Source organism: Gossypium hirsutum, chromosome D12 (genome assembly GCF_007990345.1).
Source record: "Gossypium hirsutum isolate 1008001.06 chromosome D12, Gossypium_hirsutum_v2.1, whole genome shotgun sequence".
Classification (NCBI taxonomy): Eukaryota; Viridiplantae; Streptophyta; class Magnoliopsida; order Malvales; family Malvaceae; genus Gossypium; species Gossypium hirsutum.
Window position 1 is genome coordinate 44,570,447 of NC_053448.1, and position 70,757 is coordinate 44,641,203.

A 70,757-nucleotide genomic window follows, 5' to 3' on the forward strand; every position below is an offset into this window, starting at 1 on the left:
CTATGAATGAAAAAAACAAAAATGTTTTAAAGTCATGTACTAACTTTGAAAATAAGTTATGGCAAACAACAAATATATTGTCTAGTTCACCAAGGGATTTGAGGCTTCTTTACAACAACTTATTTAGTGAAAAAGACATGATGTATAGTTTCATATATTTGGTGATTGTGAAATTAATTTCTTGGATATTAAGAAATAAATAAAGTAGCCAAAAATGAAATCGTCATGATAAGAAAAGATAAAGTGATCAATGTAATTTGACCATAATAGAAAGAATATCCTTGATAGCATTCGTTTGAGAAAGAATGAGTAATTGAACATGGTGGGGATGTTGATCTTGCGAATTTTCAAGGTACAAATAAATATAAAGTTTCACCATGTAGTATGGATAATTAACATAGCCATGTTGAAATTTTAGAAATTGAGGGATGAGGTACAAGCCTATAATATTTGAGTCACCCATGATGGAAACTCAACTCAACGCTTGGTATAACGTCAAGTTTTGAGTTCAATGAGACAAAGCATATCATCAATATGTGACCGTTAACATTATAAATAATTTATCATCCCTAGGTAAAAAGTCTTAGGTACTCGTCATGATAAGGGGAATGATGAATATTCTACTCTTAATAGATACATAACATAAACATGTTAGAATGTTATAATTACGGGAACACTCTTGATGGGATCTACTTATGTGAGTAAAACTATGATCACTTCTAGTAGCTCAAGGGCTTTGCTCTGACAGCACTCATGAAAAGAGGTTACAAACACATGGCTATAACAGTGTCCCTGGATGTTGTGCATTGACTGGTGTTGAAATCATTGTGTGAGATGTGTTCGATTAATCAAATGGAATAGCTGGTTCAAAGCATAGTCTTCCATGCAATTTCGATTAATTTTAACATGTTTTCACTAAGAGAATGTTCAATCGTAAGAAACCTTCATTTATGCAATTGATTTCCAAAATTATCAAATTTGAGAATATTTTGAAAATAGAAGGAGATTGTTGGAACATTTTTAAAATATATATAGTGTTCCAATAGTTACAAATTAAAAAGTTATAAGTTACCAAAAGTTATGTCACTTAATTAATAACAAATAGTCATAATTATTCAAGTAGATATCTATTGAATAATTATGTTTATTCCTAAATATATGACTATACATTTGGGTAGTTATATCCCTATAAAGAGATATAAGGCCTCTTATAAATAGGAGTGAAGTTTCATTTGCATGACAACCCAAAAATTATTGTAGAAATTAGTTATAGAAATTGATATCCTTACTATGCTCCGCTCAGTACTTAGTGCTCAGTGGATTGTTTCCGCTAGCGTAAAACATAGATCCTCGAGGTTCATTTGATAGTAACTCTTTTGTACATCATAATATAAGTGGGGGCAAATAGAACTTTAAAGAAAGTGACATTGATATATGCCTTGAAGCATTGTCCCATTTCCTCGTTTTTTGTTCAAGTTGTTATTCGTATTTCGTTCGTGTGTTCGAGATTTTCCTCACCGAAATTTTTGTACTAGCAAAGGGTGACAGCCACATTACTCTTGAAGATCTTTTGGATCCTATTCAAGGAAAACTGGGGTGTAGCAGACTTAGAAAAAGAGTGCAACAGATTGACAGAAAGTCTACATCTGTTCAAGCTCCATTGCCGAAGGTAGATAGAGAGAAATTGGAGAGGATAAACATAGCGTACATTGGTGTTTAATGTCTGAATGCAGATAGTATGTTTTCTGTGGATTTTGGGCTGATGTCATGTTTTTTTTTTCTAATGGAGAGTTTAAAGGTCTTTCCAAGTTATTTGGTTCTGACAAGTTATATGGAGCATAATGTTATATGAAGCAACGGGATCATGTTACTCAAATGCGCAGCCTTCTTTTCCGCCATGTAATGAAGCAGAAGCGCATAAAAAAGATCAAGTCCAAAACCTATCATCGCTTAAAGAATAAGGATAAACTGAAAGTGGAATCTGCAGAAATGCTGATGGATCCAGAGGCAGCCAAAGAGCAGGCTAGGAAGCAAGAGTTCAAACGGGCTGAGGTGATCAATCATTTTCCTTGATTGTCATAAATTCTCTTCTCAAACAGTATTCTTTCATCTGTGGTTTACCAAAAATAATAAATAACAGATGTTGAATCTTGATTTTTCTCTCTATTTCTTGATGATGCAGGAGCGAATGACTTTGAAGCACAAAAATAAGTCAAAGTGGGCAAGGCGTATTTTGGAAGGAGGTTTGAATGCCCAGGATGAAGGTACTCGAGCGGCTATGGCTGAACAGCTACACCGACATGCTCTTTTGACAAGAAAAATTGACACTGTTAAGGACAGTAGTAGTAGCAGTGATAGTAGTAGTGACGACAATGATGAGGGTTCAAACGAGGATAGGGCATCTGAGTTGCTAGGAAAAGCAAAAGACAAAACGCTGAAAGTATTAGAAGACGATGAAGAATTGCCTAATTCTGGACTTTTTCCTTTTATGTTGTTCAGCGTTTAAACTCATATTCCTGTATATCGATATTAATAGAACTAAAATCCGATCCACAATTTTATGATGCGAATTTATATTTATATAAGTTAAATTAGTTTTTTTTTATTTGGTAACAACTAAATTGGTCTTGGAAGATTACATCGGGAGCTTAATCAACGGTGGTCATAATTTTTAATATATAAAAAAACCCTATTTCAATGATAAATTTTCTCACTGAAATCTTGAACCCAAATCCAAAAGGTCCAAAACGAGGTGGGGCGAGCTTAATTAAACCAGTGGACTAAGGAGCCCATTTATATAGTGCTGATTTGAATGTGAAGCGTCCGATCCATCAAAATCAAATCAAACGACACTGATGCAATAAAGGATAGTAATAGAACTTTCCACACAATACCATTAAAAATATCTAGACTTGAAAGTACCAGAACAGCCATGATTTTACCCACCATATTATGAACCCCCAAAGGGCAATTTTTGTCCACTTCGTTGTTAAGTGAACTCCTCGTTAAAATAAGCGTCGCCTATTCTTTTCTTCTTTCATTAGGGTTTTACATTTCTTTACTATCTTTCCTCCTCAAGAAACTCTCTACTACCCAGTATAAGCCATGAGGTAAGCTTAACAATCTTTCTTGTTCTCTTTAACTCATTTCATGTTTCGAATCTTTGCCCTAAATTGATTTTATTGGTATCAAGCTGTTACCATTTGTGTTCCTTTTTTAATATATATTCTTTGGGTATTTTTGCGTTGTGCACTAATGGATGTTTTCTGTCAGCATGGAACTTTGTTTCGAATCTTTGCCCTAAATTGATTTGATTGGTATCAAGCTGTTACCATTTGTGTTCCTTTTTTAATATATATTCTTTGGGTATTTTTGCGTTGTGCACTAATGGATGTTTTCTATCAGCATGGAACTTTCTTTGTATAGGATTTTTTTTAAAGTTATTAATTAGGTTATTTTATTGATTATTGGGGAGAAATGTTGTAGCGGGTTTTGATTAGGTTGTTTTCTTTTGGTATATTTTAGTTCGAATTTGTGCTTTCTTTAACTATGCTTCTTTCTTGGTAGTCGTCATCCTGAGGTGAAATGGGCACAAAGAACCGATAAGGTTTTCATTACGGTTCTATTACCTGATTCAAAGAATGCAAAAGTTAACCTTGAGCCGGAAGGAGTGTTTAATTTCTCTGCTACTGCTGGAACTGACAATAACACATATGAGTTGAAGTTCGATCTTTTTGATAAGGTCAACGTGGAGGTAAGATTCTGGTCTAGTGTTCCATCTGTTTAGGGGTATTTGAGAATCTGTTGATGATGTTGGTCAGTTTATGATGGTATTATGCTGCTTTTTAAAGTAAATTCAACATATTTGATGGCTAGCCTTTAGCTCCTTAGTGTATACGGCTCACTTCATTTTGATTGCATTAGCATAATTTCTGTTAGATCATGCTATATGTTTCAACTATCTTTTAACATCTTTGACACACATTCATGCACTTGCATCATCTTTACTTTACGGGTGTGCTTGCTAGAACAGTAAAGCAGATGGATGAATTGAGAAGCGTGGAAAAGTGGAAGAAAATGAATTTTTGGTGTGTTTAGCAAGGGAAACATAAGAGGAAACATATAGTTATTTTACTATTCATATTCGACAATCAATGAATGAAACATCCTTTAGGCTTTTCTACAAAAACTAAATTGTGTTTCATCTTTTGTTTTCTCAATCGGCTTTACAGTGCTAAGTCTAAATTCTTGTTGGAGCTCGTTGTTAGTGTTGCATATTCATATGCCCTTGATGTGTTCATGTCTTTAGGATGAATATTCTTCAAATCACTTAATGTTTTGACATTGTGTTATTTTTGTTTTGAAAAAAGGAAAGCAAAATTAATATTGGAGTTAGGAGCATATTCTGCATCTTGGAGAAGGCTGAAAAAGTGTGGTGGAAAAAATTATTGCGCGGGGATGGCAAAGCCCCCCATTACGTCAAAGTGGACTGGGACAAATGGGTGGATGAAGATGAAGACAAGGGTATGTTTCTATATTCAGATTGAATTAATGCGAAAGCTGATGCATTCCAAACTGACAATCTATTGCTTTGCTTCTACATTTTGAGTAGGTCTTGGTGATCTTGACTTAGGAGGAATGGACTTCTCGGTATGGGATCAATATATAATATTTTATGTACAATCTCATTTTAGCATTAGTTTATTAAGACTTCCTTCCTTACATGCAATTATGGTGTTGTCCAGAACTTCGGGGGAATGGGCGGCATGGGCGACATGATGGGCGGCATGGGTGACATGATGGGTGGCATGGGCGGCATGGGTGGCATGGATGAATTTGAGGACAGTGATGATGAAGGTAAGAATGCTGCAATGCTTTAATGGTGATACTTTGCATGTGATTATCTATTCTCCTTATGCTGGTTCATGGCAATATGTTGCTGATTTATGTCCAAATGTAGGGCAAGAAGTGACAAAGCCAGATGACAAGGCCGAAGGAGATGCAAAGCCTGAGGAGCATGGCATCGGATCTTCAGAGAAAAAGGAGGCTGAACCGAGCACATGAAATCATTTTAGCTGAAACCCGAAATGCTGTTAACTATAGTTATGGGTGATATTTTGCTCTTTCCCTGTCATGGATGGGGGAGAGGGGATCAAAGCCTGATGTGTTTTTAACTGCGTGAGATTAAAAAATTTGCGGAAAGATATGTGTTGTTGTGTCAGGTGGAGAAACAGTGTTAGCTCTTTGACATGAATTAGGATGGATGGTGTACCTGTACCTTTAAATTTGTTTGATGGTGATCATTTAGAAATGAGATAATGGATTTCATCCTTGTTGCAACCCAAGTTTTCTAATCAGCTTTTAAAAATCAAATTGGATTTTTTAAAATAATTTTGTAAATGATAAAACAATTATAGGTAGTGTTTTTTTATCAAACACGATGATCATCGCAGAGTAGATTGTTTAAGGGGAAATTTGGGCAGAGCTTGTGAGCTAGTGCATAAAAGGGTCAAAATGGTCATGTTCCAAGAGCTTGAGTTATGGGTTGTTTAAGAAGACTTGAAATTGAAGTTAATGTTACTTTTTTATCTGCATTTGTGATTTAAGTGGGTTTGGATGGACGATTCGGTGCGGTGCGTTTGGTGCGGTATGTTTAGTTTACTTTTTGTTTCACGTTATAGTATTATTAGAGAAGGCAGAGTTGTAGTAAATGCAGTCATTAGAGAAGGCAGAGTTGTAGTAAATGCAAGGCTGACTGTTTTACTTTTCAATGCTACTTTATGCAAGTATTTGCAGCTCCTCTGAGGGTTTTAACTCCACTCCTTGTAGCTGATGCTAATGGGGTATGTTGTTTTACTTTTCAATGCTACTTTATGCAAGTATTTGCAGCTCCTCTTAGGGTTTTAACTCCACTCCTTGTAGCTGATGCTAATGGGGTATGTTTGATGATTTATTAGGGGTGAGAGCGTTGGATCGAATAAAGTAAAAAAAATTAATAAATTAAGTTGACGGGTCTTATTTTATTATCCTGATTTGATTTAAAATTTTTTCGAATTGAGTCTAATAGAGTGAATTTGTTTGAGTTAAATTATAAATTAAACATGTTAAATTGAAATCATGTTATAGATATTTTATTATCATAAATTTAAATCAGTAATTAACTTATTTAGTTCCCAAAAATTATTACTATAAAAAAAATTTAAAATTTTTTTTAGAAAATATAAATTTTGTAATTTTTATACACATTTTGAATTTTAAAAATTATTTTGAATTTTTAAAAATTATTTTGTAATTTTTGTTGAGAGAGGTTAATTTGTTCATTTCTAAAATTGACAAGAATCAAAGGAGTATTTACATCACTCTATTATTCGAATTATTCGTGTTATTAGAATTGTAAAATTCAACTCGAACTTATTCAAGTTGGCTTGAATTATTTATTCAAGTTGGTTCGAATTACTCGATTCATTAACTCAAAATTTGAATTCTTTTTCGATTTTTTCGAACTGAATCGAGTTTTACTCATCCTATGATTTAGGTTCAAGCTTCACTTTGTATAAATCATATGTAAACTATATGTAGATTTATTCTAATTTAAATTTGGTATGAGTTGTGTTTAGATTTATTTTTTACTAAAATAAAGTAAAACACTTAATCTAAATGATACAAAATTGATTTTATATGTTTTATTTATTTATTTTTAATAAATAATAAAATTTTAATTTTTACCCCTTTTTATACAATGCCTAACTTTTCTCTCAATCCTTAAAAATTTATTCTTCTTTTTTAATCTTTAATTCTTAGGTTTACTAATTTCTATATGTAACATGTGATTTATTGTGTGATTTATTTTTAATTCATTAAACAATATATATATTGGTACATAGGAGTGGTCAAAATCATTTTAATTAATAACAGCTCTAGACTTAACTATACCAATCATATCCTCTTGAATAATCATTTCTAAGATTCTTAGAGGGTGAACTAACTTAGTGACGTCAAAAGGCCTTGAAAAGGCAGCTTGCCAAAAAATCAGTACACATATTAGCTTCACGATAAGTATGAACAAGACTACAATTCCAATTGCGGCGAAGCAACGCTTTACAATTCCATATCACTAAGGAGAGAAGATCATGTTGTTGTAAGGGGCTTAAAATCTTATGAATAGCACAAGCGAATCTGATGCGATAATAAGATTCCTTATGCCATATTCCCAAGCCAGACGAAGACCATTATAAATAGCATAAAACTCAGCTTTAGTGATATGCCAACTTCCTAATTTCCCAGGAAAGCCAAGTAGTTAAAAACCATCAATAACCTGACATAAACCACCCATGGCTAGATCTCCAGGATTCGAAGTAGCCGCAGCATCCACCTTCATTTTGACAGAGCCAAGAGGTGGCCGAGACCAAGCAATAAGATAATTAACTCGGTCATCAAGCAGTTGTTGATTGACCTTATGGTTATTAAAATTACAAATACTAGTAGCTATTAGGTGGGAAGCATTACCTGGCCATTGAAAATCTTCAACAAACAATACCTTGTTTCTCTACCACCATTTCAGCCAACAAGTAAAAGCAAAGTATTGAGACCAAATAGCCGAATGTTCCACTAGGAAGGAGTTGTTAGAACAATTCACACGCAGCCATTCACTCAAATTGCATGAGTTGAAACGCACTAACTTTCCACTACGAAGATGATATGACCACAATACTTGAAGCACATGCAACATAGTTTCCTCATGACACCCACATCTAGGACAAGTTGCATCACTGGTAATATACCGACGAACACTCTGCCTTAGTTAGCAGACAGTCATGGGTGACCAGCCACAAGAAGAAACAAATATGAGGAGGAACATCCAACTTCCAAAATTTCATCCAAAAACCATTGATAGAGGCATTAGACATCAACAATTTATAGGCAGAGGAGATAGAAAAATTACCGTCAGAAGAGGCATTCCAAAAGTTGCGATCGCTCTCACCGTCCAAAACATGCACCATTGATAATTACTCCCGGACTTCAACTGGCAAGGCATCTACCAGCTCTTTATAAGAACTAGGGTCCACGGCCACGTCCTTAAAATTTAAGTGATGGAATTCAGGGGAGACATCAACCGCAAAATTCTCCATAATAGAACCATTGCCCAACCTATCATACCCAAAAGGAAGTAGCAACACCATTACCTATCAAACGTGCACAATCCTTACGAGCAAGAGTTTTCGAAGACTGAATACTCCTCCAAGTATGGGATGAATTTGATTTAGGTTTAAAATTAAGGAAATTATCACCCTTCGAGTATTTGGATAACAACATTTGAGCCCAAAGAGCCGAGTCCCCATTCTCCAATTTCCATCCCAATTTAGCAAGAAAAGCTATGTTCATGGAAGTTGAACGACGGATACTCAGACCACCTTTGCTTTTCTCTTGACACACAGTCTCCCATTTAACCAAATGCACTTTTTTCTTCTCCAGAGAAGAACCCTAAAGGAAATTATGACTTAGACAATCCAATTATTTAGTCATTTAAACAGGTAATTGTGAAGTCAGCATAGTATAGAGAGCTATAGAGCTACAACTGACTGCACCAAAACTACCCTCCCTACCAAAGAAAGTTGATTAGCCTTCCAAGATGCCAAGCGCTTCTTCACCTTATCCAAAAGATAAGCATAGGTATGCTTGGTGACATAACCAGAGTGCAATGGGACACCAAGATAACGCCCAAGATCAGTGCAATGAAATATCTGAGAGCAGCTAGCAATGCCATTAACCACTTCAACAGGAACATTAGGAGAGGTAAAAAAGAGAGATTTAGAATAATTAACCTTTTGTCCTGAAAAAGAACAAAATCGATTAAGACATTTCATCAAAAAATTGCATTGTTCGACTGAAGCTTCACCCATTAGGATCAAATCATCTACGAAGAAAATATGTGAGACAGAGGGTCCCCCTTACATAGAGAAAGCTGTGTCCAACCCCCATTATCAATTACTTGATCAATAATATCAGACAGTTTTTGCAAACAAAGAACAAAAAATATGGAGACAATGGATCACCCTGTTTTAAACCCTTAGAAGGTTTAAAATACTTCGTCTTTTCCCCATTCCATATAACATTCATCTCCATTGAAGTTACATAAAACATAATCAACGAGATTAAAGAAGAAGGTAACCCCAAATCCATTAGAACCCAGCGCAAAAGTCACAATTGATCCTGTCATAAGCCTTTTCCAAATCAATCTTCAAAATCATACCTCCCCTTTAGCCTTTCTTTTTCATTAGAGAGTAGACAATCTCTTAAACCACAATAATGTTATCAATGGTCCCTCTACCCTGAATAAAACTACTTTGGGTAAGAGAAATTAGATCCTTCAACATAGGACGAATTCTATTCACCAACATCTTTGAAAGCAGCTTGACAGTTACATTGCACAGTGAAATAGGACGAAATTGAGAAAATTTCTCTGGATTCTCAACCTTAGGCACTAACACCACTAAACCTCTACTCAAAGATTCATCAAAGGAACCTGGCATGAAAGCATTCCTAACAAAAGTACATAAAGAATGTCGCACCACACCCCAAATAGCTGGTAAAATCCCGCTTGAAACCCATCAGGACCAAAGGATTTCCAATGAGCCATAGACTTAAGAGATGCATGGATTTCATGATCGCGAGGAAATATGCAAAAGCTGAGCAAGTTGTCGATCACCTAAAGGAATAGTTGTCCTCAAGCAAAAGTAAGGCAAGTTTAAATCAATAGGTTCCTCCTGATAGACAGATTGAAAATGGGAGATGAGCATCTGTTGTACCATTTGTGGGTCTGAAATCCACTCTTTATCATCTGATTTTAAAGCAAGAACTTTATCTCTATTCCTCCTAACCAATGCAGTAGTGTGAAAATTTTTTGTACTTCTATCACCAAATTGCACCCACTGAGATCTTTATTTCTAGTACCAAAGAGATTCCTCCTGAACCAAAATAATGTTGTGTTCAGTCATAAGATCTTTTTCAAGTCTAAAAAGAAACGGGTTTGGCCGAATTTCCAAAGCCTTTTGAACACCATCTGAACGAGCAAGTAGATGTCTTTTTCTTTTGAAAATATTACCAAAAATAAATTTGTTCCATTCACCTAGAGAAACCTGAAGAGAAAGTAACGAATCAGGTAATTCAACATTATCCCACCAAGAAGCTTGAAGCATAACAGAGAAATCCGCATTAGTCTGCCAGGCCATAACAAAACGAAACGGACATGCTTCTCTATTAATACTTAGAACCACAAAGAGAGACAACAACAGGGTAGTGATTACTATGCGAACAGAGAGATTTCTAACAACGACATCCTCAAAAGTTTGCCGCCACGCCACATTGCAAAGAGCCTTATCTAGTTTCTTACGAATCAGACCATGAACATACTGACCATTACTCCATGTGAATCTGCATCCACCAGCATCAAGTTGTATAAGTTGCTTGGCAACCATTACATCCCGAAATTGATCCATTCTCCTAAAAGACTCAGGTGCTCCACCTTGTTTCTCATCTAAAGACAAAATCTGATTAAAATCACCGATAATGAGCTAAGGCAGAGAGTCAAAATCTAAAAAATCCTACAGATAATTTCAAAAAAAAAATCCTGAATTGAAGGTGTTGGACTTACATAAGCAGTTGTAAGAGCTTACTACAACCTCTTTCCATCATCAATAATAAGGGAAACAAATTGTCTACTTCGGCAAACAACTTCCACACTACCAACAGATGACTTCCATAGAGTCCATATACCCCTGAAAACCCCAACGCATCCACCTTCATGTGATTATCAAACCGTAAAATTCGAATAACTTTATCAGCATTCCCTCTACTAATACGTGGTTCCGCAATAATCAAAATTTAAACTCTATGTAACTGAACTAGCTCCTTTATGTTGAGCCTAGCTTCTAAACTAGCAGCACCTCAACAACTCCAAAACAAAATCGTGAAAAATAACAACTCAAGCAAGAAGCCAAAGCTTGCAAAATTATTCTTGCATAGAAGACACCAAGGTCGCTGCTTCACTACCAAAAGTTACATTGTTCGCACTAAACGATATTAAAGAAGACTCATTACAAACCAACCGCATAGAAGATGTAGCCATATCCTTCAATACAACAAACGAGGCTAGTTTACCAACATCGTTCAAAGGAGAAGGAACATGATTTAAATGGACTATAAGATTTGAAGGAGCCTTATCAGTGATATTAACATGAAAAGGTGGCCCAATTAAATAACCCAAACATGCTGGGTCTAAAACAAGTTGTTTAGAAAAGCCCGCTTTAAAATGAAAGCCCGGATAAAGGCCTGTCAAAGGAGTTGAATCAAGCACAACATTCTTAGACTTATCAATCAACTTTTCACATTGTTTCTTCAGATGACCCCCTATTTTCTAGGGTAAATTTTAATCACCCCATCTTTCCTCGGTTTCTAGTCTTTTTTCATCCCAGCCTTAAAACCACTTTTATTATGCTTAACAAAATCCTTCAACGTAGCCTCAAATTTAGTCTTGTCATTATTACCAGAATCATCAACCGCATGATTCAAGGCAAAGAATCTCCCCATGTCATGCCAAAAATCACTCACAATCGAAGACTTGCCATTTGAAACCGGGTCTCTTAGTGGTTTGCGCGTTTTGCGTTACACTAGCATCCAAGGTCCAAAAGACGCTTTCGTCAGCTGTAATGGCATTTCCGAAGGCATGTCTGACGCAACATGAGTTAGAGAACAAAGAACCTTATCAGTGTCAGAAGCAGCAGTAGTGGACATGGGACATGAGTCTTTCCTATGACCAAACTTACCACACTAAAAATAAATCAATTGTAGCCCATTATATTCAACACGTTGACGAACCTTGCCGAGACTAACAAAGGAACACAATGGTTTGGTTAAATCCAAATCAATACAAACCCTAGCAAATCCTCCTCTTTAAACATCTTCCGTATTCCGATCAGTGCGAATTACCCTCCCCACACAAGAAACAATCCTCTAAATTGCCATAACTGTGTAATATTCCAGAGGTAATTTTGGAAAACGAACCAAAGCAACAAGAAACTCAAATCTTATCACAACTTGGCTGAAAATTCTGAAACCACTGACAAACAGTAAGGTAGTGTCCACTAATGATCCAATGACCTCATTCCAAGACATGATTATAATATGATTTCTGTTGAAACTTGAATAAGAAATAGTCATTATCCAAATCAATGATCTTGTAATTTCCCTCCAAACGCTAGAGTTGCTGCACTTTGGAAGAGAGAGCTTTGATTCCCAAGATTTTCCCCATGAGTTTTACAATCAACGCAGTGCGCCAAGGCTTGCGCATCTCCCATTTTTCCTCTACCGAAAAGATTGCACGAGCACCAGAAATAATTATTTCCTCCGAGTCGAAAACAACATCATCAAAACAAACATCACCATCAACATCTTCAACATCCCAATCCTGCCAAGTCTGTTGTTGTGATGGATTAACCCAACCAAACGATCTCTATACGATGCATTTTGAGATTGTGGACTACTCCCACCGTCAACCATCCCTTCTTCACAAGCATCAACCAAATCCTCCTGACCATAAGAAATCGTACGAGTTCGCCTGAATTTCCTCAAAGTACGTGGGACATCTTCTGTCGACGTTGGAGCCAAGAGAGAGTCATCTATGACGTTTCCAAGCGCTTCCTTTTCCTGACCGTCTAACATTATTTAATTGGATGGTATATATTTGATTAGAGATCCTTCTATTGATCCAAAGAGAATTTATTTTAATATATCTAACTTATTAATATTAATATACTTGAATTATTGAACAAAAAAAAGGTAATATACTTGAATTTTAAAAAATAAATCACTAATAAAACAATTTAGATAAAAAGATAAAGGGTAAACTATACAAATGGTTACCCAACTATGCCCGCGTTTTTGTTTTGGTCATTCAACTTTAAAATTTTTCAATTTAGGCACTAACGTTTGAATTTGTTCCTGTTTTGGTCACCAATTGTTAAATTGATAACGGAAAACCTTTTTCTAACTAGTATGATAACACATTTAGTCCTCAATACTTACATATTCTATCAATTTGACTCTAATACTAAATAATTCTATAAATTTAATCCTTCTTATTTAAAAATTTTATCAATTTGACCCTCAAACTTCGTAATCAATGCTTTTAGCTTTTAAAACAGAGGCTGTCCACATCTATAAATTTGTAAAATCCAAAAAGAAAAAAAAAACTTCTTTCAATTAACGAGTCGTTCTCCAAGCCAATCAATGAGTTTATCTTGAAACTTTATTTCGTTTTCTTTCTTTTTTTTTCATTATTTTCTTCTAGGCATAATTTTTTATAACCCTTCGACTATAAATTTTTTTGCTAAAGAAAATGGAAAAAGCTTTAAAAAAATAACACTTTAGATTTACTCTTCTTGTTAATTGTATGATATTTCCTTCAAGGTACATAGAAATAGTCCTCAAAGTTGGTTCTCGAAATTGGAAATTAAATTTAAAGTTAAAAAATATGGCTTTGAAAAATCCAATTGTTAAATCAGTAATTATATGAGAAAAAACTATGAACATTTAATTTTTCATAAGAAAAAAATGTGAAAGAATTAATTGAATTTCCTTTTGTTACATTGATAATAAATTTTTTTTTTAAAATTTATAAATTGACTAAGAGATTATTATGTGTTCTATTTATTTTTAATTATTTTTTTAATTTTTAAATCCACAATAAGTAATACACATCACTAATAATCTGATTTAGTGTCAAATCATTTGCCAAATTAATTAAAGACTAAAATTATGCTAGTCAAAGTGAAAATTTTATTTTATTTACGAACACTAAGTTATTTATATTCCTTCGAAAATATTATTTATATAACTTTATTATGTATTATATATTTAAATTTTTATTATTTTTAATGGTGTTTGTTGGGGATCGACCATTATAAACAACGAAATAGAAAAGGTAGAGAAGATCAAATAAGTATACAGATGAGAGTACAAAATGGATAAAAAACATGGGCAAAAGAGGCTTCGGCTTTTCACTGAATGAGCAAACAAATAAGAATATAAAATGGAGAAAATAAACCTAAATGTACTAAACGTACAAACCCAAAACCTCGAATACAAAGCCATAACTCTCATAGAGCAAACCCGAAGATAAAATCCTAACTCTCATAGAGTTCTCTAAAAAAGGGTGCAGAATTCTCTCTATAGTTAATCACAAAAAAATCTAACCAAAAACCCATCTGCGACTACATCTTGTCGCCCCCAAAAGAAAAGCCTTTAGTTCTACATCTTTAATTGTCTTTTAATTGGCCTTTCAAAATAGGGATACAAAGCCCATTTAAATAGGCTCAGATTAGAGATCCAATCATACTAAAATATTATTGGAGTAATCAGAGTTTAACTGGGAAAAGATAGTAGAGTTTAACTGGAAGAAGAAACCCAATTTTTATGGGAAACAAGTCACCATGTTGCAATGTCCTCATTCACATCTTTACGGCGTCGTTCGTCTTCACAACATCAGGAAACTTCTCGTCGTGACGTAGCTGACTGAATTTGGTGAGTGCCTGCAAACTATTCAATAAATACAAGGAACACCCCACAAATCTCCACCTTGATTCGTATTTACCATACCTTCTTTTCTAGGCCCTATCACGGGCCGAACTCGATCTTTGTAGAATGTTAACAAAGCCCAAATCATTCTTGAACTTGGAAACTAAAAAACTCCTAGTCTTCAAACCTACGATTGTATAATGCAACAAGGGTTAGTGATACATGAACGGACATGTGCTTCACAACAGCAAAGAAAACATCGAGGAAATCAACTCCCACCACTTGATTGTCACCCTATGCGACCAACCTTACTTTAAACATTCTGCTTTATTTGAAACTGTTACAATATGAAATCTATGATTCCCTTGGACTTCTTGATATCGAAATTCGTTGGTGCCATCCATGAACAGGTCGATATCAAAATTTGCTATCCTCAATCTCACGTCTGCCGAGTGTGGGCTCGCTTCGAATCAGAAATTTTTTTACAAATTATTACCAGTTGGGTAATTTCATAATTTCTCTAAAATATTGGGTCAAGTTGTAAATCAAAAAAATATCTCTAGAAATTTTTTGAAATAATCTCTTTAGAGAATTTTCTCTCTACAACTTTCTCTTGAATTCAAGTGTGTGTAAAATAATGACATAGGAAGAGTTTAGAGAGTTCAACTATGATTAAACTTAATCACTTTAATATTAAATATTATTAATATAATAGAATGTTTATCTTGTAAATAAACATTAAATTTAATTTAATATTAAGCTAATCACTTTAATATTAAACAATTAAAATAATATTATTTTTAGAATAGTTAATCTAAAATCAAATTCTATGGTAGAGTCCTAATAGGAGTGTAACTCTTCCACTGCTCAACCACCGAAGACCAACTGTCATCAACCACCGGGACACAACCGTCGCAGTCGTCGGCATCTGTAACACCCCTTACCCGTATCCAACACCGGAATAGGGTACGAGGCATTACTAAAACACATACACTTGTAAACGTATTTAACCGAGTTATAAAATTTCATCTAAATTAAAACTTTCAAAATAATTAACATGCTTCTATAACTTTTCACAATATATCCTCAAAATATTATAAGCATAATAATTAGGGCCTACGAGACCCGATACATACTCATGCAATTCAATGCTTCATTTCCATTCCATTCCATTCGTAATTTCTCATGCTCACAATTTAAATCATATCACTAGCAATTTCCATTTAATTCACGTACAACTCAATGACATTAAGTTCAACACTAATACATACTTACCATTTAACTCAACGTTTATCGATTATACCATTCAATAACACATTTATGAAATTCTCAATTTTGCAATGAAAATGTCACTTTAAAATAAAAACATCATCCTGATATAAATACACTACCACTTAACCATTTACTTTAATTCTTTTGGGCCCATTTGTCACTTATCATCCTTAATCAAATTAGGGAACGGTTATGAAAAATTGAGTACTTCACTTCCACTTTGTCATAGTATAACTATGGTCTTACGTATGATCACTTATCACTTGTCCCTGATCAGATAAGTGTAGCTAGGCTACCACTTATCACTTTGTCACTTGATCAGATAAGTGTAGCTAAAGCTACCACTTATCACTTTGTCACTTGATCAGATAAGTGTAGCTAAAGCTACTACTTATCACTTTGTCACTGATCAGAAGTACTCAAATCCGGCGTTCCGCTCAATTTGATCATTTATTCAGTTTTCGTATTTTTATTTTATTCTCATTTCAACAATAAATATATCTCATCATACATTATATAATTCATGAAATTAACATTTAATCATTAATTTTCAGCCATATGAACTTACTATTTCATTACCTTTCCACACTCATTTCCTATGCACATCATACAAGATATAAACATATCATTCAACCATAGTCGCAAACTAGTACATTGAAACATAATTCTTTTTGGAAATAATCACATAATAAACCATTTCACTAAAGATTTCATAATTTAAACCTTACCACCCCTTTCATGATCACAATATTTATTCATATATCAAACTTTCCAACATGTGTTAATTCAATACCCATTCACGACATTACTTCATGTCAAATCATATACCAAAAATACAATACACACGTACTATAAACTTTATTTTCCCACATGAGCTTAAACCATGACCAATACTGCACAAATATATGCATCATTTCTATTTCATCGTTTATCAATTATAATTAAGCATATGACCAATTATACACAAATCATTCATATATTTCCCAATTTTTCCTCCTCCTCCTCCTCTCCATTCCACATCCTTAATGTGTATAACACACTTAAACAACACTAGCTACAATTTCACTATTCACTCACATGTATATTCAAAGCTATTTATCCGAGTCAGAGTCACTAAATTATTTTTATCCGGAGCTACAGAGATTCAAATTAAGATCAGTTAATTTTCCCTAAAACTAGACTCACATACCTTCTTACCATAAAATTTTCAGAATTTTTGGTTCAGCCAAATAGTACAGTTTATTCTTTAAAGTTTCCCCTGCTTCGCTGTCTGACAGTTCCGACCACTCTTCACTAAAAATAAATTATCTAATTGTAAAAAATTCAGATGATGTTTCCATTTATTTCATTTGAAAATAGACTCATCAAGGATTCTAATAATATAAATTATAACTCATAATTATTTTTATTCAATTTTTGATGATTTTCCAAAGTCAGAACAGGGGAACCCGAAATTATTCTGACATTGTCTCACAAAATTTATTATATCTCATGATTTGCAATTCCATTGCTTACACCGTTTCTTCTATGAGAAACTAGACTCAATGAGATTTAATTTCATATTTTATTCACCCTCTAATTCAATTCCCACAATTTTTGGTGATTTTTCAAATTTATACTACTGCTGCTGTCCAAAACTGCTTTAGTGCAAAATGTTGATTTCCTTTTTGCCCGAAATTTCACAGTTTATACAATTCGGTCCTTTCTCAATTAACCCCTCAATTAATTTAATTTTCTCAATTAATACTTTACCTAGACATTATAAGTTATTTCACAGCTATTGAAATTCATAATTTCCACATATAACTCTATCTTCAAACTCTTTTACTATTAGGTCCCAAACATTCACATTCTATTCAATTCTTTCAATAAAATCAGCATATGAACAATTTAAAGCTATAATTCCATGCTAAATCATCATATACTTCTAGCATGTATTCATAGAAACTTTCAACTTCTTTCATAGAATCAAAAACTAATGAATACAATAAGTGGGCCTAGTTGTAAAAGTCACAAAAACACAAAATTTTCAAGAAATAATCAATAATTGAACTTAACTGCAGTAAAAATAGGAAGAACCCACTTAAGGAAACCCTTCTATGGTGTTTTTGCTGATGAGAATGTAGAAAAATAAAGAGAAATTTAGATAATTCCACTTTGGTCCTAACTTTATTAAGTAAATTTTGCAATATTCCAATTTTGCCCTTAATTCTCCTTACTTTGTTGCTGATTTCATGCCTTTTCCGTCCAGCCCAAATAGACCTTGGGTCTATTTGCCTTTTAAGCCCTCTTCATTTTATCATTTAAGCTATTTAATCATTTCCCATAATTTTGCATTTGTTACAATTTAGTCTTTTTTGTTCAATTAATTATCGGAGCTTTAAAATTTCTTAACAAAACTTTAATACTAACGTTTTAACACTACATAAATATTTATAAAAATATCTATGGCTCGGTTTAAAATCCCCGAGGTCTCGATACCTCATTTTCAATTCTAATTATTTTAATATTTATTTCTAGTGTACTATTCACTATTTCAAAAATTTTCCTAACTTCACATTTAACTTATACTCACTAAATTAATAATATTTTCTACCCATTTGTCGAATTAGTGATCTCGAATCACCGTTCCGACACCTCTGAAAATTCAGGCCATTACATTTTTCCTCGTCGGATTTGTGGTCCCAAAACCACTGTTCCGACTAGACCCAAAATCGGCCTGTTACAGCATCGCCGTGTCCGGTGATGCAGGTGCGACACCATTACGGTACCCCAAACCTGTTCGACTGCTGTCGGTTCAATCTGGGTCAGTGACAACCCGGCCGATCTGATCTAGCCACTGGTTGGACCTTCGAGTTGGTTTCGCATATCGAGTCTAGTTCGACTAGTTTTTGGGTCTTGGTCTCGATTTTAGTCCCCCAAGCCCAATTTACGATCTCAGGTCTAATTTTCACGTTCAATTACCCATTTGGGCAATTGTCTGACTTGAAAATTAATTTTTAAAAATATCATATTAATTTTAATTAGTTTGATTAATTTAATTTTAGTTGATCAAAATTAATTTTTCCAAAAATCACTTAGATTTTCAAAATTATTTTTTCAAGAAAATTATTTAATCAAATTCTCTAGTTGAGCAATTGTCACGACAACCTAATTTAATTCCACATCGAATAAATCAACTCAATTAAATTATTTCCAAAGTCGTAGAATTTTTTTCTGATTCAAATGTAGTCCGATCGCGCTCTTGTTGAGCTAGCGGAGGGACCAATCAGTTATATACAATTAGACTCTAATAATTGTAATTACGTCCAGAAGCACCATTCCAATAATTCGCAATTACTTAATCATGGAGTCAATCCACAAGAAGTACCATGATTGAAAACTCATTATTGTAAACTCTTTACGAAAGCAATTCATCCAACTGCTTTGTCTAATGATCTCGTAATGCATGTGTTACCCTCATATGATATCATTGATTTTTTGAGTTAAATCCATTCACTCAATACAATCTCATTTTATCTCGTTATCACTTTTGTGTCTTCTTAATGATTAATATGATTACTATCAACAAATGATTGTGATAAATTACTCATTTGAAAATAAGCAACCCGTGGCCACGTTCCATATTTATCAATCCGCACAATGTCAATGAGAGGATATTATTAACTCTTTAATTGAGCTACGAATTCCACTGTTGCTCATAAAGCCATGCCATACACAAGTCATGTACGCAACATGCCGGCTATAGGCTCGATCATCTTTAAAGCATAAGCCTCCACTTATATCAAAGCACATAAGTTGCACACGCATGGTCAGTGACTAACTCAGGATTTAGGTAAATCACACCATTAATGTCACAAGTGAATTATTTCACAAACAGATTTAGAATTAATTTATCATGGGTCTAGTCCAATGTATCATTCTACCAATGAATACATCTATATCTTTACTCGTGGAGTCAACTGCTCTGGTAGCCAAGACTAGCCATCTCCCCAATTGGAATTGTATACGACATAATAATCTTTCTTAGCATTTGAATCAAATGCTCACTTTAATTCTTTTACGGGATTACGAACTCATCTAGATTATCTACTGAAGTAAGTTGCCTTTCTCACAATGATAACATTCTTACAATGCCACTTATCTTCAATTTGAACTTAGGTAATCAATAAGCTTATATTTGCTTGTCATAATTTCGTTATGTATGCAAAATATAAAAGACAGAAATACAAAAGACATAATAGTGAAATGTGAAATTAACTTTATTTATTTATTTATTCATCATTCAAATAAATAGAAAACAGTTATATTTTTACTACAATATGGATATATTTCCCAGCACATTCTTCTCCAGGCCCTATCATGGGTTGAACTTAATCTTTGCAAAATATTAACCAAGTCCAAACCGTTCTCAAACTTAGAAATTAAAAGACACCTAGTCTTCAAATCAAGGTTGTATAATGTAACCAGGGCCAATGATACACGAATGAACGTGTGGTTTATAACAAGAGAGAAAACATCAAGGAAATCAACTCCCTTCATTTGACTATCACCCTTTTGCGACCAACCTTGCTTTAAACACTCTGCTTTATCCGAAACTTCTATAATTTGAAATTTGTAATTTCATCAGACTTCTTGATATCAAAATTCGTTGTCGTTATCCTTGAATGGGTCGATAACGAAATCTAAACCATGCCCTAATACCAATTTGTTAGGGATTGACCCATAAACAACTAAATAGAACATGTAGAGAATATTGAACACAAAATTTATGTGGAAAACTCCTCCAAAGAGGATAAAAACCATGGGAAAAAGAGGCTTCGACTTTTCACTAAATGAGTAAACAAACTAGAGTTCAATATGGAGAAAACCTAAATGTAATAAACGTACAAACCCAAAACTTTGAATACAAAGCCTTAACTCTCATAAAGCAAACTTGAAAACAAAACCCTAACTCTCATAGATTTCTATTAAAAGGGGTAAAAAATTCTCTCCATAGTTCCACAAAAACTCTCACCAAAATCTCATTTGCGACTACGTCTTTTCGCCCTTAAAAGAAAAACCTTGTAGTACTATATCTTTAATTTCCTTTTAATTGGCCTCTCAAAATAAGGATGCAATGCCCCTTTAAATAGGCTAAGATTAGATGTCTAATCATACTAAAATATCTTTGTAGTAGTTAAAGTTTAACTAGGAAAAGTTAGTAGAGTTTAACTAGAAGAAGAAACTCGATTTATGTGGAAAACACGTCGTCACGTCCCCATTCATGTCATCACGATGTCGCAACGTTGGGAAGGTTCTCGTCATGACATCATCTTCTGTTTGATAAAAATTAAAATGCATAGTTCCCAAATCTCCACCTTGACTCATATTTACCATACCTTCTTCTTCAGGCCCCGTCATGGGCCGAACTCGATTTTTGCAAAATGTTAACCAAGCCCAAATCGTTCTCGAACTTGGAAACTAAAAGAATCTTATTCTTCAAATCAAGGTTGTATAATGCAACTAGGGCCAATGATACACAAACGAATGCATGGTTCATAACATGGGAAACAACATCGAGGAAATCAACTCCTACTACTTGACTGTCACCCTTTAGGACCAACCTTGCTTTAAACACTCTGCTTTATTCGAAACTTCTACAATTTAAAATCTAAGATTTCATCAAACTTCTCGATATCAAAATTCATTATCGCTGTCCCTGAATGGGTCAATTGCAGAATCCGAACCAAGCTTTGATAATATTTTGTTGGGGATTGACCTGTATAAACAACAAAATAAAAAAAAAGGCAGAGAAGATTGAACAAAAAATTTACATGAAAAACTCCTCCAAAAAGGATAAAAATCACGAGCAAAAGAGGCTTCGACTTTTTACTAAATGAGTAAACAAACTAGAGTTCAATATGGAGAAAACTTAAATGTACTAAACGTAAAAACCCAAAACCTTGAATACAAAGCTTTAACTCTTATAGAAAAACTCAAAAACAAAACCCTAACTCACATAGAATTCTTTCAAAAGGGGTACAATATTCTTTCTATAGTTACCACAAAAACTCTCACCAAAAACTCATCTGCGACTACATCATGTCGCCCTCAAAAGAAAAATTTTGTAGTACTACATCTTTAATTATCTTTTAATTGAACTCTCAAAATAGGGATACAATGCCCTATTAAATAGGCTAAGATTAAAGTCTAATCATAATAAAATATCCCTAAAGTAATCAGAGTTTAATCGAGAAAAGCTAGTAGAGTTTAAATTAGGAGAAGAAACCTGATTTTTATGGGAAACATGTTGCAACGTCCTCATTCGTGTTGTCACAACTTTGTCCGTTGTCGTAATTTTGGTAAGCTTCTTGCCATGACGTTGTCGACTAACTTTTGTAAGTGCGTACAAATTGTCCGATAAATGTAAGAGACACATCACAAATTTACAAACCCCTTTTGTAAGAGCTTTGGGTGTGAACTTTGTATTCGAGGCTTGGGTTTTGTATTCTCATTATACTCTCATTTTGTTTACTCCATTAATGTTAAGTGATGTCTCACTTTCCTATGATTTTGATCCTTTGTGGAAGAGTTTTCCACATAAAATTTGTGTTCGTTCTTCTCTACCTTTTCTATTTTATTTTTTATACGGGTCAATCCCCAACAAATTGATATCATAGCCTAGTTTAGCTCCCACATGTTGACTCATTCGATGGTATAACAAATTTGGATATCGAGAAGTTCGACGGGATCACATATTTTAATTTCTGGCAGTTTAGGATAATTACGGAGGTAGCTGATGTGGCTGAGAATGAGGGTGATGATTCGTTATTCTCTACATATAATTTGGTAGAAGGTAGAGTCATGCCAGATGTTATACATGTACCTGATTTAGAGAATAATCTCATCCCCTTTTGGTCTCGAATGGTTTATAGAGTGTTTGAAGCAAGGTTGGTCACAAAGGGTTACAGTTAGGTGGAGAAAGTTGATGTTTTCTCTCTTGTTCGGGTATTACTGGCATTTATTGCATTATACAACTCTGATTTGAAGACTATGAGTCTTTCAGTTTCCAAGTTCAAGCACGGTTTAGATTTGGTTAATATTTTGCAAAATTCAATTTAGGCCTATAACAGGGAATGGAAAAAGAGGCGTGATAAATACGAGTCAATGTGGAGATTTGTGGAGTGTGCCTCGCATTTATCGGACACGTTAGAGGCACTTTAGACGAGAATCAACGAACAATCAAAGAAGGGCTAAAACAGACACGAGATCGGGACGAGGAAGTCCCTAACGTCGAAATGATACGATAGTTTTTTGGCAATGGATGTGGCGTTGACGTCGTGATGAGGAGAGTCGGCATGTCATGACGTCATGACGATTCCTAATGTTATACAACCACGTTTTGTATAGCTCAACAAGACTTCTCCCAGTTGGACTCTGGTTACTTTAGGTTTTTTTTTAGTTGGTTTAGCCCTTAGAATTGAGGTTGTTTAAAGGGCCTTTGTAACCATAATTTAGATAAGCCAATCAACAAGGGCTTTTCTTTGAAGGCGACAAGATGTAATCGTATATGGAGTTTTGGTGAAAGTTTGAAAGAATTTTGTGAAACCCTTTTTGTAAGAGCTTTGGGTGTGAGCTCTGTATTCGGGGCTTGGGTTTTGTATTCTCATTGTACTCCTATTTTGTTTACTCCATTAGTGTTAAATCGATGCCTCATTTGCTCGTAGTTTTTATCCTCTTTGGAGGAGTTTTTCACGTAAAATTTGTGTTCGTTTTTCTCTACCTTTTCTATTTCATTGTTTATACGGGTCGATCCCAACAATGTTTATTAGTTTCTAACACTAACTTCTTAAAAATATAAACAAAAAAGGTTATGTGCTGAATTGAATAATTTCAACCATAAATAAAACAATCCATAGATGTGGAATGCCTCTATTTTAAAAGCTGAAAGTTTTGGTTAGGAAGTTTGAAGATCAAATTGATAGAATTTGTAAATGTGAAGGTTAAATTTATTGAATTGTTTAGGATTAGGATAAAAATGATAGAATAAGCAAGTATGTGTTATTATATCGGTTAGAAAAAGGCTTTTCGTGATCAATTTAACATCAAGTGACCAACATAAGAACGAATTCAAACATTAGTGCCTAAATTGAAATTTTTTAAAGTTGGGTGACCATTTGTATAATTTACCCAAAAAATAAAATAAAATAATTAATAATCATGTATAGAAATTAAAATTTAGCTCATTAACGTAGATAGGAAAATCGAGCTTGGATTTTTATTAATGTTCTTTTATCAAATTATTATTTATTTTGCAATTTAAATGTTATATTAATAATTTTTATCTATATTTATTTTATAATTTACTTATAATATAATAATCAATAACATACTAAGAAATTATTTTTATATTTATTTAGTAATATAATTAGCAATAAAATATATTCTCGTTAGTTCAATTTTTTTTCCAAATTTATGTTTTTATTTTTTTTTTCAAACTCATATTTTGACATATACTAACTTTTAATGTCACATACGTTACATGCGATTTTATAAATTTACTATTTAAGTAATCAAACAAATATTGTGTTTTTTTTGCAATAATTAACGTAAAATTATCGAGTATAATTAAAATATATTAACTTATTAATTCAAATATTATGATAGAAAATGTTTAAATCCGAATTACAATATTTTTAACATATTCAACAAAGTAACACTCTTCAAAATAATAATTAATTAACATAATTTACTTTAGTATTAATTAAATGATAATTAATATGCATAGATGATATATATTATAGATATATATATATATTAAAAGTATAAATATGTTACCAATAAGTGGTTGGGTGCAATGATAAATAGATTTCATTTCCAATGGGAGAATGTAGATTCAAACATTGGAGACAACATTATTGAGAGTGACAACCACGAATCCTAAACATGAATCATAAAACAAATATCCAGATATAAAAAATAATAATAAATATGCTAGATTTTATAATAAGGCTCTTAGGTAAGAATGTTTTATTTTTATTTTTTTTTCTTGTGTGTTGAATTTGAATTTTTATTTTGTTGTAATTGTGAATTTCATCTCTACTTTACAAAAACTTAAAATTAAAAATTTCTATTTTAATTTATTAGAACTTGATGGTTATACTTTACAAACCTTTTGTTTAACCATTAAACTTAAAGTTGCCAGTTCAGTAATTTATATAGAAGGAACTAAATTGAACTAACTTTACCAAATTCTAACAAATTAGTTTTTTGTAAAGTGAAGGGTTGAAAAACAAAATTAGATGTTTTTATGGTTGCTAGAAAGAAAAGATGAGGTGGCAAAAAATGATTGGTCACTAGAAACAAGTTGAGCTAACCTAATGGTTTTTATTGGTAAAACGATCTCCCTAGTCCTTCTCGATCTTGAAATCGAGCAAATTGATCTTTCTCAAATCTATCAATTTTGAAAAGAGCAACTAAGGACAATTAATCATGATTTAATGTCTTCTATCAATTATACAAAATTTTAATTGATATAATAACAAATTTAGCTCTAATATTTTACACATTCTGTCAATTTGATCCTAATTTAACAAATTTATCCCACAACATTTGTGTAAATATATAAATTTAGAGGCTGAGTTTGTTGAATTTTTTTAGAATTAAGTCCAAAATGACAAAATATATAAACATTGAAGGTTATATTTGTTATTATACCAATTAAAATTATATAAAATTGATGGAAGGCATTAACACCGTAAGTAATTCTCCTTGCTCACTTCTGAAATTAACATGGATATTGCTCCCTTTTTTTTTTAGAGGGACTAATTTGCCTAATTTCAAAATTTAGAGGAACTGGAGAGGTCTTTTACCGTTTATAATCGACCGTCTCTAAAACCCTGAAATCCTTCATGCCTATAGGCGCCCCCGCCTTGCTTTTGCCTCTTTTTCAATAGCTAAAGCTCAAAGCAACCACAAAGATCTTAAAAATTCACAGACATGGAGGTAGAAATAGAAGCTTCAGAGATGGAAGTAGAAGAACAACCACCTATTCCCAGTTCAACCAAGAAATTTGGTCTAAAGGATTACATACAAACCAATTACGGCGACGATTATGTTTTCCAAATCGTCCCCAGGTACGTTTCCTTACTTTGAAATCGATTCTAATCGTTGAAAATTGGTTTTTTTTTTTAAGTTCCCGTGGTGTTAATGTTGATGGTAATTGGGTTTTTGAAAAAGGGATGATTGGACTTCCATGGCGGTATCTTTATCGACTAATGCAGTGAAACTTTACTCGCCAATGACGGGTCAATATTTTGGAGAGTGCAAGGGACATTCCTCAACTATTAATCATATATCTTTCTCTGGTGGTTCCAATCTGCATGTTTTGCACTCTTGTTCCTCTGATGGAACTATCAGGGCGTGGGATACCAGAACTTTTCAACAGGTTAATTCATAGACCAGTGTTTTTCCCGTATGATTTTGAAATTGAACCTCTTTTTTAATTGTTTTTCGTGGATTTTGTTTGATGGGTTTTGATTTAGGTATCGTGTGTAACTGCTGGTTCTTCTCAAGAGGTTTTTAGCTTCTCATTTGGAGGGTCTGATGATAATCTTTTGGCTGCTGGATGTCAATCCCAGGTTTACTATGTCTATCCTGGCTTTCATCACATTATATGTTCTAAAGTTATTGTTTTTTGCCCCACTTTAGATCAAGCATCTGTTAGTTTTGGTATAGTTTTTCATGAATGTTTGTTATTTCTTGTTTATCAACAAGACAGATACTTTTCTGGGATTGGAGGAACAAGAAGCAAGTTGCATGCTTGGAGGAATCTCATGTGGATGATGTTACTCAGGTTAGTCTTGGCCCCTGTTCGATCTTTATCTTTTTTGAGGTCTATGGGTTTCTTTTATTTTATTTACATAATTACATCCCCATTTTTGTGGCCATGCTTGGCTTACGGAAACTTAGAATGTAGATTAAACAAATTTATGCTTTTGCGATAGGCTAGTAATGGTTAGGATTTTATCAGTTGAATCATGTAGCTTATTCTCACCATTGGTGTTTCTCCTTATTGTTGAAAGGTACATTTTGTCCCCGACCATCAAAACAAACTAGCTTCTGCTTCTGCTGATGGATTGATATGCATATTTGATACCAATGGAGATATCAATGATGATGATCATCTTGAATCTGTAAGTGCTGACTTGTTTTTCTGTTATTTTGTTTAGTGACTGGTATATCCACTAGATATCCCTCCCTCATTCTTTTAGATATGTGAAGGATGGTTCCTTCTTAGGTTCTTGTTCCTACCATGAAAACTTTTAGCAGTTAAGCTTGATAGCAATTTAGTTGGTGTATTTTTATCAGTATATAATTGAAACTTTTTGCTGGTAAAATTGTTTATAACTTCAAAGTCCTCATGTATTTTAGCACAGACTGGGTGAACTCTTATTGCATATAGTTGATTAAACTGTTAAGTAATCTGTTAACTCATCCAGATGATTAATTGTAGTACTACTTCCTATAAGTACTTCCTATGTGAGATCCTAGTTTATATTTGTTCCTTTTCAGACTAATGTCTTTTCTGTCTATACACTCTAAACATACAAGTTATTTGAGCAGCAAAAGAGTTTTATCCTTATGCTTATGGTCCATAATTTACTACTTTTTTTGCTCATCTTAGTGGTTTAGAGAATGCACTGTTTCTTTTTGACAATTCCTGCCAATAGTGACGTTATATGATTTTATTTTTGTCCCAAAAATTCAGGTTATCAATGTGGGAACTTCAATTGCAAAAGTTGGGGTTTTTGGGGACTCTTATGAGAAGCTCTGGTGTTTAACAAACATTGAGACTTTAAGGTATCTTTATCCCTGAACCATAAATTATTATGCTTTGTTTTCTGAATTTGCAAAATAGTGGATGGAATCTACTCTGTTCTCAACTCTTTCTTCTTTTAGTGCCGGTGAATCAGTACCAACATTTACCTAGAAATATTCTTGGAACAGAAATTACATTAAAGCTCGACGACTCTGCTCCAAAATGTCTTATTTTTCTTTTTCCTGCTAATTTGCTACTAAATGCATTGAATGATCCCCCCTCCCCCTCTTATATTAGTTCTTAAGACAATTATTTTACAACCCCTCGTAGTGTATGGGATTGGAAGGAAGGAACCAATGAAGCAAACTTTGAGGAAGCTCGTTCATTGGCATCAGAGAGTTGGACATTGGATCATGTAAGTCGAAAAATAAGCTTTTTCTAGGGGTAAAGCAAGCTATGAAATTGGATAAAACATGGACCAAATTTTATTGAAGATCATTTTACCAAAGAAGTCCCATCGGGGATTTTTTCTTTTTTGCAGGTTGATTATTTTGTTGATTGTCACTGTTCCGGAGGAGACAATTTATGGGTGATCGGTGGGACTAATGCTGGCTCTATAGGTTATTTTCCGGTAAAGTATAAAGGAACAGCAATTATAGGACCTCCAGAAGCCGTTCTTGGGGGTGGCCATATGGGTGTTGTTAGGAGCATATTGCCTATGCCTAGCATGAAAAGTGGAACTGCTCAAAGTCAAGGCCTTTTTGGATGGACCGGTGGTGAGGATGGTCGGTTATGCTGTTGGAAGGGTGATGATTCACCAGTCATCAGTCGGTCCTGGATCTCAAGTACAAGTGCATTGGCCCTGAAGGTACCACGAAATCGAAAAAACAGTAGGCGTTGTCCCTACTAAGTATCCATTGCTCTGCTCTCATGGTTTGTCTTTGTTCTTATCCATTGCACTTGGAAATTAAATTGTTTTACTATTTAAAGCAATTGTTTTCTTTCTTTTTCTTTTCAGCCTTCGGAAACTCTTGTTACTCCCACCATCTATTCCCCTCAAGTATATATATGTATATCACTAACAAATTTGGAGCTCTTTAGCTTTGACATTTCATGATAAGTAAATAAATTCATTCCAACAAAGTGGGTAATCATTTAACAGGTAACTGTGACGTACAGAACCTTAATAAGATAAAAGGGCAAGAAGACAAAGTGGCAAACCACAAAACAATATCTTAATCTTAATTTTTCAATGCTAAATGATATTTGGGACTTCGGACAAACCACTCCGACAGAAAAAACAAAAGGATAGAAACCAACTTCGGTCAATTGGAGGCAACCAGCTTCTAAAAATAGCAACGTTGCCCAATATAAAGAAGCATGACATCAACCTCGACCTCGGCCACCACCTATTATTACCAGAAGTAAAAAACAACAGCAGACCATTAGTCTGAATATGTCAAAATGTAAAACCAGCCATGACAGATGATTAAATTATCTGCTAAACTACAAAAGGATTTCAGTGTTTTCAATGCCAACATATGAATACACGCTTCTGCAGCCGCTTGTTTGACTTTTAGAAAATTTACCTCTGCTTCCACTGGTCTTTCCACCTGAGCCACCCCTGCCTCGTCCTCCTGCACCCTTAGCACCATCTTCAAATCCACGCCCAGCTCCTTTTGGTTGCCTTCCACCAGGACCATCTTCTCTACCTCTACCTCTGCCACGACCTAAAACAGGAGGCTTCCTATCTGACAAGGTAACCGCAGTCAAAAAGCCCAGTTAAATACTCCAGTTTCAAATGCAGAAATCTCTAATAATATCCAGTATCAGCAAGGGCAAAGTTTTGTATAGTTGGTACTGTATTCTGTGTGCAATTTTCTGGATGCACAGAATAGAATACAACACAAACAAAAGAAAAAAGGGTGTGTGGGGGGACAGAAAAGGTGGGAACATAAAGGACTACATGCATACGAAAATTACATCACTTCCAGCAAACAATTATCCAAACACAATTTCATCTGCAACATACACTTTCAGAGAATGTGCTATATATGCTTGAAATGCAACTCATCAGAGGAACATACTTCTTGTACTCATATTTTTACTTAAATTGATTACCACAGTACTGATCAACCACTTTTAATAACTAGCAACAGAAGTAAATCATACCTGCACGACTCTTTGTTTCTTCCTGAACTTTATCAATTACCTGAAATTCAATGGCAAAGTTATTCAGATTAGCAAATTGGTGAAATAAGTTGCTAAAATGGTTAGAAGAATGGCACAAGAAATTATAATAAAGACCAAGCAGCAATATTTAAGTGGAGCTTAAAATTCGAGAGGGTGCAGCACGAAGGGCATGTAAGATAAGAAGATCTAAAGTTTGTTTTCCATTAGAGATGGCAGATGTTCTTATAAAAACAAATCATTACACAGCTAGCTTCAGATTCCTAGAACAAAAAACACCCCTTTTAACACCACAGTTTTCAATCACTAAAAATCCACTTCATGCTTTCACAAAGACAACGATGAATCAAGCATTTATAAAACTTAAGAGTGAATAAAACTAAAAATGCTATACTCTTGACGTAAACTAAACAACATATATAGAGTAAAAGCTACCTCATCAGGAACTCGAAGATACTTAATTGTATTTCCACGGATATAGCATTCGGGCATTCGCCAAAACCTGTCTCCATCCTACAATATGCTTTCAATCAAACCCCAACCAAATATTTTTCTTTTTTTAAGAAAATAAAATAAGAACAATATTCTTACATTTATTCCTGAAAGGAAATAAAATAAAATGAGAAACACTGAATGAATTGATATTTGTACCTTAGAAGTGCAGATAACTTCACGAAGATGAATGTTCATCCAAGTGTCGCAATTGACTAAATGTCCATTATAAGTCTCCCCATTTTTCAGTTCCACCAGCTGTTAGCCAACAGAAAGACCAAAAAAGAAAAAGAAAAAGAAAAAAAACCAGTCATTTCAAAAATCAATAAATGAAGCAAACTTTTATCAGCAGTCCATAACGGGAGTGCAAGGGAAAGTATGCACTTACCATAGGATGGCCCTGTGCAGTTTTTAGTAGAGAAAGAGGAAGCTGGCAGAAGTTTGTATAAAACGGGTTAGCCAAGGAAATAACAGTTAACAGAAAATAAAATGAATCCAAAAGCCCTTTGACAGCCCAAGAGAAATTGCCATAATTTTTTTTCGATTTCCCCATTTTTCATACGATTTATAAGGAAATCAGAATGACAAGTTAACAGAGTAGAGTAATTTACCATCTTGTTCCCCCTTTTCGAATGCAGTAGAAGCTCAACCAAAAAATAACTGCGAGAAAAAAAAAGTCAAGACCGATATCAGAAAGAGTAAGACAAAGGAAATGATTTTAAAAAAACAAAACAAGGAATTGAATCTTATTATGATAGAACAATTACGATTTGAAATCTAACCCTAGCTCAGTCAAGAATTTATAACTAATAATTACCTTAAAGCTTCGCTTTGGTAAGAAGAAACAAAAACCCTAAATAATAAAAACACAGAAAGGGAATTGAAAATACCAACGAGAGAGAAGAAGGAACAAGGTTTACGCTTCAGTTTGAATTTCGATCTCACTGTGTTGTTTTTTCCCCGATCTCACGCACTATTTTAAAAATAGAGTTTGCTCTGAGGGGATCGGGCGGGTTCTTTTTGCCTGTAGCCCTCTACACGTTTATAAAATATAGTTGAAAATATTATCACAATAAAAAAAACGAAATACTGTAAAAATAGTTACTTTTATTTACTTTGGATTATATTTTAATTATTTGTATTTGAAATATTACATTTTATTCATCATTTTATTGTGAAGTAGTCACTTTGCCGTTAAAACCCGCTACCTTCTTAATAAAAATGGATTTTAAATGTCAACTTGAATGTCTAGTTATTAAGATAAAAATAGATTTTTAATTAAATAAATTTAATTTGAATTGTCAAATGAGTTGTTTTTTTTAAATATAAGCTTTTGTAATTTAATAGTATGCCATAAAATAAATTTTTTTATAATTTTTATGTCTATTTTATGATTTATATTCAAAATTTATAAATACTGAGTAATATTATTTTAAAGATTCGAATTTAATTTTTTTTACCCCTATAATATAAATAATGTAAACAAATTAAAAAGTAATTTATTTTTGTAATAATAACCAGACTAGTACAAGTTTTGTACATTGAAGAGAGAAACCGATTTTTGCGTTTTTAACCATGAATCTCAATTCCCTATCGATCAGTTGGAAAGAAATAAAAAAACCATTATGACTTAAAAAAAATCATGAAGACATGTTGGAAAATCAAACCAAAATTGGTTTGGAACCAAAAAAAAGCTGATGGAATGTTGTAACCAAAATAGATTCAAATAGATTGACTTTAGGGGGTTTTTTTTACAGATATAAGTTAAAAAAAAATTTTAATACTGAAATAGATTATCAGATAAATTAATTACCAAAATGGGTTATTTTTTTAATGGAGCCTATCTGAGAGGCGCCAATCAATATTTTATATTAATTTTTTAATAAAATATCATTAATTTTTTTCCAGGTCAGTATATGACCCGTATAGATACAGAGTAGTTGCGCCTATCTCAAAGGCGCCAATGGTGGAGCCTATCTGACAGGCGCCACTAGTGGTGCCATGTTGAGAGGTGTCAATGGTGGGGCCCACAGCTGGTTATTTTTTCCCTATATATATCCCTGAAACACAAACATAAATTTGAGCAAAGGAACATAAATAAGAAGATAGAGAGAAGAAAAAAATAAAAGAAAACAAGAAGAATGATAAGGTATTTTGGTTTATTTATTTTTAAATAGAATGTAGAGTCTTGTTAGTAATTTTATTATTTGAAAGTTATTTTGTTAGGTTATTAATTTTGTTAGCTTCTGAATGAAAAATTTTGCATTAGAATTTTTTTTGCATTTCGAAAATGTTTTAAGAATTTTGAAATTTTTTTAACAGATCTAGTATTGAAGATGGAGAATCAGTTTTTTGTATGCGTTTATTTCGATGGAGAAATTTTGACAACAACCGTGGGATGTATTTTTGAATGTCGTAAACAAGTAGCAATGAGATTTAATAGAAATATCTCGTTTGATGATATGAAGGAAAAAATCAGTGAAAAATTTTATAGACGTTGTGGGAGAAGAATATCAAAACTTTTCTATAAGTTTCCAGTTTCGACAGATCCAATAAAATTTACTGAAATGGAACTTGTAGACGACGAAGACGTGGAGACATTGGTCGCTTTTTATTGTGGGACTCGGAGCAACCAAAATGCACCGATTCAGTTATTTGCTGAGTTAGTCGGTGTGGAGGCAACTAAAGATCCCACTCTATTAGGTGAAGAAGATGGAGTTCAAGCGTTGTGTATGGTAGTTCCGGTATCGTATGTTGATAGTCAATCAACTATATACGGGATTGATATTGATCTTAATGCTGCACCCGAGACTGATGTGGTTGGTGATAATGTATACTATAGTAGTGATCATGTTGATCACGAAGTTGATAGTGAGAGTGATCCCAACTTGGACGAGGTCCCGGATGATATTGACGACGAAGGCGTGATTGAGGATGGAAACGTCAACGCATCGTCAATCGGAAACCAGATTCGTCGTATTGTGATACACAATAATCCTGGGGCACACATGTCTCGGATAGACCCCGGTGCGGCGCAGGTAGCCGAGTTTTCGGAGTACCCTGAAATACTACCTGCTCACCGAATGGCCGTATATTCTAATCCAGAGGAGTTGTTCGTGGGCCAGAGATTTGAAAGTAAGGAAGAATGTATATTTGCCATTAAGCGGTATAGCATGAATATATTAGTAGACTACAAAGTCGTCGAGTTTAAACCAACATTATATATTGGAGAGTGTTTGAGGTCGACAGAAGGCTACAATTGGCGGATATAAGCTGCATTTATCCAGAAGTCGCAAATGTGGGAGATACGAAAATTTGTTGGGTCTCACACATGCACTTCAACACGTATGACAGAAGATCATCAAAAACTTGATTCCAAAACTATCTGTACGTGCATCATGTCAATGGTGAAAGACATGCCGACCATTAAAGTTTCGGTACTAATTGCCGAAATACAAGCACGATTCTAGTATCGAGTATTATACCGGAAGGCATGGATAGCTAAACAGATGGCAATGGAGCAATTGTACGGAGATTTCGATGTATCGTACAATGAGTTACAGGGATGGATAGCCGCTATGAGGGAACACGTGCCGAGGATTGTCATTGAGTTGCAGACATGACCTTATTACGGGTCGAATGACCAACTACAATCGAGAAAAAAAATTTTCTATCGGATGTTCTGAACGTTTGATCAATGTGTGTGCGCATTTCCCCACTGCAAACCATTTGTGCAAGTAGATGGAACCTGACTATATGGAAAATACACACAGATCCTACTTCTTGCGGTTGCTCAAGACGGCAACAGGAACGTGCTCTCGATAGCATTTGCCATCGTCGATAAGGAGAACATGGAATCGTGAGAGTTCTTCCTTACCAACCTGCGGAGGTATGTTATTAGCAACAATAATATTTGCATCATCTCCGATAGGGGAAAATGATTAATTGCAGCCATTAGGCGTTTCGGTGTACCATTATATAAAAACTATAAAATAAATAAAAAATCAAATAAAATTACATTATATATAAATTAAATGAGTTAACAACAACTATATGATTAAAAGAGTCAGTTCTAATTAAACTTTTAATAAAATGATTTTTAATTTTTTTATAAACTTATATGTTAAACTCACCAAATACTAAACTAAACACAATAATTTATAACTTAATCCTAAATTACTAATAAATTAATTTTAAAATAATTATAAACACAAAAATTTATAACATAATCCTAAATTACTAACAAATTAATTTTAAAATAATTATAAAAAGCAAAAAAATTACAATATTCATACAAAATACTAATCCAAAATTATAAACACTAAACAAAATTATTTACTAAAATAATACATTACCTTTTTTTTTTCTTTCTTCTTTTTCTTCTCTTCTTCTCCTTTCTCTCTTTTCTTTCTCTCTTCCGTTCATGCAAGCTGTTTGGGACCTTGGGGACCATACTTATAGGCCATAAAATGCTGGTGTTGAAGGGACAACACCATGCTAGTGTTTTAGCGGCAGGCAGCAGTGCAACAAATTGCCATGGTCATTGGCGCCTCTCTATGAGGCGCAATTAGTGGCGCCTATTTGACAGGCGCCACCCGAAAACCCATTTCTCACATGTATTTTGACCCGTTGACCGTATTTTGACCCGTATTTATATTTAAATATTTTTAATAAAAATAAAAAAATTAATATTTTATTCAAACCAAATATATATATAAAATATTCATTGGCGCCTCTCAGATAGGCGCCATTAAAAAAAACAACCCATTTTTTGTAATTAATCTATCTGACAACTTATTTTAGTATTAATTTTAACTTATATCTGTAAAAAAAACCGGACTTTAGGTGTTCATAGCATGATAATTGGTGTGGTCCGTACGGGTTAGAACAATAAATTTTAGATTCTATTTTAATGAAAATTTTGATTGATACCAAAAATAATAATATATTTTAAAATAAATAATTAAAATTTAAAAAAAAATCAGAATTTGTATCTAAAATCTATTATCCCAATTTATTACTGAAATCAAACGTTTTGACTGATAGAAAACAATACCGACTACCACGCTATGAATACCTAGCAGTCAGTCAATCTATTTAAATCGATTTTAGTTCCAACATTCCGTAAGCTTTTTGGTTCGAAATCAATTTTAGTTTGATTTTTTGACATGTCTCTTCTTGAATTTCTTAAGAAAATCATAATTTTTTTCTATTTAATTATTTTTTATTTCTTTCCAAGTATTTGACAGGGACTCAGGGAATTGGGATTCATGGTTAAAAATGCAAAAATCGATTTCATTGAACTGATTTCTCTCTCTAACTTACAATACCTGTACTAGTTTGGTTATTATTAAAAAGGTTGTATTACTTTGAATTTTTTTAAGATATTTATATTATTAACCGATCTCACGTCTGCTAATAAAGAAACCTTTCTTCTTCACTAGATTTAAATGGTAGATTAAAATGTATGGTAAAAATATAATTTTTTTTATAAATAGTAAACTTGATTAAAATGTTAATTTCTTGTGTTGCAAAGCAATTTTAAAAAATCAAAATAAAAAATCGGTATTTTCTAAAATACAACATAATTATATTTTCCATATTACTTTAAAGCAACATTTTTTAACTTATCTATGAAAAAATGGGGAGCAAATTTCACCATAATTATTTTAATCTCATTCATCGAATTTAGACTGAAAAGACAATTTCTATATCCAGCCATTTTCTTGGCCGCCTTGGTTGTTCTTAGACGCCTGTAACAAGATAACATTACAAGGAAGAACCCAACAGAACAGATCCGGCAGCCATTCCTAGTACGGCAGTATCATTGTACATTTCCAGCGCTTGTTATCATCACTAGCTGGAATATATACAGAATAAGTTCAACTCAAGCCAAAAATAAAGGGCAGAACCACATGGATGGAATGGAAGGTGGGATCAACAGCTTGTGTCATTTTCATCCGGTTCTTTGCTTAGGGTTGTCAGGTCTACCAAATGTCGCATTGTTGGCCGTCCATGTGGGCAATTCCACGGAGACTTCAAGTCTGCCAAATGCTCTACTATCTGGGAATATCATGGCAAACTTGAGATGCATACCCTTGATCGAAACTAAATGAATCATTTAAAAAAGAAAAAAAAGAACATGTCCATATCAAGTAGCTTTACATAAGAACTTGTGTGTAATAATAAAATGAAAGCATGATTTGCGTGGCTAGGAATTGGCGAATGCATCCGTACTCTATGTGGAGACGCACAAATCCAACTAATATATTCAGAACCTATATGTACATGCTAGTAAGTAGAATCCCTGTTTATAAAATATAGAATGCTCGCAATGATAGAAAGAATTCAGATTACCTTCTGCATTTCATTTCGTCCAAGTGGATCTCCTACCATGACAGACGATCTGCAAGCACGTGATGCCAACATTGCACGAACTCTAGTTGGGCAAACAGAATCAGATGTGTCCATTTTATAACTACCGATTATCGAACATTCTCCTTGACTATCAGAAAGAGTAGAGATCAAATCTTTGACATCTGTTTACAGAGATATCATTCAATATGCTGTGCACAAAATCCTTCAAGACATCATTACATTTCATGAAACAAAAATACTGTCAATAAAAATTAATTAGGCACATATTCTCTAGACAGGCAAAATTCAGAATGTGTTTATTTTACAGATGCAGTGTTTTTACGCATGAGTCTAAAAATTGCCACCCCTGTTGTACCTATTTGCACGTATGGGCATGGCAAACATTTATAATGTTGTTCCCACCATTTTGATATCCATGTTTCTTGCTTAAATTGTCATTTTCACTACATTTTACGTAATGTGCATACTCAAGTACATCGGTTGCGAGTTGATAAAAAATTCCTAGTGTCATATGCGTTCTTTAACCAGAATACCTTAAAGGGGTAAAATGACTTTGATGAATAACAACGTTAAATTAAACACATAACTACCTTCAACTCCAAAAGTAATGTTTTTACTGAAGGGAACAGCTCTGAGATTAAAATGGTGCCCTGGTGGAGCATGTGGATCCTCTTCCAAAATAAACCCATTTTTCCTGAATATACAAAGATAAAAATTTATAAAATCACATTACAAGATATAATTCAGAGAGGTCATGAAAAATTGAAGTTCCAAAGGATTCCGGAAGGAAAAAGAACATATAGTTAATGAGTGAAAGGAACCGCATCTAACAGAAAATTGAACCTGATTATGTCCATATGCATTGAAGCAACTACTTCTTCTTCAGGAGATAGCTCCAATCTCAGAGGCCTGCACATGGTAAGAAGTCAAGTTCAGAATTCACTGTGGAAATTAAATGATCTTCTTAAGCAGAAAGCAGAAAACAAAACAGCTGCAAGTCTTGGACCACCAATCCAAAATAATATATGTATTTATTTTTTTCTGTGAGGGGTTTAATTTATGACACTCCGTACTTTTGCATTCCATGCTTTCCTAATCCAATTAAATACTTTTGAATTCAACACCTAAGTACAGCTGCTGCTTCAGAGCAATCACCAGAATAATATCTGTATCCAGTTCCCACCCCTTAAATGAAAAGCAAGGAAGCTAGAAATACTTCTAGCTTGTGATGATTTCAAGCATGTTTACTGTGTAAAATTTCGACCAGAAGTTTCAGAAGGGACAGCTCAATGGCTGTTCAGAAGCCACATGACGTATCCATTCAGTTCAATAGCTCAATAAAATTCACCTAATTGACAGGCACAATTACAGGATAAGTAGACAGCAATAGAGCGATAATTGTACTATAATATATAACCAACTTTTAGATCATTTTCTTCTTTGTGATCAAACCATTAGAATCTACTTTATTTACTATAGCAAAAAGATAAAAAAGACTCCTAGCATCAGGATCCCATACGTCGCTTACTGCAATTTTTTAATTATTAATTGCTGCACTTCTAGGATCTATTTACTTATCTTCAATCATCATTATCTAAAATACTTTGCATCTGATTTCAGCTTTTATAATTGAGAAAACATTATTTGAAAATAAGTAATTCAATAAACATTATAAACTCCTCACCGAAGCAAAGGCTGCTGGTTAAAGATGGTTGATTGAGCCAGATGCTCAAAATTGTATTTCTCATCAGCAGCATGCTGAAAATACACAGATCTTATTTTATTTTATTTTACAAAAAGGATAAGCAGAAAACTAATTCCATATGAAAGTGGCAAAACCAAGCAGGCATGAAAAAGAAATAGCTAAGATGTTACCTGATCCACAATAAATAAATCTTCATCTAACTTCCCAATGATGAATCCAAGATTAAATTGCCCGACCACCTGAGAAACAGAAGCAACCATTTGCCATAACTAATTAAATATGATAGTATTTCATGCATGCATATATTCAACTATCATGTTCACAGTTTCAGACTTGCACTGAAACATTAGAAAACTAACCTGCTTCATTACCAATGTTAACCTAACCTATCTAAACCAATCCTGATCAAAGACTATAAAGTGCTCTTATATATATTCAATCCAATCAACTAGAAGAAACTTGTATGAATTTAGAATTTGAGAAATTCATGCATGTCCACAAAAAGCATAAGCTAGGAAGCTGAGTGTCTCCCACAAGACTCCAGGTCCAACAAAACAGAAGGAAATAAAAGGCTTTTGTAGCACAAAGACCTTCATTCGGCTAAAGTCTTCTTTTTTGAAAAGTTTCTCCAACTCTCTGGTAGCAGCATCTAAAGCTTGTACTTTTTGCTCCACATTCTGTGGTTGAGAAAGCTCAAGTGTCGCAGCAGTATAACACCTATTGACAATATCGAAAATCAAATTACTGAAAAAAGAATTGGATAACTATTCTGCTACTTGAATTGAATATTTTCATGGACCTTGTTTTCTTCATGCCAAGGAATCTGTAACCGGTGTACAGTACTCTTGACATCCTCTGCCGCCTCTTTGTCAATAAGTCCTCAAATCTAAACTCCAAGGTAGAACATATCTTTTTATCAGATGGAGGTACGGGAGCATCTACAATTAAAGCAGAGGATAGAGACTCCGTTGTTGGAACTGTAGATGCTTTTTCAGGTACATCCTCGGGATTTTTGTGGAATAAATCAATGAGTTCTGTTCCAGCAGAAGGCACTGCTTTTTCATGATTCTCAGATTCCTGTGAAAGAACTAGTTGAAATCAGAAGAGTGATCATTGATAACAATTAGACTTCTAGGCTGATCTTCAAGATTATGAAGGATGTACACCATAAAAAGGATTTCTACCTAGGTTTTGGAGAAATGGTAGATGCATTGTACACAACTATGGTTCATAACTTTTATAACCTTTACCAAATACTCCTGTTCATCTGAGCCCTGAGGTATCTGATACTGATATATGTTTGACTCGGTTACGATAGGCAAAGAGAAGAGTCAGATAGCATAGTTTAGAACTTTGTTTTGAAAGGAAAAAACCATATGCAGGTTTTTCCTAAATATGGGTTGGACTTACTTTTATTATCATAAGGAATTTATCCAGCTTAGTTTTTATTGTCTTGTTTTGTTACTGGTAAAGCAGGACTGACCGAGTTAAGAATATATACTAGGACCATGTACCTCTCCAGGTTTTCCACTAGTGTTGCCACTAGGAGAACTAGGATTTTCAGTTTCATCCAAGATGCTATGCGCTCTGAGAAACTTTCTAGGCTCGTTCTCATTCAACTTGGAGGAATCATCAACTTGATCTCTTAAGCCCAAAGCAGGCAGATTCAAATTGCTGTTCTTCGATTGGTAATGAAGACTTTGATTTCTTAAGACAGGCACTTCAGATAACACGGTACTAATGCTTTCATGCTTCCTCTTATTTACAGTTACAAATTTGTTCAGTGATGATTGAACGTAGCCTGAATGACTACTACAATCTCTACTTACAGAATTTCCTTTCCCAATTGAAGTTGAAGGGGATGAAGAGTTCTTGCTAGCTATACTGTTCATATGAGTCGTCAAACCCCCATCGTTAGACTCCATAAAACCATCAATCTTATTCATTCTGCGTACTTGTAAGGTGAAGTCCTTCTTCAATGAATCCTCATGATGTCTAAGGGTTAATCCTCCTGATAAATCCTTTTTAGCTGTATCATCCATATGACTTGTCAATTGCCCTGCATTAGCCTCAATAACACCATCGACCATGTTTGTCCCTTGTACTCCTAAAGTCAGTATGTTCTCAAGATCACTAGATACTGACCCTTCTGATAACTGCAAACTTTGAGCGTTGATATTGACAGTTCTAAAGGAGGTTTTATCTTCTGGAGAATGTTCCCTCATGGAAACTTTCAAATTGACTCCAGCTGGAGGTGACTGCTCTGAAAGGATATTAGATTTTTCAGGTGAAGAGCAAAACTCAAAGGAACCTGCTTCGTTAGTGTCGTCAACTCCATTAACAATATAACTGGCATTACTTGAGGAATATATCTGCTGCAAACCCTCCCTCAAAGATTGCAAAATCATGCTTTCATCAGAAAAAAATACTTTTCTTTTATCAGGAGTCACATTGACATCACATGCTCTAGTTGGAATGATAAAATTCATTATGGCTACAGGATACTGCTTAGAGTTTGCACCTTTATATATTTCATTCACAAGCTTGCTCACTTTAGGCATATCCACTGGCCTACCATTTACAAAAAAGTATTGTCTGTCTCCCATACTGCGGCCACTACCCTGTCCAGACCTAGATAGAAACCCTTCAATTTTGCAGTCGTCTGATATACATATAGACACGGGCTCTAAGCAGTTAAACATGTTCATGCCAAAAACTTGTATGATGCTATCTTTGAGGGAACCACTTCCCTGCGTTTTAATAACCACAGACTTTAAATTCTTTCTGCTTGTGTTGCTGCAGACTAACCTGACTCCTTTTGCCGTAAGTGCATATGCCTGTAATGAAAAACATAAGAATAATATCCTTTTAATCCACAAAATTCAAAATTAGTGAAAGGATGAGTGCCGAGTAACAAAATGTAGACGTACCGCATAGCTATTGAGCAATGAGTATCTCTAACTCCTAACACAAAAAGGAGAAGAAAAAGCCAAATAGTAGTCTGTCATAGTAAGAGAACGGAGAGATTACACTCTTTAGCGACTGATAAATTATATAATATCATGATGCATCTATGCACTGTAAGGATGAAACCATCAGTCATGTACAAGATACTACAGGGTTAAGCAAACAATATCCAATCAAAAACTCATTGAGCATTACATAGACTCCAGTCATACTTTATAGGCATTTTTTCAGTGCCTTCCTGATAATGAATCACAAATCTTACTACGGAAAGGCTCTCATATGCATGTTGCTTCTAAATTAAGGACAAAGCCTCATAAACACGTTATGTGAACCCTATTTTACAGTCTCCAATAGGCACAACAAATAAAGACCAATCTAATGTTGTTCTCATCCACACATAAAAAGTTTAACAACATAACAAGTAATAAACTACAATTTTAAAGCTTTTGATGCCCATGGATGCACTCACATTCAACAAGGAAATAAGTTTGCCATACTCCTTGCGTATGTTGCGATGAAATTCCTTGCTTCGCACTGGTAGATTCGAAAACAACTTCTTGACAGTGACAGTTGTACCAATTTGCCGTGCAGTTTTCTTCTCAGCTATCAACAGACCAGAATGATCAAAAGTTAAATGCGTTGCAACGGGTTCATTTTTCGTTCTCGTTTCAATAGTCAGATTCCCCAAAGCGCAAAGCGAACTCAATGCCTCCCCTCTAAATCCAAACGTAGTCAGAGATTCAAGGTCTGGAAAATCCGCAAGCTTCGACGTATGGTGTTTAAGCGCCACGACCTACAAAATAATAAAAAAATAAAAACAAAAATAAAAGGTAAAAAATTTGTGCGGCTAATGGTGGAATTTTACCTTGAAATTAGCAGGTGAAATACCACAGCCATTATCGATGACCTGAAACCATTCTTCCCCGTACTCTTTGAGAGCGATTTCAATACTGGTGGCGCCAGCGTCGAGGCTGTTCTCAACGAGTTCCTTAACGGCGGAGGAGAGGTCTAATATGACTTGACCGGAGCAGATTCTGTGAACGACGCCTTTGTTAATGGGCTTAATTACAGGGGACTTAGATTGAGGCGATCCTTCCATTGGAAAAAAAGTAAATATTTCAACGAACCGAACATCCAAGAGTAATTTGAATGACACAAACCCTAGAGAATGGAGAATTTCTCTAAATGCGAAGCCAAAAGGTGAGAGCTAGTGTTTTAGCACGGGGGAGAGAGAGAGAGAGAGAGGGGTACTAAACCCTATCTGGTAGATTTTGCCGCCAAAAGACAGAAGCGAAGCAAGGAGGTGTGTACTAGGCTGGCGCCAATCAAAGTTTGACTCCATATGAAGTTATGGCACTGACACTTGCTGATATTGGCATCTTCTGATTTATGTAATTTTAAAATTATTAACTAATTTGATTAAGTTATTATATTTATAAAATTAAAATGTTACATTAATCAATTGATCGAAATGGATCAAAATTTGATTGGAATAAAACTTAAACCATTCCATACTTAATTCAAGGCTGAATTGATAGAAAGTAAAATCCACACCTTTTTTATATATTATTTCTTTTATTATATATGTAATTGATTATAATAAACCCAAAAACAAAGTTACATTTAGAACAAAATCTTGGAATATTTCTTTGTATACTTCCAACTAGACTTATTCATAGCCCACTCGAAAAGTAAGAGGATTTGGATAAAAATATATATTTAAAAATAAGTTTGGATAAAAATAAGACCCGTTTAAAAAATGAGTCGAATTTTAAGAAAGACTTTTTTGACCTAAGTTTAGCCCGACCCGAATATGCAAAATAAAAAACTGTTGTTTTTTTATTTTTTTAATATTTTGTTACCATTTCACTATTATGTTGCTAATATTTTGTTGTTATTATTTTGATATTGTATAAATGTTATTGTTAATTTGTTACTATTTTAGAGGTATTTTCTTATTAAATTGCACTTAAAGGTGAGCAAAATCCAATTTGATTCGAAAAACTCGATAAAAAATTTAAAATTTTGAATTAAAGGGTTCGAGTTATTTAAGTTAATCAAATTATTAGGATAAACTCAAATAAAAAAAATTAAAATTTTCAGTTTAACTCAAATACGAAATACACAGTTCGAGTTATCCAAAATCTGAATAAGAAAATGCAAAACTATGCCGTTTTGATAAATGTTTACTCATTAAATTAAAGGGTAAAACCATTATATTTGTTTATGTAGTTAAATAATTTGTCCATGTAAATACAACATTGAGTATAAATAATAGAATCGTTAACTCGACTAGACTTGACTCGAACTTTTTTAACTCAATTCGATTTGTAAAAAATTTAAATTGAATTCGGTTACTAAAATAAAATTTGTTAACTTGACTAATTCGAAAATTTTTGACTCGATTCGACTCGACCGAATACTCACCTCTAATTGCACATATGTTTGTATTATTTAAATATACATATTATTTTTAATTCATTTTCAATTTATTGAAAAACATTTATTTTAATGTTGTTAGTATTTTTATGTATTATATATTTTAAAAAAATTATATAAAAAAATTAATACGGCCAGTACAGGCAACGCCAACCCTAAATTTTAACATTTTTATCTGAGTCAAACTTGGGCCAAATTTTAAACTTATTTTTCGGGTCAAACCAGACTCAGACCTAATAAATGAACCTAAAATTTTGTTTAAACCCAACTTATGGACACCTCTACTCCCCCGACCATTGCATTCTTTTAACTTTTTTTGTGTTTTCTTTTTAATTCTATAAAATTCCTTCAGAATCCCAATAACCTCCAAGACAATCTCCAAATTATTACAACAACAAAAATGACAATCAAATTATAACTTAATTGTATATGAACAAAATTTGTCGACTTACCACATCCCATGGATCTAAAAGAAAAGAGGCGTCAGTAAATTGGAAAAGAAAACAGAGAATAAATATTGAAATAATAAATGGTAATAAAGTGGTTCTAACTTTCAGACGACAACAATTGCTACATTGCATTGCTTTGCACTTTTGCAGGCAGCAATGCAATAGTTTTTCATTTTTCATCTTTTCAAAATCACCCCATCAACATCGGCTTTTTCGACCGGCCCTTTTTACACAAAAGCTAAATCCGCAGCCAATTCATACGAAAGCAAACTATGAAATATATGTATATAATAAATAACAGCCGCTACTATAACTTCTTAATGGAAATGGTCCAAAGAAGGTCACAATCAGATTGCACCGTCACTTTCTCTTCCTTAACTATATTCGATGTGCTTACTAGACCACCAAATTCCATCGCTGTGTTATCTGCACCACCCATTTGTTATAATCATATAGGATATATAATTAGTTTCCTTCCATTACATATACCTCCATTGCTGGAGAGCTTCAAAGACATAAGCATGAAACTATGCTCATTTGAGTTCAACAACCAAGTATAAGAAAGCAAGCACCAGAACAAATGTAATGATATTGCTTACTCAGGTCCCACTGAAGCCCGGTCGTTGTACTGCTTTTTGATGGCGTCCCAATTGGGATGAGTCCACAGTGCGGGCCCTCAACGGAAGTTTGGATATGTATCTCGTGACAGTAAGTCCTTGGAAGGAGATGAATGAGACTATCGTTGGATAAAAGGACTATTCGCATGTACGAGAAACGGCATATGACATTTAGGTTCCCCATCTCATGATCAAATCGTCCACCAAGAGCTCCAACAACAAGAATGCAAAGCTGCCATTAAACAAAGAAAAAGGAAAGGATTATCTAAGCACACTCTACAAGATGCAATGCATAGTATCTTTCCATGTTATCTAGACTCTTCGTTTTCTTCCAAAATACCGTATGGTATATATTCAGACATTAGTTTAGAGTATGTTCCTCCAATATAAACATAGTCACATTGGACACGAACTCTGACACCCATATCCGGAATTCACGCCGAATCCAAGTAATAAATATAGGCATCTATGTCCTCTAGATAAATTCTAGAACGCTTAAGTTTAACTTACATTAGACTTATCCAAACCCGAAGCAGAGTCACGAATGTATGTTACACATTTATGTAGATCAGTGGTATCTTGATCATGAGATTTATCAACAATTTCAGTTCCCTACAAAAAAGCAGCAAGTAAAAACATCTCAACACTAAAATGTTATGCACCAGAGGGATCTAACACCTTAAATTGAAGGAGAATGAACATAGTGCTCATCAAAACAGAGCAGCAAATGAAACAAACATAAGAAAGAAGACATAAATCTTTACAAGTATGAATTTACCACAAAATTAATGTAGAAATAGAAAATTTCAAACTTACAAGGCTGGCATAAAACTCAAGAACTTCTCTTCGTATCGAATCCATATCTCCTTTAATTACATCCGGCTTGTATCTGCCATGAATCAAAGCGCCAATCATACTACTTAAAAAGTAACAACAAAGGAAGCCTTTTCTAGATCACTTATAACAATAACATTGTTCAGGGACAGCCGAATTATTTGGAATAATTCTTCGAAGTATCATCCACCGGAACCAGCAAACTCTTCAGCAGGTCTGGTATCATCGAGAAAGTTTTGCTTCCAACACTGCTAACAGAGAAGTATATAACAAACAAAATAGTTGCCTTGTATATGCCATAAGACATGGATTCAAATCACACCAACCAAAAACAATGCTAAGCCTGTTGAAAGGTCCGCCGGCTATGATGGATAACACTTCGAAGTGAGCCATCCCTCAACAATCATAAATCTAAAAAACTACCCAAAAAAAGAAGCTATGTTCTAAACAGTTCTTGTGTTCGTTTAAGAAAATTGTTGATCGAATTCAGTGGCTTTAATAACTAATGTAAGAATTTAAATCACATGAGACTCAGATAAAAGTAAATAAATTGATTCCGACTAAGCTTTATCGAACAACTTACATAAAAGGAATAAAACTAACACAAACCAAAGCTGTATATAACAGAAACGGATAAGAAATTTTTCTTAAAAAAAGAAAAGAAAAGAAACCTGCGTCGAACATCAGAGGCATCTTCCTGAGGGAAGAACAGAGGCATTTCGTCATACAAGCGATTGGCGCCACCGTCAGCACAGAGGTGAAGCTGAGCTGTTCTAAACCAAAAAAAAAAAGAAGAAAAAAACATATAAAAGTTGAAGAGATGCATAATAGTGAGTTTTAAAAATCTTTCTTCAAAAAAAAATCACTGAATCAATGAAAGGAGAAGAGGATGAAGTAAGGACCGTGGTTCCAGAGAAGAGGAGTGAATCTGGGGAGGTTTTGGTTAAGAACGAGCAGGGCGTACGTTAGAGAAGGGCGTCGTTGTAGGGGAATCGTGGGGAGAAGAAAACAGGACGAATGGTGCATAAGGTCCATGGCTATCATTCGCTTCTTCACCAAGCGTAGAGAAGAGGGAGAAGGGACGGTAAGATGTTTTGCCTTTGCCAATATTATAGATTGTAGCCTCAACATTTTTGTACGGAGCGGTGCATCGTTGGCTATTGAGTGTACTATTTGTTAAATTTATTCTTTTTAAATTGTACTATAAGTCCTTATCTTATGCATAAATTGTCAATTTTAGTCTACATATTTTGATTTGATTAATTTAGTCATTTTACTTTTTGAATTAGTCAATTTTAATTCCTATATTTTTGACATTTTAAAATTTCACCCAAATAGTTGCAATTTATATGTGATATAGAGACAAAGGAACAAGAGGTATTTTGGTATATCTTTTTTAACTGAAGATGCTGTCTTGGTACAGATTAAAGAGATTGTGTGGGCTTAGTTGGGAGAAAGACCAATCAATAGAACTGATCCTATTAGTGCTTCACTTTGTACTTCTTGGGGTATCATTGGTTAATTTGTTTGTATAGCTTAAAGTTATTGTACAGTGTCTTTTGTTCTTTTGTAACTACATTATTAGATTAATGAATTTCATCATTCATCCAAAAAAAATAGTTACGATTAAATCTGTTTAGTTAAATATTGTTATTAGTCTTGCATTATGCATAAAGTTATATGTTTAATTTATATTCTCTAATTTAATCATTCTTAGCCCTTTTACTTTTTAGAATTATAAAATTTCAATCTCTATACAAACCATAACTATTAAATCCATAAACAAATCTACTTTTATGAATACATTATGAAAATAACAAGCTTATTTGATATAACACGTGATAATATGTTTGTCCTGTAACATTTTCAAAATAACTTTTGATTATTTCAAAATTCAAAAAGCACATTAACTTGAAATATCAAGTATAAGGACTGAATCCATAGCTTCCTTACAATACAAGGACTAATGGAAGAATTTGACCAATTATTATATTCATTTAGAACGTGGCCGCTGGTGATCCTCACAAATTGCACCTTCCACTTTGTCTTTATAGCAAACGCTACGGTCAACCCAAACCCAAAAAGGAGACTTTTAGACTTGCTGTTTTCACGCCAAAGTGATGACTCTTATCCTCTTCTTTTTTTATACCAAAAAGTGTAGGTTTTAAATATATCCAACAACATTTTATGCTACGTTAACAATTTAATATATGCTACACAAAACATCTTAACATTGCTTGTGTAACACTCGTATATCAAATGATAGTCCTTTTGAATATGTGCTTCAAAATAAAACTATTTTTTTCTCCACCTCGCAATTATTTTAAATTGGCATTAACCCCCAACAATGTCCCAATGTCAAGCTCAATCAAACAATGACAAATAGAAAAAACATGTTAAGATGTTTAATTGATTGAAAAGATATATAAATATATATACAAAAGTTGACAGATATATGACATAGCATATCATCTTTGAATAAATAGCAATGAGAACAAAGAAAGATAATGCATATCATTTAGCCACCGACCTCCCATATAATCAATATTCTTTACAATATTCCAATCCAAAAACAGTCGGGGTGTTTTCTTTGCATATATATCAAAAGCCATTTACTTTTTTTTCCATTTACAAGGAATACGTAATCGATGGCTACCACATCACAAAGAAGTTACTTTGATCAACTTTGTCACTCTTCTGTACGTATAATACGAGGACATGATAATAACGCCATATGGATAATGAAATAAGCCAAAATAGGCAAAAAAAGAAAAAAAGAGTAGAATTTTATCATTTCAACTGCTACTCTTTTACTACGTTATTCTCACAGGCGCTTTGGGGGGTTAACCTGCTGACTCGATCGACCATGTGACCGGATAAGCAATAATCAACCATTACTATTTAACTACCGAGTGCCAACTTCACTTTATTTTCATATTTGTCTACTGCTGTTACACGTTAGCCATCAAAAGCTACATAATAGCCAAGGAACGGTCTTTCCGATCTCGCTTTCTTCCCTGAATGTGCCTTTTGGCCTGAGACCTAAGGCTTAATGGACAGAGTATAAGGGAGGAAGGCACTTCTTTTTCCCTTTTCCACTGCCATAAGGTATCACATAAATAGAAGAAATGCCACATCTGTGTGCTCTTCTGAGGCATAATGCTGAGGGGAATGGAAAATGCTTTAAATAGACTTAACCTGCTAGTTAAATATTGTAAAATTTCTACCAAGAATAATAATAATAATTCAAGCAAATAAAAATTCGGAAAAACACCTATATACAACTATTATAATACAAGGAAAGAAGCCAGAACCTGCACGCAGGTCTCTCAAATTGGCCACCTTACCTTTTTTTTTTTATGGTGAGAACGAAGAATGAAAGGAAAAAGGAATGGCAATAAAACAAAAATACCTCCCCTTCCTTCCTCTACATGAAGTAGCTTAAGGGTTTTTTCTTCCTTGATCCACCTTCTCCATATAATTCATTCCATTGAAGCAGCTCATTCATATTTGTAGACTCTGATGACACACTTGCACAAACCTGCATTACCATTTCCAACCAATCAAATATAACACAAGCTATGACAAATATAATGTATTAAATGTTAATATATGCTTTAAAAAGCTCACACACATTCTGAACTTCTTTGGCCATAGATAATCCAAAACTAGAACTTCTAAAAATATAATACTTAAGAATGAAGAGAGTACCTGCTCATGTGCATATTTAAAATCATCCATCTTCAGAGAACGAATGTCAGCACTGCTATACAACGAAGGTGCAGGTCTATCCTCAGCCACTGCCGAAGCTCTCTCCTAAAATTGCATGAAACATCAGTACACTATTGTATATAACTTTCATGTAGCTGCGAAACGATCACAGAACATGTCAGCCAAAATGTTAACTGACCTTCTTTTCCTTATCCAAAATTTCTCGTATGGGACAATGTGCAGCAGTCACGCAGAGGTTCTGCAAACATAAAGTTTTATTAGGGAAATAAACATAGGTAAAAGATCAAACCACCTACCCATTAAAAGGTTTCAATTTGGTTTCGAATAAAAGTTAGAAGATAACTTAGTTTACAAGAAAAGATAAGCCTAGCTATCAACCTGGATGAGTTAAAGTTTTATTTTAGAGGGAAAAAGAAGTTCAAAATTAGCTTATGCCGGAATTGTTGCCACTCTAATGCAGATGAAAACTCATTAAGAATAAATATTTTGCTTAAACGATAAAATGACCAAGCTAGTTCAATTTAGTATTAGCATATGTTTGCCGATGACTAACTTTCCTTCTTTGGTTAGCAAACACCTCTTTACATATTCAAGCAAGACAGTAAATCTAGTAAAAAGATGGAAATATCAACCTTCAGGTCACTTCCAGAATATCCTTCAGTCATATTTGCAATAGCTTCCAAATCAACATTGGATGACAATTCCTCTTTTGCCAATATAACTCTTAGAATTTTTTCTCGATTTGGAGCATCTGGCAAATTAACCATCAATCTGCACAATATTCAACAGGGATGTCAATGGTGCTTATTATAAAGTCAGAGAACAGCAACTCAAAGAAACAATACAAGAAACATACCTTCGAGGAAGCCTCCGAATGACTGCCTCATCAAGGTCAAATGGCCGGTTTGTAGCCGCAAGAACCAACACTCGTTCTCTATCCTTCGTACGGAGACCATCCCAATTTACCATAAATTCATTCTTCATTTTACGCATAGCCTCATGTTCACCTGGATTCTCCCGTCTCCCTAACATGCTATCAACCTAAAATAACCACCCAAGTCAATACAAAATGCAAGGAACAGGAAGAACACCAAAACAATAAAGGCCAAGACAGAAATATCAGCAACCAATCTTCTGCTAACACAGAATACACGAACACAAAATGAACGAAGATGGGAGAAAATAGCAAACCTCATCAACAAAAATAACACTAGGTGCAATTTTACTGGCGAGTGAAAAAACAGCTTTAACATATTTCTCTCCTTCACCAAACCACTGCAAGACATACAAATATGTCATATAATCTATCTTGTAACAGAAAAGGAATGTTCCACAGTTTCTACACACTTAAAATACCTTAGAAGTAATGCTGGACATTGATATGTTAATAAAGTTTGCACCAGCTTCAGTTGCAACAGCTTTGGCAAGCATTGTTTTTCCAGTACCAGGAGGCCCAAACAGCAGTATTCCTTTACAAGGCTGCAAAAGCAATAACATTGGAAATGATAAAACAAAGGGATTTAGTTTGAAAAATGCACAACTCCAAGTGACATGATAAAGCAAAACACATCGGAAAATATGTATAAATAAGTCAACCTTTGTCAACTGTCCCTTGCAAAACAAATCAGGCCTTTGCAGTGGAAGCATCACCAATTCCTTCAAGGTATCCTTGACATTCTCAAGGGCTCCAATATCATCAAAGCTAACCCCAATATCACTTGGTGGAATAACATCACCAAGGAGTTTCTTCTCAAACTCATTCTCAGTGACCACATCCTGAAAATGAGAAAAAGTTATATGTAATTCAATAGCATGCTAAATCTCTAACAATATAGATAACTGCATCGGACACAGTTACTACAAAATAAAACCCAAGATGAAGAAAGGCAATTGAACCTTAAGTGATTTCTTCAAGCTTTTGCTTTCGCTTTGAATTCCTTGCAAAATGCTCAACCCATATTTGATGCTGCAAGAGAAAATTCACAGAAAAATATATCACGTGAGAAAATGGAGAAACATTTTGTTCATCCAATTCTAGATTCTGTTTTAAGATTTTGGTGATGTGGATTGCAGTAAGTGAAAATAATATAAAACCTTTCAGCTGAAATTATGAGTTTAGCATCTTTGACCAAAGCTTCTGAAGAATGCATGAAGTGGTGACTCAATGCCCAGCCTACCACTTTCTCCACACCTATAATAATAGGAAAGGTACAAAATTAGTAACATCAAGGGAAAAAATTAGTAAATATTTTACTTTTACCTCTTCCCAAAATTACATATAATGCTGCTTTTTGAATTTTATATAGAAAAGGTTTACATATTTGACACCTTTAAAATAAATGATCAATTAAATTTTCAAAAAGAGTACAAAGCCTTGAAGACCTTTCATATACATACAATGGTATAAGGGTTAAACAGTTGAAAAACAGGAAAATACACTTGGAAGGAATGCATATAAAATACGGAGCTCAAAGATACTAACTCTCATTTGCAAGACTTTGATCTTTAATGGAAAGTGATTCAAGGTCGGGGCAGTCCAAACCACTTCGATTGAGAACCTGATAGCATAGAATTATTAAGAGATATCTCCAAAAAGAGACTAGTACTTGTACATCAAGCTTTCAAAGATATGAACTGTTCTGTAATTTCTAAATAATAAGGAAACTTCTGTTTGTCTGGGAGACGGAAGTAGAGGGTGAGAGGTATAATTTTATTATAAACTTCTTCAGCCTTATCAATAAGGTTAATTATCCTACACAAGGACAGGAAATTAAGCTACTTTCAAGCAATTTACTTTTGGACAGAAGCTCATAACATCATGCAGAAACAGGAAGCACACAACTGGTAAGAAAAAAACAAAGCAAGATTAAAGCAATACTCACAGAGCGAAGGCTAACAATGTTTGACTGTGCTTTAAGAGTTTCACTGTCCCGCTCAAATTGCTGCTTCCAATCCAAAAGTAAAGCCTCATCCTGACATGATTCAGGAGCATTAAGTATTTCAATATTCGTCAAGAGGATAACTGAAGCAGGAGCTGACATATACACACCTGAGGCAACTGGATCGTCACTTTGTTAGGGAAAAGGCGAGTTACTTGTTTCATGGTTTTAGGTGTTTCTTTGCTTCTGTCATGAAGTCTGCCAAAATTATCCTGCATAGGGATGACACATCAGGTGTGTTATTGGAAGGAGAATGCTAGAAAAATATGAGAATACAAGATACAATGGACTAAGAATGTTATTTCAACACATATAAGGACGCTCTATAGGAACAGAAAAACTTGAGTAATGAAATGGAAATGCTACCCATTGAAATACCATTGCTTTGAATTCAATAAAATAACATATCTAAAAGTTTGTAGATGGCAATCACAGCAACTCCAGAAAAATTCAGAGCATGTAATAACAAGTATAAACATTGAAACATAACCATACGATCCCACAAGCTCCTACTAAAGGTTAAAACAAGTAGAGAGTTAAATACCACAAAGACAAGTCAGGTATATATATATAAGGTCAGACAGTAGTACAAACACTCAGAACAGTGACATACTCCATCTTTCAAGGTAAAAGAAATTAGGCAAAAGATTGACATACTGGAAATGCAAGATCAAGCAAAGCAGTCTGGTTCGCTCCAAACTTAGTGAACAAAAGACTGCCAGGGTGAGACTGCAAAAACACAATTGGCAACACCAAAGAGTTAAAAATAATTCATATAGCACAAAAATAAGAAGCAGAGCTAAACAAAATATAGTATCTTACTTTTTCCTTACGATTGTCCATCTGAGCATGAGAACCAATTACTACAACATTTGCTGGCAAATTCTCAAGCTTACTCTTCAAGGAAGTATATACATCTGTATTTCCAGCCATAGACTTCTCTATGTCTTTCACAAACAATATCAAGGGATTGCTTTTGCTTTCATTGAATGCGACCTATAAAATGAGACGATTTTAGAGAATGTTTAAAAATGTGAGCATGATGAAATAATAGCTCTCATGTATTAACCAATGACACAAACCTCAAAAATTTCATTAACCGGCTTGTCAACATCATCACCTCCTGGTTCCAAGCGCAGTGAGCTAGCTGTAGGGTGAAAACTTATAATTGATAAGATTGGACAAAAAGCCGCCAAATAAAAGACATTTAAATTAAAGGAAGATAGCTTAAAAGCATCACCAGTACAGAAGAAACCATGATCTTCTTCACAAAGACCACCAAGGTCATTGCCTTCAGGAATAGACCTGTCAAATCTGACCCCGATTTTTGAGGAACCATTTTCTTCGAAAGCAAGGACTACTTTTCCCCGTACACCAATTGTAGGTCCCCTACATAGACCATAAAAAATACATGTACATAACGCTAACACAAAATTACCCATAAAATATCTGGGCCACAGGCCTTGGTGAGCTTTACTCCAGGAAATCTGGTGCACCGGCATCAAGCCTAATACTGGGCCAGCCCAGCCCCTCCATTTTGATGCCTCTAGAATACATTAATAAAATGTCCCTCGAAAAATCACACATGCTAACCATCATACTAGCAAACTTCTCAGAAAAAACAAATATAAATGTCTCAAATGACAATAAAATCAAGGTATGGAGTCAAATTGGATTATCAATCCATAACAGCAATTATAGCATGTAGATGGCATATGCTTGCAAGGACATCACCAAAATGAGATAAACTTCAAATTTAAAATTTAAAGCATAGAGACTTGCTAATAAAAAAAAGCAATGGCTAATCTAAACTGTAGAATATACATAATGCAAAAGAAAATACCTTAAAGCAGGTTGTAGAGAGGAAAGTGTAGAAGGTGATGTGGTACCTACGAACTTAACCCTATCACCTGGAATTTTAACATTAATTAATTCAGTAAGAAGTTGGTAATATTTTATCATCAAATTAACCGTTCGGAAAGATATGGCATTAGTGAATAGCAAAAGCCAATATTATCTCAAAGAAATGTCATACCTTTCTTAAATGTATAGTTTTTAGATGTAGCGGTAGATACTTCCTGCTTTGGCAAAACATGGAGTGAAGAAGCACCTGTTATATCAGCTTCTACACTAGAAGTTGCTCTCTTCTGCTGCGACACAGCAGCTTGAACAGCTCTTTTGGCATATATAGATGCCCTTTCAGCCCTTGAAGTTTCTTTCAAACTAACAGCTTCCTTTGATGTTGATCCCTGGATATATTTTTAAGATAAGAACAAAAGATGCCACAAAATAATACAAGACATTTAGAAACTCTAAAAGTAGACAATACAGAAATTTGAGCAACCACAAGAAAGAGACTAAGGGTCTGTTTGATTGTCAGTAAAATATTTTCCGTAAAATGATTTCGGGAAAATGTTTTACTTTTCTGTAAAATGATTTACTGGAAAATATTTTCTAGTGTTTGATTGAATCTGTGTAAAATATTTTCGGCTGTTTGGCAGATTTCCTTGAAATATTTTTCGAAAAAATTGTTTTTACATATATTGATATGTATTAATAAATTTTTATATTTTAATTTTTTTTACATATATTGCAATGATTTATTTATAACAATACTCAATTATTAAGCTACAATATTAATCGTTATAAATTGAAAAAAATTAATATCAAAAAAATTATTTGTAATTGTGTTAAAAAACAAGTATTGAATAATTAAAAAAACAAATTACTGAAAAATCGATAAACAGAAGCAATTTTCTACCGAAAATGAAGGAAGGAATGAAGGAGGCGATAGAGAGGAGAGCACGGAAAATGTCTAACGGAAATTGAAAGGGTAAGACATTTTCCCTAAAATGTAACCCATTTTCCCTTGTTTTGGAGTTCATTTTCCAAATGGAAAATGTTTTCCGCCAATCAAACGTTGGAAAAGTTGGAAATGATTTTCCGGAAAATCAATTCCTTCAATCAAACAGACCCTAAGGCTGGAAATAGAATCTATCTTAATAAATCATTAAACACAGTTTCTTAAGGGAACTTCCAGCCAGAATTTGGCACATTTGCTTACAAATTGAAAATATCTCAAGTCATTTACATATTTGGTGAGGCAGAATCATAATCTACAACATTAACAAGAAGTATAGACTCCAAGAACTCCCCCCCAGATCCCATACAAGATTTGGAAAAACTGTCTACTACACCACTTCCAAAGGAATGATATTAAGATAAAATGAACTAGGAAGCATGCAAACTATAATTTTAGAGCAATCTTGCTTTCATGACATGCAATTGCAAAGAATCAAAAGTCAAAACAAGTTGGGGAAAAGATGCATACACCAGGCAACAGAAGAGAATCAACAACAAGCAATCTAGCACCAAAATGCTTTGCAAGTGCCTTTGCCAAAGTCTCCTGATATATTTCAGAACCTAAACATAACAAAGGAGTTAACTAATCTCACCAGGGATTCTCACCAGGGATTTGAAAGAGCAAATAAAAAGAATTAAACATTTTTACAAGACAGATTTACAGAAAACATCAGTCATACCTGCAGGACCAGATAATAATATTCGAGGACTCATGGTGGGAAGATCTGATGCATACTTTGCAAATTTATTACACTTCAAATGCACATAGGTTGAGGCTATCAACACATTCTTTGTCGTATTACTGTCACAACAGAAATTTTAAAGTAAATTGAATAAAAACTTCCCAATAACCAAAATCCAGTATGTAAGCAGTGAACCAGAATCTAGTTACGAAAAAAACAGAAGGCACAAATATGATACTGTGCAAAAGGAATAGCATGTGGTTGACAATTTACTGCATAATTAACCAATGGACTCACAAAATATGCAAAAGAGAAGAGAGGCAAAAGAAATAAACGCGATAATCCTTATCAGGTTCCCAACATATAGGCATTAGGAATGATCGAATTATATTCCCAAGACAATACAAAAGAGCAAATCCGATTAAGAGCAAAAAGCACACGATTTACCTTAAAAAATATGGGAAATTTTCAAATGAGATGTCTATATTATCCGGACTGAGAATGCCTTCCTGTAAAGCATCTTTAAATGCTTGCCGCTTAGCAGATATTGAAGTTGTAGGAGGATCAAATTCCTTAAGCATCTTTCTAATTTCCCTTTGCTCGTCAAGAATTTTGGCTATGCTGCCTGTAAAATCGAAGTCAGTAGACGGTGTACCAGCAAGGATACGCAATAATGGTCTTAAGGGGTAACCTGCCCCAGGGATTTTCATATTGCCAGCATCCATACTATCATCCAATCCAAGCCTGTCAAGATTCGGGTTTTCATTGGTAGCATCGGGAGCAACAGTTTTCTGCCTTGCAGAAGCAGTTGCTGGATCACTATTACCAGCATTGTCCTTCATGTCAACTTCTGGAACACAGTCATCCAACATGTTGCAACCAGAAGGTAAATTGGACATCTCTGGATTCTTTTTTGTTGACAAGGAGGTCAATATTGTTGCTGCACCATTAACAGCTGATGAATCCCTCGACCGTGCTTCAATAATCCCTTTTATAGGAGCAGTCTGAGCTTCTAAAGTACTAACAGAAGGTATGCCTGGAGCATCTAAGTTATCACTGGTGAGCTGCTGAAATATCTAAGTTCCCATCAAGGAATTAAAATAGTTCTAAGATGGAAAAAATATCATAAGAATGTCAAAGTTTAATAAAAGAAAAAACGCAGGAAGATGACACTGCATAGATTCTCATTTGACAGGGAGATGAATATCAATATTCCTAAAAGAATGCGTTAGGCATGTTAAATAAAAAGGATACATAAGCATGATCTCCTGTGGTAGTGAAAATCAATTCATCACCTGCATTCAGAATTAAAGTAGCATTTTTACGGTAAGTCCTTCCATTAACCTGGACAGCACCTTTTCCTCCTGTAACTTCTAGTAATGCAATAGAAGTGCCATTGCTCTGCATTGGAAAAACAAAATCAGCACTCTCATGAACTTGTAATAAAAATGTTTGCAAAGGTACATACCTCTATGTGCTTCACTTTGCACAAAACGTTGCTAATATTGGAATCTTTAAGACATAAGTTACACTGACGGCTTTGGCCAGCAGTGAATGGCGTGCCACACATGACCAGGTGAGGATTCTGGGGATGAACCGAACAAACATTAATAAGAATCTGAAGCACAATAGCTTAGTATGAAAACAACCATAAAGGATACAAATCTATATACAGAGGCCAATTAACTTGTGACTTAATGGTACATTCTTGGACATACACGTTGTTAGGTAAAGTTCTCAAGACATCCAGAATTGACGTCTAGAAATTCCCATGGGCAAGTTTGGCGTTTACCAAATAGACCAATAAGCTCATTTAGATCTTTTCTAATGGAAAACTTCCAGTGTGTTCAAGTTCAAGTCTCCTAACTAAACTAGCAATCGAAATTGACCAATTCGATTATGAACTCCAAGATTCCACTACATGATTAGAACCAAACATAGTGTATGATTGCTATACACCCAATTCAGGTGATAAGATTTCATTGACATCCAAAATTCCCATGCCAAAGACCTTTTTTTTTCTTTTCACATGATAGCTAAAAGACCAAGAATTCGTGTACGAATTGTAATCCAACTCATTAAACATAGATCAAGAATCAAATGACAATCCATAACTAGGAAAAGTAATAAAATTTCATAGAACAAACCTGAGAGTGCTGGGAAAGAAGCTTTCCCCATGGAACTTTAGAACCTGATTTCGCTGGCTTCTTCTTAACCCGACCGCTAAGCCCCTCGGCTTTCTCCGCATCAACAGCAGCTTCACCTACTTAACCAAAAAGACCCCCACATCAAAACCCCGTAAAAAACCAAAACCGACCCCAAATTGATTAAAACCCCTAAAAACCAAATAAGAAATTAATCAAAGATCGCACCTAAGGTCCCCGCAGACACTAAACTAACGTTCTCTACGTCAGCATCGGCAGACTTATCGGTGGGGACAGACCCATCATCGGCCTTAGCCACATCAGATACCCGCAGATCAGAGGACCGAAGCTCCGTTACAGGTGAGTCCGACCCGGATTCCTTAACCGACCCAGAACCCGTCGCTCCGTTGGAGGGAGACGACGCTAGCTCAGACGCCTAAACAAAACCAAAAAAAGAAAAAAAAATCAGTCCCAGATTCAAATCTACACAAAAAGATAAGATTTTCCCACGTCTGCAGATTAAAAATCCTAAAGAAGGGAAAACAAACATTAGATTATTAGAAGGGCCAGGAAAAAAAAAGGTGAGACCTTGGATCGTTTACTAGAAATATGATTAGATGTAACGGGGGAAGAAGAAAGGGGGCGTTTGGAAGAGGAAGAACTCCGTCGCGTTTCAACCATCTTCTTTGCTGAAGATATAAGAAAAGGAAAAAAAAAGGGTTTTACCCTCTCTGGGTTTTCACGGATTCGAAAAAGAACGTCCTTTGGGGGTCTTTGGGGAAGAAAATAAGGAAGCGAAAAGGAAGTGAATGATTGCGGGAAGATCAGTTATCAAAGGTTCCTGTAGAGGTGCAGCTAATATTTATTTATATAATATTCAAACAATTATTTTTTATTTTTTATTTTTTATTTTATAAATGTTTAAAGAAAATTGGAATTATTAGATTTTATTTTTATTTTTATTATTTTTTGGGAGGTTATGATTCATAGGAAGTGGTGAAATGGGTGGTTTGGTTTTGCAGGTTAGGTAATATATATATATAAGGCACATGTTTGTTTTTTGAGGGTTTTTTTCTCCTTTTAAATACATTTATTGTTGTTTGGTTGGATTATTAATTAATAATTTTTTAATATAAATTATTGATTATTAAATTAATATTCAGTGTGTGAAAGAGGGTTTTCTCAGATTTTGTCAACCCTGTTAGGATTTTCAGCCGAAAATGATAATAATATTATGTAGCCAATAAAAATAATTAATATGCACAAATTCAATCAACTAGGTTTAAGGTTTTTTTTCTCATTGGAAGAGTGGAATGTTTAATCAAAATAATTCACTCTGGTACAACTAAAGCCAAAACAACCCCAAAAAACATTACACTACAGGCCTAATGAACCTAATCCTACCCATCATCAAAACCCTTAAACATCCTACGTACTCTAACAATATTTTCAGAATCGAATTGATAATTAAATTAATTAAATTTTAAATTATTAATTTAATTAATCTAATCAAGTCTACTAATTAGTCACAATGAGTGGTAAAATAAAAATTCAGAGATTGTATAATTGTAAAAAGCAATTTTTATTCACTTGTTTTTAGTTTCAAACTTAATTGTTACACAATTACTTACAAAAATAGAATGTATAATTGTAAAAATTACACTTAATATATTTTTTATTTTTTCAAAGTTGCCCTTAAACTTTCTTCTCCTCCAAGTCACTCATATTGTTCCATTTTTTTGTCAAATAAACTCAATTTTAATGGAAAATTTTGATGTGGCTATTAATCAATTAACGATTGATAGTTTTCTTAATGTGAAATGACACCTCATTGTTAATAAGGCGTGACACATCATTAATTATGCGACATGTTATTCCAATTATAACGGATCATTGTTGCAAAACCTCCCATTTAGATCTTCGAATAGAGCTAACCCATGCCTGAACTGACTTGTGACCCTAACTTCACTAAGATGATGCCAAATCTCTAGTAGATTGTGGATTCCATAGCTCATCATAATTGGTGGTTTCATCACCCAAAAACACTAAAAAAATGAAAAAAAAACTCACTCTCAAATTTGTATTTTGTTATAAAAAATGAGAGGCAAAGAGTTTTTATTAAATTTTGTCGGTTAAAGTATAATAAAAGTTTATATATTAAGAGTCAGCTTGCATTTTGTCTTTTTTACTAAAAAATGAATAATTTAATTCATATATTTAAATTAATGAGCAAACTAGTGTTTTTGGTTAAAATTTTTTATCAATTTTTACTGTTAAAAATATGCTGAGCAATATAATATTCAGATTCTGTTCAAATTTAAGAGCAAATTAGTCTATCTACTGATCTACTCAAAAAACGAATAAATTAATCTATATACTTTAGATTAAAGAATAATATAAAATGCTATTTTTAAACCAAAGCTTAAATAATTATATATATTTAAATATTATACCGCTCGAGATGGACCTAACCCAATACAAGAAAACCTTCATTCATCACTATGGAAACAAATATTATTATTTATTTGTACCTTACTAAAATTCTTACAGGTTTTCGAAAGTTCATAGCGACGATGAGATGATGCTGTGTAAATTCTGAGACAACAGGCCTTGATTTCAGAGATGCTTCCTGTTAACCTAAAGTTGTATTTATTCTAAATAATCTCAGAGCCCCCAAAGTCAATTTGTGTTTATTGTAGTTAAGATTGATAGTATAATCAACCCTAATTGTTTAGTATTAATAAGATGTCATTAACATTTAAATATATTATATTATCAACCTGGAACATTGTGGATAATGAGAATTAATCATTTAAGCTTATGTCTGTTTCATTATTGGTTCAAACGGTGAACATGGTAGAGTCATCACATGGATTATTAAATAAATGTAATAATTAGGCAGGTTTTTTTATTTTTAGCTTGATTAGGTTTTAATCATTGGTATGGATATATATACAGAAGAAATTAATTAAAAAAAACTTAATCTTCAAATAAATAAATAACTAGAAATACGAGAGTAAAAGAGAACATATGAATTTTATTGATTAATCGAGATGTTTACAAAGCTTATTCAAAGTTTATATTTAAAGTTTGTTTGTTTCACTGGAAATGATTTTTGGAAAATAACTTACTTTTTGGGAAAAGTTAATATTTTCTGGTGTTTAGATGAATCTATGTAAAATATTTTCTGTTATTTGACAAATTTCTTAAAAATATTTCATAAAAGCTATTTTCAATGAAACAAAAATACATTTTGAGATTTTTCTTATCTTATTTATTGTTTAATTGAGTTTATTTTATATTTATAAATTTATATTTTACATTGTTTTTGCATATATTAAAAATATTTTGTTAAATCCAGGTTCATTACAACATCATTTTTTAGTTAAATAACTACCAAGTGAGTATTTTTATTTAAAAACGTGACATCAACAAAATTGACAAAAAATTTTAACAATGTCAACAATTGGACTTATTTTTCAAATCTGAAAAGTAGAGTGACTAAATTCTTGAAAATAAAAGTATAAAGACTAAATTGCAAATTTGTGAAGAGTACATAGACTTGTGACATATTTTAACCTTTATACTACAAAAAATTTATCATTAATATATTTATAATACGTGAAGAATATTATTTAAAATTATTATTTTTAAATTTTATTATTAAAATAAAATTGAGATATTAAATAATTTATTAAAACAGTAAATTATATTAATAATTTATTATATAACTAAATATAAATAATTAAATATGTTTGTTTAATAATATTGAAAAATATAATATTTTATATTCATATTTTAAATCTTTTTAAAAATAAATATAAAAATTATTATCAATATAATAATATTAAGCTTGATATAAGTTAATTTTTATATAAAAATAAAATTACCTATAGAGGATCTTTTTTCTGAAAAAAATGTAAGTCATTTTACAGGAAAAATGACTTATTTGCAGAAAACATTTTTCGTAAAACCTTTTATATGTAAACAAACGGACCCTTATAGACATAAGAAGTATACATGATATAAAACTCTACTTCTAATGACTATTAGAGTCCTAGAGTACATCAAACTTTTTTTTTATCTTTATCTTAATGGATATTTAGTTAAGATAGAATATTCATAACACCTTATTAAGATAAAAACCTTGCGAGGAAAAAAATTCCTAGTAAAAGAAAAAGAGTATATATATTTATAATATGCATAACATGCTGCATCATTAAAAACTTTACAAAAAAATCCAGTAGGACAAAACCTCTATTAAAGGAAAAATAGTACAACGCATATTTATTCCCCTTCATAATAACATCACATAATATCTCATGTTTTACGTATTCCAATCTTGAATACTAACTTTTTAAATAATCATTGAAACAAATTTGATATTCTTCTGAAAGTCACAAGTGAGGAAGAATTTTGGGGAAATATATTTTGATATTTTTATGAGTTTCAACAATAATTATAACAAACTTTGATCATGACTCTTCTATACATGTGCATGTTATATCATTTTATAATTTTCTTTCAACTAATATTCACCGAGTTGAATTTACCATAAATGTTCAAATCAATTTAATTCATATATTGAATAATTTCCCAAGAATTTCTATATGCTTTCTGTATTCTAAATCCTTCAAGGATTTTAATATAAGCTTCACTATATAGTGATTCATATAAATGTTGCAACAACAATCATTAGACGCATGTCAATTCTTTCACAAACTGTCAGACTAATAAGATATCTAAAGGTTATTACATTCACCTCAAAAAAATACCTTTTCATAATAATTTCTAGAACTTTAGCAAAAAACTTCATTTTTCTTATTTTGTTTTCAAAAACTACTCATTTGTACCCCCATTGACTTTATACCTTTAGACATTTGGCCTACTAGTCCATAAACTTTACGAATTTAATTCTATTTGAATCGCATCTTTTCATTTTGGTCAATCTATTTCATGTCTAAAATTCTCAACAAATTTCTTTAAGATCTTCATTTTCTTTCATTATTTAAATAATAAAATTGCACGAAACCGTTGTCTACAACTTCTCATTCTTGCGGTTCCATAATTTCTCATATTGACATAACTTATCGAGATTTTTTTATTATTTTCATCATCTCCATATTTAGGTACTTAAATCTCTTCTAGAGTTTGAATAATTAGTTATGTCTCAAGTCTTTTTAGGAGCACTTGCCTCCACTATATGACCATCTAGATTTGTTATTTTCTTTTACGAGAATTTTCATCTTTGGAACCAATTGATCTATCATGCTTCAGGCATGCATTGTAATAGCCCGGTTTAGAACCTAGTCGGAACAGTGGTTTTGGAACAAAAAATTTGAGGTTGTAAAATTCTTTTAATATTATTTTTGGTAATTACAACATGTTATTTGATATATGTGAAAATTTCGTGATTTAATTTTATCGATTGGTTGTCTAATTTGATAAAAGGACTTAATCGCGTAAAATGTAAAAGTGACATTCTAATTGTTAAAGTGCTTAATTGCTTTGATTAATTAAAGATGGGATCCTTATGTTGTAATTTGGCCATTAAACCATGAGATGGACGGTTATGGGCTTATGTTATATGGTTTTCTAATTAAATTACAAAGGTTAAAATAGTAAATGGTATATTAATAAGAAATAAATAAAACAAAGCCATAATAGTGTTCATCTTTTTCATTCTCTTCAACCTAAAATAAGAATGAAGGAGAGTATGGAAGCTAGAGAGGAGGCCGGCTGCATGTAGTGGAAAACCATGAAATTGATTGCTTAGAAGTTAAAAATTTTAAAGTGGATGGGTAACTCTTCTAAACTCTCCTTTGCCTATATCTTTTCATTGATTAATTTTGGTTAAATTACTGATTTAAGTTTGACCGAATGTGTGAGGGAAGGAACAAAATTTGAATTGATAGACTCGGTGTTGGGAAATATTAGCAAGCATTCCTTGAACTTTTATTCTTTTGTGTTTGCGAATTAGGGAAAACTGTTAGATTGTTGTTCGAATTGTACCCCTATTAGTATTGTTAATTGCTGCTCTATTATTACTGTTCGATCATGGTTGATGCTGTTGAATATTGCGGTGATAAGGATGCTTAGAAAAGGGTGTATGCATGTTGTTTTATGGACTGTTGTTTGGTGTATTAATGCAACAGTAAATTATTGTTTAGACGTCAATAATGTGGTCTGAATGACTTTAAATTATGTTAATAATGGTTGAAGTTGCCAATGAATATATAATGATGTATTTATTATGTCTGGAACTTGAGAAAAGGAGTGTTTGATACAGTCATTAATGTAGCTGGGAAGATAATAGAAGATCAGATTAATGCTACATATGTATGACCGAATGCTTTTGAAGTGTTAAATTAATGATATTTATTAGTTACAGCTTATGTGTAAAAATTTGAATGTTAAAGGGGTTAATGCAACCATTATTAAAGTTATTAAATGAGAATAAAAGCAGAGTAAATGCTACAGAATTTATGTCTTAAGTGTTAGTTAATGAGTTGATTAAGTAGTGATAAATAGCCGTATGTTTATATTGTTGGGCGGTTTATGGACTATTTATTTCAACAAGAGAAAAAGGTGATAATAATGCTAATTAATGTTGTTTAAAATTGTCAAAGAGTGTAATTAGTGATTAATATGTGCTGCATTAATAAGTTAACTGTTAATTATTACTAAAGTTTGTTTCGATGGGTCAATTGTGCTACTGGAATGCAGAATTTGAATACTGTCTGAATTGATAATAAATACCTAATTATATTGCCATATTTTGATTTTGTGTATTAATGTTGTTTATTAAAGAGTATCTTAATGCTATCTAAATATGTAAGTCTTTGAGACTTTCTTTTAGGTTTCATGAACTATTATAAATTCCTATTGTATTTATGTTGTCCAAATTGGAATGAATTGGATAATGACTATGTTTGTGTTGACCATTTGTAAGGAATAAAGATGTTTTTACTAATTGTAATTAAATGATAGAATGGTTTGAGTTTGAACTTGATTTGATATTTTGAGTTAGTTAACAAATTGATTTATTATGTTTTGATCGTGAAACAAATAGATCGATTATAAATTGGGGAAAAGAGAAGGTCATGGAATAATCATCTGCAATTTGAGGTAAGTTCGTAGAATCGAACTTCAATATATATTTATGAAATTGATGAAAGATAGTATGAATGTATTCATATAATTGATTTAATTGTGGAACATAAATTAAATGTTCGAAATAAGTAAAAACGCAGGATCGAAATCAATCGTTTTGTAACGAAAGATGAATCGGCGGAAAAAACTATGGTTGGACCATGGCAGTACATGATTTCGTATAAGGCCACGTCTGGGACGTTGGCATCGATTTGAGATTTACGTGTAAGACCATGTCTGGGACATTGGCATCATATATGATTTTGTGTAAGACCACGTCTAGGACGTTGGCATTGTACGAGCTTTTCGAGCTAACCGAGTATCCTTATTGATTCCAAATGGTTCAACGGGCAATATCAAGAAATGAATGAATATGTGGAAGTATATCCGATTCAGATACGTACGAAGTGTATATGTTATTCAAAATTGAAAGGTGAGTATGTTTAAAATGACGACATGTGAAATATATGACAATGAATGAAATGAATGTATACAAATGAACGTTGTGTACATATGCTCGTTATATGAAAATGTGGTCATATATTTCGAACATGGGAATTATGAAACATGAAACATGGTGTTGAGGTATGCTAATTTGGTTTGAAAGTTGGATTAGATAATTGATATCGAGATGGTGGTGTGATGCATGGTTAGCATATAAGGGAAATGGCTAGTAAAGCATGACTTGTTCTGGTTGGTTATGTAATTAATATGTGCAAATTTAATTTATATGAATGAGCTAACGGTTGCTATTCAAATTTGAAAGCATGGTTTATATGTTCATTGATAAATAAGATAAGTGAAGTTACTTAATGTGGTCATAAGAATTTACGAATATGATGAATGTATATGTGGTTAAGATTTGCTAAATTTGGCCTAGTTAAACTGAATTATAAATATCATTGAGATGATTTATTTGCTTATGGCTTCTAAGCTTTCAAAGCTTACTCTATGTGCTTTTCTTATGTTTATAGAGTTTTAGAGACTTGCTCGGGTTGGAAGTCGTAGGAGATCTCATCACACTATCCAGTTTTCGCTTCGGTAAATATATACTTTGAGATTTGTTTATGTGGCATGTATAAGCTAGTTTTGGTATGGTTGGTTTTAAAATCGTATATATATATAGCCATGTGAAAATGGCTTGATTACGATGTTAATGGTTGTGTGTATTCGGTCATGATTTATGCTTATATTGAAATATCTCAATGTATATATGTTTTTGGTGTTTGGTTATATGATTCAGCAATGATTAATAAAAAAAGTATGATATATAATCTGTCTTATAAGTAGCTCATGTTGGAAGTATGTTATGTGGTATATCTTGTGTGGTAGATGATGATGTGATTCGGTTATTCAATGAGATAAAGGTTGGATGCATTTTTTTACTTGGGATTTACGTTCTTATAAGTAAAAAAAAATGAGTATATTTTTTATGATGCATTGGTTATTTGAGTACGATTAGAAATGGCAAATAATGAAAAATGTTTTATGAATGTTTTGGGTTTATCATTGGAGATTAAATTTGAGGACCGAATATATGGTTAATGGATCAGTTGTACTTATGTACTTTGGATTAGTTATAAAGCATACGAATTTGGTATGCTATGAAATGATCTTTGTGTCCATAAATATTTAATGTGGCTATGGTGAAATGTGCCCAAATTAGAAATTATTTCAATTGTATGTGGTTAGATGGAGATGCTTACTTATGTATAATATATATGTATGCCTATTATGCCGTGTGGATTACTTAACCTAGATTAATGTGCTGAACTGTGTCTAGTTAGGTAACGCCTCATAACCCTAATCGGACGATGGATACGGTTAGGGGTGTTACATGCATTACGCATTACTTTCATTTATTTTAACTGATTGTCTTACTGGGACTTCAACGCATCAGCTGTTATAAAAGAATTGGTTATTCTTTATCATGTCAGTAAATACATTTGACAGTTAACTTACAAAAAGTGAATTATCCTTTTGAACTTCTGGTTCAAATTATTTTCTATGAGAATCTAGATACAACAATTAATTCTAAGTACTTTATTTATCCAACTATTATTTCTCTCCCCCTAATGTCGGGAAAACTGTCAAATCAAAGTTGTAATCACCAAATCAAATCATAATTCCTTGAATACCCATTTTTCTATATTGTTATGGAGCAACTTGAACATACACTACACATTTAAAGATTTTAAAATGGATTGTATTTGGCTCCTGACCAAAAACCAATTCTAATAAGGAGTATTTATCATAACTTGGTGACCATTCAACCCTAGATACATTTAGATATCAATTAATACAAAATACTCTTAAATTGCTAGGGTCTAAAAATGGAAATATCCCAAGAGTTTCATCCAATGGAAATATCCTCACTTAGTTGGAACTTTTCTATTCCGATGTCAAGAAATTTGCAAGCAGGCATTGCTTCGGATGTGTGCTTCAATATATTTATTCATGAGTATTCTCTTATCTCTTTTCTTCTATTCGTTTATTTATCTTCGGTTAATCTGACCAATTAATCGTTGTATAAATATTAGAATAGATTATGCGTTTTGTTTATATATTGCATGATTCGATTATTAAACCAATTTATCTATTAAGTGATTATTTATCTGAAATTGGTTATTTATTCAAGAATACATAGTATATTAGGGAGTGATGTCCCTAATAGAATATCTAGACAGGTGAGACCTAAAGAGTATTGTGTTATGTATAACTTGTGCCAAACAGTGGGACCGGGAGAGTATCGTATGCCTAATAAGAGATCAGAAGGGTGACTTAGGAGGTAATCCTTAGTGAAGATAACACCGGAAGGGTATTCTTAGCTAAGGGTGATAAATAATTCAATTGATAATAATTAATTATTTAATTAGATAATTAGGGATTTGATCGATCATAGACTAAAGGCTCACATTGTTAATACTAGGAATAGGAAATTCCCTTAAGTTAATTTTAGGTTAATTAATTTAATAAGTTTAATTAATAAGTTTATTTGGATTAACACTACTAATTCATTACTCAATTAGATTAGTAATTATTTTCTATAATTAATTTAATAATAATTTCTCTAATCTGCAATCCTTTGGGGATGATCCTCGGAATACTTACCGGTGTTACGTTGTAACACTTATATATTACAATTTGGCATGTATGCTTGCAACTACCACACTTAAATATTTGTATTTTTATTTGCACATTTTTAACTCTAAACGTTTGCATGGTTAGAGGCGGTCAAGTTGTTGGCGCTGTTAACGGGGATTGCGATGGTGAATTTTTTGTTAGATTCATTAGGGTAAAATAATATTAATCGAAAGACGAACGTGGTAGATAGTGTTCTAATTTTTGGTACATAATTAATTTTTTTTATGTTTTTAGTTAATTAAATATTATTATTTTTAACATTTTTACTTACCTTGTTAATTAGCAGATCTGTGTACGAACTATCCAAATTGAGTTGGTTGTACGGAGTTTCGACAAGCCAATGGAGTTATGATTACAAAAATAAGCAACCTGAGTGTTCGAACAAACTCCCACCTAAGCCCAACAAGTATACATCTGAGAGGGACGGAGATTAGACGAACCCATGGAATGACGACGAAGTATACAAGGAGGTATACGATCAATAAGGGATCATGGAGAACCAAAGATCGCTTATAATAGAATTGCTTCAATGAAGAAATGAAACAATGGAAGAGATACATGAGCGACCTTTATGGACATCCGAGTTTCTAGTTGAACCTCGTTGTGATTCGTATGACTATTCATTCAAACAGGAAAGCTGTGAGTGAGAATTCCAAGCTAAATAAAAAAGAATTCCAAGCAAGTACTCAATTGAAAGAGGTTTACATGATGTCTCCAATTCCAATTCGAAAGACCAATGTCTCACTAACAATCATTCGAAATTAAAATTTGAAAGTCAACAAAAGTTTGGATTCGAAGACGGAAAAGAATTGAATATCACCACATATGCTTTCAATCCAATTAACTTAGTTGTTGATGTAATAGTTGATTTAAAATTTGATCTAACATTAACCACTAACTTGGAGCTTAAACCGATTCTGAGTGAAGGTGTCAATAAACCGACATACCTTCTGGCCATAGAAGAAGAAATGCCAACCAAACAAATCAACAATTTCATCTTGTTTTCATTCGACAACGATGGCAAAACTCGGGTAGATCGATCTTCACGGGACATTGAGGTGAAAATCTTGTGGTAATAATACCACGACAAACCATTTAGGGTTGGCTCTAGTTTAACGTTGAATGGTTCGTGATGTGGATGTCGTGCCAGTTGAAGATAAGGCGATATCTCTAGAATCGACCAAAGCTATTGGTTTAGATTTATCAAAAGTGGAACAAAAAATGGATCAAAGTGTCAAAGACCATTTAGAAGTTCTTCTTTGGGGGCAATACAGATCGTCTTGATTTCGAAAGAGGACTTCTTATTTAAATTTCTTTTAATTTTTTACCTTTTTTGTATTGTTATTTATTCCATTAAATCTGGTAGTTATAGTATTTTTATATGTTTTTGTAGTGATTGTCGAGTCTGTCAAAACTGAGGGAAAATATACTTGCCAAGGAGTTAGAATTTCATGCAAAGGGAAGGTCGAAACAACCATGACATCGTCACAAGCACCATTAGGGCTTCAAGACGAGCCAGCCTCATCACGATGAGGGAATTCACATCGTCTTAATGACACTAACCACGTCACAATCTGGTTTTACAACATCATGAAGAAGAGGCTCAAAAAGAAAAATTACAGCTTGTGACATTGCAGCAAGAAACATCGCATCATCACAATGTGAGGCTCCACATCGTAACAAGAGAAATGACATGTTGCAATGAGCCAAAATTGAATGGCTTTGGAAATTTAACTATCAATGTGACATTGTGACAAGCCAAAACCCCACATCGCAATGAGGCAACAACTATAAAAGGGTCTCATCACAACGTTCCACAGAAGAGTTGTTCGGTTAAAGATAAGTTTCCACCACTGTCATATCCTCAACGATTCTAGAGGCAGCAAAATGATACTCGGTTGAAAGAAATCTTTGATGACGAGGTGACTTTTAATGACTTCGATGCTGCTAAATCCCCAGATAAAGTTAAATACTGCTCTGCTATTTCCAAGATGGAATTGCTGGATTCTACATAATTGGATCTCAATTCTTGATCTGTTAGAACATATTCTACTGGAGGATTTACCAAGTGTTGATGAAGACAAGGAATTTTTGGCTTGGTTAGAAGCTAATTCGAAGGAATTCACTCGAGAAGTTCCACTCGAATAATTAGAGATGTCATCTCAGATGTATATGCAACCAAAGTCGTTGATTAAAGAGCCAATTAAATTGGAACTGGAGATTTTGTCTCCTCATTTGAAATATGACTATTTGGGTCTGTTTTTGACTTTACCTGTCATTATTTCAATTGAGTTCACTAAAGATCAAGAAGAAGAGGCACTTGTGATTTTGGAAAGGCACAAGAAGGGTACTGGATGGATTATTTCACATATTCGAGTCACAGG

At 33.4% G+C, this 70,757-nt stretch overlaps 7 protein-coding genes across 16 annotated transcripts; 3 read left to right on the top strand and 4 right to left on the bottom strand.

Annotated features, from left to right (window-relative positions):
* Nucleotides 1–1,561: 1,561 nt before the first annotated feature.
* On the top strand, nt 1,562–2,559 carry LOC107943240 (U3 small nucleolar RNA-associated protein 14 homolog A). Its single transcript, XM_041106842.1, has 2 exons — nt 1,562–2,052; nt 2,183–2,559. Exons 1-2 carry the CDS (start codon nt 1,849–1,851, stop codon nt 2,504–2,506), a joined length of 528 nt encoding a protein of 175 aa, XP_040962776.1. The 5' UTR covers nt 1,562–1,848; the 3' UTR covers nt 2,507–2,559.
* A 336-nt stretch (nt 2,560–2,895) lies between these two features.
* On the top strand, nt 2,896–5,340 carry LOC107946083 (uncharacterized protein OsI_027940). Of its 2 annotated transcripts, none has more exons than XM_041106843.1 (6): nt 2,896–3,110; nt 3,568–3,754; nt 4,371–4,524; nt 4,610–4,650; nt 4,746–4,857; nt 4,961–5,340. In XM_041106843.1, exons 1-6 carry the CDS (start codon nt 3,106–3,108, stop codon nt 5,062–5,064), a joined length of 603 nt encoding a protein of 200 aa, XP_040962777.1. In that variant the 5' UTR covers nt 2,896–3,105; the 3' UTR covers nt 5,065–5,340. The 2 variants fall into 2 exon arrangements, with proteins under 2 accessions (XP_040962777.1, XP_016735759.1); XM_016880270.2 differs by having other exon boundaries at nt 4,613–4,650.
* Nucleotides 5,341–25,707: 20,367 nt separating this feature from the next.
* LOC107946084 (WD repeat-containing protein GTS1) lies at nt 25,708–28,663 on the top strand. The gene is made up of 8 exons (XM_016880271.2): nt 25,708–25,961; nt 26,065–26,272; nt 26,370–26,465; nt 26,606–26,680; nt 26,910–27,020; nt 27,596–27,687; nt 27,977–28,061; nt 28,188–28,663. The coding sequence occupies exons 1-8, from the start codon at nt 25,825–25,827 to the stop codon at nt 28,554–28,556; spliced, it is 1,173 nt and encodes a 390-aa protein (XP_016735760.1). The 5' UTR covers nt 25,708–25,824; the 3' UTR covers nt 28,557–28,663.
* Nucleotides 28,664–28,775: 112 nt separating this feature from the next.
* Nucleotides 28,776–31,394, bottom strand: LOC107946085 (sm-like protein LSM4). 2 transcript variants are annotated; one of them, XM_016880272.2, is made up of 8 exons: nt 31,219–31,394; nt 30,940–30,988; nt 30,717–30,758; nt 30,488–30,586; nt 30,272–30,349; nt 29,819–29,858; nt 29,236–29,397; nt 28,776–29,055 (listed from the first exon to the last, which is right to left on the bottom strand). In XM_016880272.2, the coding sequence occupies exons 2-8, from the start codon at nt 30,940–30,942 to the stop codon at nt 29,033–29,035; spliced, it is 447 nt and encodes a 148-aa protein (XP_016735761.2). In that variant the 5' UTR covers nt 30,943–30,988; nt 31,219–31,394; the 3' UTR covers nt 28,776–29,032. The 2 variants fall into 2 exon arrangements, with proteins under 2 accessions (XP_016735761.2, XP_016735763.2); XM_016880274.2 differs by having other exon boundaries at nt 31,146–31,345.
* A 4,592-nt stretch (nt 31,395–35,986) lies between these two features.
* LOC107946086 (DNA mismatch repair protein PMS1) lies at nt 35,987–42,734 on the bottom strand. Of its 2 annotated transcripts, none has more exons than XM_016880275.2 (11): nt 42,244–42,734; nt 41,848–42,171; nt 39,926–41,248; nt 39,211–39,488; nt 39,002–39,128; nt 38,582–38,650; nt 38,391–38,464; nt 37,550–37,615; nt 37,297–37,400; nt 36,686–36,867; nt 35,987–36,391 (listed from the first exon to the last, which is right to left on the bottom strand). In XM_016880275.2, the coding sequence occupies exons 1-11, from the start codon at nt 42,475–42,477 to the stop codon at nt 36,266–36,268; spliced, it is 2,907 nt and encodes a 968-aa protein (XP_016735764.2). In that variant the 5' UTR covers nt 42,478–42,734; the 3' UTR covers nt 35,987–36,265. The 2 variants fall into 2 exon arrangements, with proteins under 2 accessions (XP_016735764.2, XP_040962778.1); XM_041106844.1 differs by having other exon boundaries at nt 35,987–36,436; nt 42,244–42,731.
* Nucleotides 42,735–44,308: 1,574 nt separating this feature from the next.
* Nucleotides 44,309–46,867, bottom strand: LOC107946087 (thiamine pyrophosphokinase 1). 2 transcript variants are annotated; one of them, XM_016880276.2, is made up of 6 exons: nt 46,620–46,867; nt 46,389–46,485; nt 45,700–45,772; nt 45,394–45,495; nt 44,866–45,115; nt 44,309–44,692 (listed from the first exon to the last, which is right to left on the bottom strand). In XM_016880276.2, the coding sequence occupies exons 1-6, from the start codon at nt 46,846–46,848 to the stop codon at nt 44,574–44,576; spliced, it is 870 nt and encodes a 289-aa protein (XP_016735765.1). In that variant the 5' UTR covers nt 46,849–46,867; the 3' UTR covers nt 44,309–44,573. The 2 variants fall into 2 exon arrangements, with proteins under 2 accessions (XP_016735765.1, XP_016735766.1); XM_016880277.2 differs by having other exon boundaries at nt 46,389–46,490; nt 46,620–46,651.
* Nucleotides 46,868–48,206: 1,339 nt separating this feature from the next.
* LOC107946088 (uncharacterized) lies at nt 48,207–58,923 on the bottom strand. 6 transcript variants are annotated; one of them, XM_041106846.1, is made up of 29 exons: nt 58,666–58,923; nt 58,306–58,513; nt 58,081–58,196; nt 57,402–57,518; nt 57,188–57,334; nt 56,625–57,009; nt 56,381–56,558; nt 55,931–56,052; nt 55,720–55,811; nt 54,424–54,637; nt 54,232–54,298; nt 53,629–53,777; nt 53,471–53,535; nt 53,211–53,384; nt 53,046–53,117; nt 52,499–52,600; nt 52,332–52,421; nt 51,932–52,007; nt 51,544–51,640; nt 51,346–51,415; nt 51,046–51,225; nt 50,806–50,928; nt 50,641–50,724; nt 50,306–50,490; nt 50,082–50,220; nt 49,628–49,687; nt 49,429–49,533; nt 49,130–49,258; nt 48,207–48,879 (listed from the first exon to the last, which is right to left on the bottom strand). In XM_041106846.1, the coding sequence occupies exons 1-28, from the start codon at nt 58,756–58,758 to the stop codon at nt 49,145–49,147; spliced, it is 3,624 nt and encodes a 1,207-aa protein (XP_040962780.1). In that variant the 5' UTR covers nt 58,759–58,923; the 3' UTR covers nt 48,207–48,879; nt 49,130–49,144. The 6 variants fall into 6 exon arrangements, with proteins under 6 accessions (XP_040962780.1, XP_016735770.1, XP_016735769.1 ...); XM_016880281.1 differs by having other exon boundaries at nt 58,081–58,199; XM_016880280.1 differs by having other exon boundaries at nt 56,381–57,009.
* Nucleotides 58,924–70,757: the final 11,834 nt, after the last annotated feature.

Excerpts from the sequence above, each read along its gene's own strand:
- LOC107946083 (XM_041106843.1), top strand. Across the intron at positions 3,755-4,370 it reads TTGATAAGGTCAACGTGGAG|GAAAGCAAAATTAATATTGG; the intron begins GTAAGATTCTGG and ends TTTTGAAAAAAG. Across the intron at positions 4,651-4,745 it reads TAGGAGGAATGGACTTCTCG|AACTTCGGGGGAATGGGCGG; the intron begins GTATGGGATCAA and ends GGTGTTGTCCAG.
- LOC107946087 (XM_016880276.2), bottom strand. The coding sequence starts at position 46,848 with ATGTTGAGGCTACAATCTATAATATTGGCAAAGGCAAAACATCTTACC. Across the intron at positions 45,496-45,699 it reads TTGAGTTTTATGCCAGCCTT|GGAACTGAAATTGTTGATAA; the intron begins GTAAGTTTGAAA and ends GCTTTTTTGTAG. Across the intron at positions 45,116-45,393 it reads CGGGTTTGGATAAGTCTAAT|CTTTGCATTCTTGTTGTTGG; the intron begins GTAAGTTAAACT and ends GTTTAATGGCAG.
- LOC107946084 (XM_016880271.2), top strand. The coding sequence starts at position 25,825 with ATGGAGGTAGAAATAGAAGCTTCAGAGATGGAAGTAGAAGAACAACCA. Across the intron at positions 26,273-26,369 it reads ATACCAGAACTTTTCAACAG|GTATCGTGTGTAACTGCTGG; the intron begins GTTAATTCATAG and ends GTTTTGATTTAG. Across the intron at positions 27,688-27,976 it reads ACAAACATTGAGACTTTAAG|TGTATGGGATTGGAAGGAAG; the intron begins GTATCTTTATCC and ends AACCCCTCGTAG.
- LOC107946088 (XM_016880278.1), bottom strand. The coding sequence starts at position 58,758 with ATGGTTGAAACGCGACGGAGTTCTTCCTCTTCCAAACGCCCCCTTTCT. Across the intron at positions 55,812-55,930 it reads ATTATTATCTGGTCCTGCAG|GTTCTGAAATATATCAGGAG; the intron begins GTATGACTGATG and ends TGTTATGTTTAG. Across the intron at positions 49,259-49,428 it reads TTAAATATGCACATGAGCAG|GTTTGTGCAAGTGTGTCATC; the intron begins GTACTCTCTTCA and ends ATGGTAATGCAG.
- LOC107943240 (XM_041106842.1), top strand. The coding sequence starts at position 1,849 with ATGAAGCAACGGGATCATGTTACTCAAATGCGCAGCCTTCTTTTCCGC. Across the intron at positions 2,053-2,182 it reads AAGAGTTCAAACGGGCTGAG|GAGCGAATGACTTTGAAGCA; the intron begins GTGATCAATCAT and ends TTGATGATGCAG.
- LOC107946086 (XM_016880275.2), bottom strand. The coding sequence starts at position 42,477 with ATGGAAGGATCGCCTCAATCTAAGTCCCCTGTAATTAAGCCCATTAAC. Across the intron at positions 39,129-39,210 it reads CTTGGCATGAAGAAAACAAG|GTGTTATACTGCTGCGACAC; the intron begins GTCCATGAAAAT and ends TATTGTCAATAG. Across the intron at positions 38,651-39,001 it reads AAGACTTTAGCCGAATGAAG|GTGGTCGGGCAATTTAATCT; the intron begins GTCTTTGTGCTA and ends TCTGTTTCTCAG.
- LOC107946085 (XM_016880272.2), bottom strand. Across the intron at positions 30,587-30,716 it reads CTGCACAGGGCCATCCTATG|CTGGTGGAACTGAAAAATGG; the intron begins GTAAGTGCATAC and ends GTTGGCTAACAG. Across the intron at positions 30,350-30,487 it reads AAGTTATCTGCACTTCTAAG|GATGGAGACAGGTTTTGGCG; the intron begins GTACAAATATCA and ends AGCATATTGTAG.